Source organism: Aegilops tauschii, chromosome 5 (genome assembly GCF_002575655.3).
Source record: "Aegilops tauschii subsp. strangulata cultivar AL8/78 chromosome 5, Aet v6.0, whole genome shotgun sequence".
NCBI lineage: Eukaryota > Viridiplantae > Streptophyta > Magnoliopsida > Poales > Poaceae > Aegilops > Aegilops tauschii.
Genome location: NC_053039.3, coordinates 468,413,250 through 468,484,775, shown reverse-complemented (window position 1 = coordinate 468,484,775; position 71,526 = coordinate 468,413,250). Strand labels below are relative to the sequence as shown.

At 47.0% G+C, this 71,526-nt stretch overlaps 2 protein-coding genes and 6 non-coding genes across 9 annotated transcripts; 2 read left to right on the top strand and 6 right to left on the bottom strand.

The window, feature by feature from the left end:
* Positions 1-36,830: 36,830 nt before the first annotated feature.
* LOC120965632 (small nucleolar RNA Z105) lies at positions 36,831-36,897 on the bottom strand. The gene has a single exon (XR_005758676.1). It is a non-coding gene; the product is annotated as a small nucleolar RNA Z105 (small nucleolar RNA).
* A 57-nt stretch (positions 36,898-36,954) lies between these two features.
* LOC120965781 (small nucleolar RNA SNOR75) lies at positions 36,955-37,041 on the bottom strand. Its single transcript, XR_005758804.1, has one exon. It is a non-coding gene; the product is annotated as a small nucleolar RNA SNOR75 (small nucleolar RNA).
* An 81-nt stretch (positions 37,042-37,122) lies between these two features.
* Positions 37,123-37,209, bottom strand: LOC120965785 (small nucleolar RNA SNOR75). Its single transcript, XR_005758808.1, has one exon. It is a non-coding gene; the product is annotated as a small nucleolar RNA SNOR75 (small nucleolar RNA).
* A 30-nt stretch (positions 37,210-37,239) lies between these two features.
* Positions 37,240-37,385, bottom strand: LOC120965738 (small nucleolar RNA F1/F2/snoR5a). The gene has a single exon (XR_005758762.1). It is a non-coding gene; the product is annotated as a small nucleolar RNA F1/F2/snoR5a (small nucleolar RNA).
* A 92-nt stretch (positions 37,386-37,477) lies between these two features.
* LOC120965629 (small nucleolar RNA Z196/R39/R59 family) lies at positions 37,478-37,563 on the bottom strand. The gene has a single exon (XR_005758673.1). It is a non-coding gene; the product is annotated as a small nucleolar RNA Z196/R39/R59 family (small nucleolar RNA).
* Positions 37,564-37,791: 228 nt separating this feature from the next.
* LOC120965627 (small nucleolar RNA Z195/SNORD33/SNORD32 family) lies at positions 37,792-37,874 on the bottom strand. The gene has a single exon (XR_005758671.1). It is a non-coding gene; the product is annotated as a small nucleolar RNA Z195/SNORD33/SNORD32 family (small nucleolar RNA).
* Positions 37,875-41,220: 3,346 nt separating this feature from the next.
* Positions 41,221-46,585, top strand: LOC109738104 (uncharacterized). Of its 2 annotated transcripts, none has more exons than XM_020297198.3 (7): positions 41,221-41,462; positions 42,374-42,438; positions 43,445-43,734; positions 43,810-44,103; positions 44,191-44,245; positions 44,343-44,498; positions 46,140-46,585. In XM_020297198.3, exons 2-6 carry the CDS (start codon positions 42,393-42,395, stop codon positions 44,363-44,365), a joined length of 708 nt encoding a protein of 235 aa, XP_020152787.1. In that variant the 5' UTR covers positions 41,221-41,462; positions 42,374-42,392; the 3' UTR covers positions 44,366-44,498; positions 46,140-46,585. The 2 variants fall into 2 exon arrangements, with proteins under 2 accessions (XP_020152787.1, XP_020152788.1); XM_020297199.4 differs by having other exon boundaries at positions 46,135-46,585.
* Positions 46,586-54,721: 8,136 nt separating this feature from the next.
* On the top strand, positions 54,722-56,416 carry LOC109738103 (protein kinase PINOID). The gene has a single exon (XM_020297197.3). It carries the CDS (start codon positions 54,819-54,821, stop codon positions 56,193-56,195), a length of 1,377 nt encoding a protein of 458 aa, XP_020152786.1. The 5' UTR covers positions 54,722-54,818; the 3' UTR covers positions 56,196-56,416.
* Positions 56,417-71,526: the final 15,110 nt, after the last annotated feature.

Genomic DNA, 71,526 nt, shown 5'->3' with positions numbered 1-71,526 from the left:
CCCTAAAACAAGTTAGATGTCCTGCCAGTTGTTGCAAGTTTTACGTGGCTGCTACGGGCTTCTAGCAAGAACCGTTCTTACCTACGTATAAAAACCACAATGATTTTTCGTCAAGTGTGTTGTTTTAACCTTCAACAAGGATCGGCTGTAGTCAAACTCGATTCAACTAAAGTTGGAGAAACAGACACCCGCCAGCCACCTGTGTGCCAAGCACGTCGGTAGAACCAGTCTCATGAACGCGGTCATGTAATGTCGGTCCGGGCCACTTCATCCAATAATACCGCCAAATCAAAGTAAGACGTTGGTGGTAAGCAGTATGACTATTATCGCCCACTACTCTTTGTGTTCTACTCGTGCATATCATCTACGCATAGACCTGGCTCGGATGCCACTGTTGGGGAACGCAGTATTTCAAAAAAAATCCTACGATCATGCAAGATCTATCTAGGAGATGCATAGCAACGAGAGGGGAGAGTGTGTCCACGTACCTCGTCACTATTGACCCTCGTAGACTGAAAGCGGAAGCGTTTAGTAACGCGGTTGATGTAGTCGAACGTCTTCACGATCCAACCAATCCAAGCACCAAACATACGGCACCTCCGTGTTCAGCACACGATCAACATGATGACGTCCCTCGAGCTCTTGATCCAGTTGAGGACGAGGGAGAGTTCCGTCAGCACGACGGCGTGGCGACGGTGATGATGAAGTTACCAGCGCAGGGCTTCGCCTAAGCCCTACGACGATATGACCGAGGTGGTAAACTATGGAGGGGGGCACCACACACGGCTAAGAGATGTCTGTTGTGCCTTTGGGGTGCCCCCTGAGGGAGTCCTGGACTAAGGGGTCCCCGGGCGTCCGACCTGTTATCCATGGGCCGGACTGATGGGCTGGGAAGACATGAAGGCCGAAGACTGTACCCGTGTCCGGATTGGACTCTCCTTGGCGTGGAAGGCAAGCTTGGCGACCGATTATGAAGATTCCTTCTTATGTAACCGACTCTATGTAAACCCTAGATCCCCCCGGTGCCTATATAAACCGGAGGGGTAGTCCGGAAAGGATATATTCATTACCATAGTCATACAGGCTAGACTTCTAGGGTTTAGCCATTACGATCTCGTGGTAGATCAACTCTTGTAATACTCATATTCATCAAGATCAATCAAGCAGGAAGTAGGGTATTACCTCCATAGAGAGGGCCCGAACCTGGGTAAACATCGTGTCCCCCGTCTCCTGTTACCATCGATCCTAGACGCACAGTTTGGGACCCCCTACCCAAGATCCGCCGGTTTTGACACCGACACCCCCCGCCTCCGTATATAAAGGAGGGGGAGGAGGTGTCCGGCCTAGGGGGGCGCGCCACATAGGGGAGTCCTACTTGGACTCCTAGTCCAAGTAGGATTCGCCCCCCTCCTTCCTTCCACCGGAGAGGGAAAAGGGGAAGGGAGAGAGAGGGAGAAGGAAAGAGGGGGGCCGCCCCCTTCCCCTACTCCAATTCGGTTTGGGCAAGGGGGGCGCCCCTCTCATGTGGCCTCTCTCCTCTCCTCCAATAAGGCCCAATAGGCCCAATACTTCTCCCGGGGGTTCTGGTAACCCTCCGGTACTCCGGTAAAATATCTGAATCACTCAGAACCATTTCGATGTCCGAATATAACCTTCCAATATATGAATATTTACCACCATTTCGAGACTCCTTGTCATGTCCGTGATCTCATCGGGACTCCGAACAAACTTCGGTCATCAAATCACATAACTCATAATACAAATCATCATCGAACGTTAAGCGTGCGGACCCTACGGGTTCGAGAACTATGTTGACATGACCGAGACACATCTCCGATCAATAACCAATAGCGGAACCTGGATGCTCATATTGGCGCCTACATATTCTACGAAGATCTTTGTCGGTCAAACCACATAACAACATACGTCATTCCCTTTGTCATCGGTATGTTACTTGCCCGAGATTCGATCGTCGGTATCCTCATACCTAGTTTAATCATAGCAGAATTTTAAAATTTCCTACGCATCACCAAGATCCATCTATGGAGTATACTAGCAACGAGGGGAAGGGAGTGCATCTACATACCCTTGTAGATCGCGAGCGGAAGCGTTCCAATGAACGAGGTTGATGGAGTCGTACTCGCCGTGATCCAAATCACCGATGACCGAGTGCCGAACGGACGGCACCTCCGCGTTCAACACACGTACGGAGCAGCGATGTTCTCCTCCTTCTTGATCCAGCAAGGGGGAAGGAGAGGTTGATGGAGATCCAGCAGCACGACGACGTGGTGGTGGATGTAGCGGGATCTCGGCAGGGCTTCGCCAAGCTTCTGCGAGAGGGAGAGGTGTTGCAGGGGAGGAGGGAGGCGCCAAAGGCTGTGTTCTCGCTGCCCTCCCTCCCCCCCTTTATATAGGCCCCTTGGGAGGGGGGCGCCGGCCTGGAACCCATCTGTGGGGGGGCGGCGGCCAAGGGGGGAAACTTCCCCCCCAAGTCAAGTGGGGCGCCCCCCCCACCCTAGGGTTTCCAACCCTAGGCGCAGGGGGGAGGCCCATGGGGGGCGCCCCAGCCCACTAAGGGCTGGTTCCCTTCCCACTTCAGCCCATGGGGCCCTCCGGGATAGGTGGCCCCACCCGGTGGACCCCCGGGATCCTTCCGATGGTCCCGGTACAATACCGATAACCCCCGAAACTTTCCCGGTGGCCGAAACTGGACTTCCTATATATAATTCTTCACCTCCGGACCATTCCAGAACTCCTCGTGACGTCCGGGATCTCATCCGGGACTCCGAACAACTTTCGGGTTTCCGCATACTCATATCTCTACAACCCTAGCGTCACCGAACCTTAAGTGTGTAGACCCTACCGGTTCGGGAGACATGCAGACATGACCGAGACGCCTCTTCGGTCAATAACCAACAGCGGGATATGGATACCCATGTTGGCTCCCACATGTTCCACGATGATCTCATCATATGAACCACGATGTCGAGGATTCAATCAATCCCGTATACAATTCCCTTTGTCAATCGGTATGTTACTTGCCCGAGATTCGATCGTCGGTATCCCAATACCTTGTTCAATCTCGTTACCGGCAAGTCTCTTTACTCGTACCGCAATGCATGATCCCGTGACTAACTCCTTAGTCACATTGAGCTCATTATGATGATGCATTACCGAGTGGGCCCAGAGATACCTCTCCGTCATACGGAGTGACAAATCCCAGTCTCGATCCGTGCCAACCCAACAGACACTTTCGGAGATACCCGTAGTGTACCTTTATAGTCACCCAGTTACGTTGTGACGTTTGGCACACCCAAAGTACTCTTATGGTATCCGGGAGTTGCACGATCTCATGGTCTAAGGAGAAGATACTTGACATTGGAAAAGCTCTAGCAAACGAACTACACGATCTTTGAGCTATGCTTAGGATTGGGTCTTGTCCATCACATCATTCTCCTAATGATGTGATCTCGTTATCAATGACATCCAATGTTCATAGTCAGGAAACCATGACTATCTGTTGATCAATGAGCTAGTCAACTAGAGGCTTACTAGGGACACGTTGTAGTCTATGTATTCACACATGTATTACAATTTCCGGATAACACAATTATAGCATGAACAATAGACAATTATCATGAACAAAGAAATATAATAATAACCATTTATTATTGCCTCTAGGGCATATTTCCAACATAATCTCGTTACCGGCAAGTCTCGTTACTCGTTCTGTAATGCATCATCCCGTAACTAACTCATTAGTCACATTGCTTGCAAGGCTCATAGTGATGTGCATTACCGAGAGGGCCCAGAGATACCTCTCCGATACACGGAGTGACAAATCATAATCTTGATCTATGCCAACTCAACAAACACCATTGGAGACACCCGTAGAGCATCTTTATAATCACCCAGTCACGTTGTGACGTTTGATAGCACACAAAGTGTTCCTCCGGTATTCGGGAGTTGCATAATCTCATAGTCAGAGGAATATGTATAAGTCATGAAGGAAGCAATAGCAATAAAACTAAATGATCATTATGCTAAGCTAACGGATGGGTCTTGTCCATCACATCATTCTCCAATGATGTGATCCCGTTGACCAAATGACAACACATGTCTATGGTCAGGAAACTTAACCATCTTTGATTAACGAGCTAATCAAGTAGAGGCATACTAGGGACACTCTGTTTGTCTATGTATTCACGCATGTACTAAGTTTCCGGTTAATACAATTCTAGCATGAATAATAAACATTTATCATGATATAAGGAAATATAAATAACAACTTTATTATTGCCTCTAGGGCATATTTCCTTCACATCGCTGGGTAACAATTGTCATTAAGACATCATGATTGAGGGGTACCATAGGTAGCTGCCAACTGTAGGTCCAGCCGACTGCTCTCGTCATCTTCATGACCAACTGCTAGGTCTCGTCCATCAGGCGGCTCAGGATCTGACTGTCAGGGCTTAGCCTAGTATCAAGCCACCCTCCTATTATTTGATGGCCTGGCGGTGGTGACACTTGGCCCACAATTTTCTAGGCCATATCTTTGATAGGATATGGCCTTTGAGTGGGCCACTCGTATACTTGGGTCTACAACCGTATTTCTAACCCCGACATCAGGCAAAGCATGTGTGACTCATGAACAACTACAAAATGGTACAACTGATACAAAAAATATCGCAATTGTTCCTCTAAAATTAGGAAACTGTGGTTTATTGGCAACTACAAAAAATAAAATTGTATGTGCAGGATCGGAAGTAGGTCTAGAGGGGGCTGATTAGACTACTTGACAGAATAAAAATCTGAAATTTTCCCAAGTTTAGTTGTGGGCAGATTTTAGCAACTTAGCACAAGTCAAGCAATCAACCTACACATGCAATTCTAAGAGTGTAGCAACGAAAAGTAAAACATTGCATATGAAGGTAAAGGGAAGGGTTTGGAGAGTGCAAACGTAATGATGACATGAAGATTTTTGGCGTGGTCCGATAGGTGGTGCTATTGTACGTCCACGTTGATGGAGACTTCAACCCACGAAGGGTAACGATTGCGCAAGTCCACAGAGGGCTCCACCCACGAAGGGTCCACGAAGAAGCAACCTTGTCTATCCCACCATGGCCATCGCCCACGAAGGACTTGCCTCACTCGGGTAGATCTTCACGAAGTAGGCGATCTCCTTGCCCTTACAAACTTCTTGGTTCAACTCCACAATCTTGTTGGAGGCTCCCAAGCGACACCTACCCAATCTTGGAGACACCACTCTCCAAAAGGTAATAGATGTTGTGTTGATGATGAACTCCTTGCTCTTGTGCTTAAAATGATGGTCTCCCCAACACTCAACTCTCTCTCACAGATTTGGATATGGTGGAAAGATGATTTGAGTGGAAAGCAACTTGGAGAAGGCTAGAAATCAAGATTCTTGTGGTTGGAATGGAATATCTTGATATCAACACATGAGTAGGTGGTTCTCTCTCAAAAAATGTAGGTTGGAAGTGTAGGCACGTTCTGATGGCTCTCTCAGATATGGAGAAGGGGTGGAGGGGTATATATAGCCTCCAAAAAATATCCAACCATTACACACATTTGACCCAACTCGGTCAGACCAAATAGAAGAACTCGGTGAGACCGATTTAGTTTGAAATGTGAATGTTAGGATTCTTGTGGGACCGACTAGAACAATTCGGTGGGACCGATGTGCTAGGGTTAGGGCAAACATCAACTCGGTTAGACCGAATTGAAGCAATAAAGGCAATAGAGAGAATGTCAAGCAAACTCGGTGGGACCGATTGCACATTTCGGTGAGACCCGAAATAATACAACAAGCAATAGAGAGTTTGCAAGGTCATCTCGGTGAGACCGAGATCCGTATCGGAGTGACCAAAGTGTCTAGAGTTTCTGGCAGTGGTTATGTCAAATCAACTTGGTGGCACTGTGATGCGGAGCATCCCACGATCATCCCCATGGACGCGTCTACATCTCCCACGACACCACTTGGACCAATGACAAGAGCCCGAGCAAAGGCTATATATTGAAGATAAGGTGAACTCGCTCCTCTCCGAACTACCGCTCCCTACACATGAGACATGGCTACTACCTCAAACGGAAACACTATGTGTGATCAGGCACTTGGAGGAAGGCCAAGGAGCAGCTACATCCAACGGACAAGACGGCGAGGACACCAAGTACGAGGGACAAGAAGAAGAGTTGCCATCGAAGCTACAGCCACCGACGACCGGTCGGGACCGGACGTCCGTCACCTGAAGCCCAGCCTGCCTAAGTCCCAGCCAACGCAAGCTGCAGCGAGTAGACGTCCGGCCAGGACCGGATGGCCGGCCACACCTCCCAGCCAGCGGACGATTGGCCTCCACCGGACGACCGGCACCATCGCCACCGAGAGGAAATTAGCGGAAGTCCTAAGTGACCGGACGTCCGGTGCCACCTTCACAGAACGGAAATAGCGGAAGTCCGGCAACTACCGGACGTCCGGACGCCCACGAGCCACCGGACGACCGGTCCCAAGCGGACGTCTGGTACCTGCCTGCACACAGTCTCAGGCCCGAGGCCCATGTACCCCTTCACTTCGCCCCCATTTGCACTAAGACTATAAATAGACCTCCCCCTCCTGCTAGTTAGAGCAGCGTTGTGATAGCTCGTATGTGAGATAGAACCTCGCTCATCCATCCGGATCTACTCCACTGAGAGAGACCGTCACCTCTTCGGAGAAGATCCACTTGGATTCAAGACCCCTAACGGGAAGACCTCAAGACCTCCTCACGGAGAAGAACCGGTTACCCTATGTATCGTTGATACGTCTCCAACGTATCTATAATTTATGAAGTATCCATGCCATGTTTACTATTGTTTTATATGATCTTGGTATGATTTGATTAGAACTAACCCGGACTGACGCTGTTTTCAGCAAAACTACCGTGGTGTTGTTTTTGTGCAGAAATAAAAGTTCTCGGAATGCGCTGAAAATCAACGGAGAATTTTTCTGGAAAATATAAAAATACTGGAACAAAAATCTACCGGAGGGGAGTCCCAGGGGCCCCACGAGGGTGGGGGCGCGCCCACCCCCCTGGGCGCGCCCCTATGCCTCGTGGACTACCTATGGGGCCCCTGACTTGTTCTCGACGCCAACCTCTCCTATAAATACAGAAACCTCCAGAAATTAACCTAGATCGGAAGTTCCACCGCCGCAAGCCTCTATAGCCACGAGAAATCAATCTAGGCCCTATCTAGCACCCTGCCGGAGAGGGCCATCATCACCGGAGGCCATGGAGGAGGATCCTGGAGGGGCCATCATCGCCATGAAGGCCAAGGACCAGAGGGAGAACCTCTCCCCATCTAGGGGGGGCCATAGAGGAGGAAGCACAAGGGGGAGAACCTCTCCTCCTCTCTCTCGGTGGCGCCGGAGTGCCATCGGGAGGGGAATCATCGCCGCGGTGATCGTCTTCATCAACATCACCATCATCATCACCATCCTCATCTCTTTTATGTGGCCCACTCTCCCGCACCCCGCTGTAATCCCTACTTGAACATGGTGCTTTATGCCACATATTATGATCCAATGATGTGTTGCCATCCTATGATGTTTTGAGTAGATATCCTTTGTCTTTGGGTTGATTGATGATCTAGATTGGTATGAGTTGTATGTTTTATTTTGGTGCTGTCCTATGGTGCCTCCATGTCGCGCAAGCGTAAGGGATTCCCGCTGTAGGGTGTTGCAATATGTCCATGGTTTGCTTATTGTCTGTGTTGCGTGAGTGACTGAAACACAAACACGGGTAAGCGGGACATGGTGTATGGGAATAAAGAGGACTTGATACTTTAATGCTATGGTTGGGTTTACCTTAATGATCTTTAGTAGTTGCGGATGCTTGCTAGAGTTCCAATCATAAGTGCATATGATCCAAGAAAAGAAAGTATGTTAGCTTATGCCTCTCCCTCATATGAAATTGCAATAGTGATTACCGGTCTTGTTAACAATTGCCTAGGACAATTCCGCACACCGACCCATCATTATTCCACACTCGCTATTTATAATATTTAGTAATATATTCTAACTTTATGATAACAGCATCTACTTTTATATTTTAGCTCTCCGATATCATGCAAAGTTATCCTCTTCATACCCACAACGTAGTTTTATTTCTCGTCTCTATTTGGAAGCAAACGTTCGGTGTACATAGAGTCGTATCAGTGGAAGATAGGGCTTGAGAGAATATTGATCTTACCTTTAGCTCCTTGTGGGTTCGACACTCCATACTTATCACTTCCACCTTTGGAAATTGCTACGATGATTCCCTGCACTTGGGGATCATCAAGCTCTTTTCTGGCGCCGTTGCCGGGGAGCAATAGCGTGGGGTTGATATTCTCGTGTGTGCTTGTTTTCTTTCTTCACTAAGTAGATTTTGTTTTTTCTTTTTGTTTATGTTTAGTTGTGGGTGAAACATACAAAAAATATAAAAGAATGAAAATACAAAAAAATTTACTTGCCTCTCATGCCTAAAAAGTTTTTCAATAAGAGAAGTGATTGGAAGATTATGCTTTGAAGAAGTGGGGGTCGACCTTGAGCACTTGTGTTCATGCTCATGGAAACAATGTAAAAAAATTCATGGAAGCTTCTCTGAAAATAATTATCCCCTTGTATATATCCATTGTATTATAAAAATAATGTGCCAAGCTTTGGTTTTAGGATGATTAGATTGCTTGTTTACTATGTGCAGTACAAAAACAGAAACTTTGGCTGTAGTGCATGAATTTACATTTTTTTACTGGAAAGTAAAATGGGTGTGAAACTTTTTTCAAATTACCTCTGTAATTTTTTTTTAAATTGTCATATTTTTTCTAGAATTTTTGGAGTTACATAAGTTTACTAAACTTCCAGATTACTACAGACTGTCCTGTTTTTGACAGATTCTGTTTTTCGTGTGTTGTTTGCTTATTTTGATGAATCTATGGGTAGTATCGGGGGGTATGAACCATGGTGAAGTTGGAATACAGTAGATATAGTTCTAATATGAATTTTTAATAAGTTTGAAACAGTACCTAAAGGTAGTGATTTGCTTTATTATACTAACGGATCTCACAAAGTTTTTGTTAAAGTTTTGTGTGGATGAAGTGTTCGAAGATCGAGGAGCTATCAATATGAGAAGAATAAAGAGAGGCAAGAGTTCAAGCTTGGGGATGCCCAAGGCACCCCAAGTAAATATTCCAAGGATACTCAAGCATCTAAGCTTGGGGATGCCCCGGTTGGCATCCAATCTTTCTTCTTCAACAATTATCGGTATACCTCAGTTTTTGTTTTGTTCACATGATTTGTGTCCTTTGTGTTTTTCTTTTTCTTTAAGAACCATGCTATTATGAGATGTCCTTTCATCAATTTATAGAATGTTTCATGTGCTTCACTTATATATTTTGAGTATGACCTTATAGAATGCTCTTTGTGCTTCACTTAAATCTTTTGAGTATGGTTTTATAGAATGCTCCGTGTGCTTCACTTATATATTTTGAGCTTGGATATTGGTTAGTCAATATTAATTGTAGAATGCTCCATGAACTTCACTTATATCTTTTGGAGTATGAATAATACTATCATCTAAAGCGGGTTTGGAAGAGTGTCAACATTAGGAATTAGTGATCCCACTATTCCGAATGAGAAGAATTTTGCTTATGTGGAGAGTAGAAAAATGTCTATGCTTGTAGATCATGAAAAGAATGCTTTATGTGATGGTTATATTGTTGAATTAATTCATGATGCTACTGAAAGTTATTATGAGGGAGGAATATATGCTTGTAGGAGTTGCAATAATATCAAGTTTCCTCTCTATGTGCTTAAAGTTTTGAAGTTATACTTGTTTTGCCTTCCTATGCTAGTTGATTCTTGTTCCTTTAAATTATGTGTTCACAAAATCCCTAGGCATAGGAAGTGGGCTAGATTCAAATGTGCTAGTCATATTCTTCATGATGCTCTCCTTATGTTTCAATTCTTATCTTTTATGTGAGCATCATTGAAATCATCATGCCTAGCTAAAAGGCATTAAAGAAAAGCGCTTGTTGGGAGACAACCCAATATTTACCCTTACTGTTTTTGTGTGTTTACATGATTAAGCTACTGTAGTAATCATGTTTTATAGCTTTTGTTTCAATAAAGTGCCAAGTAAGACCTTTGGGAAGACTTGGGTGAAAGTTAATGTGATCTTGCTGTAAAAAAACAGAAACTTTGCGCTCACGAGATTAGCTGTCATTTTTTTACAGAAGAGTGCTTTTGAGTTGATTCTTATTGCAGAAGATTAATAGACAAATGCCTCACGTACAACAATTTATTTCATAATTTTTGGAGTAGCAGAAGTATGGTTGCTGTTCAGATCATTACAGACTGTTCTGTTTCTGACAGATTCTGTTTTCATTGCATAGTTTGCTTGTTTCCTATTTTCTATGGCTTATATTTCTCAATATAAATTGTAGAAATGATATGGTACAGTAGGCATTGTGTGAGAACAATTATGAACCTTGTCTTTGACAGTACCAAAGTGAATGGTTTACTCTTTATCATACTAACCTATCTCACGAAGTGCCGTTAAGTTTTGTGTGATTGAAGTTTTCAAGCTTTGGGTGAGATATCGATATGAGGAGAATAAGGAGCAGAAAGACCCTAAGATTGGGGATGCCCAAGGCACCCCAAGGTAATATTCAAGGAAGACTCAAGCGCCTAAGCTTGGGGATGCCCCGGAAGGCATCCCCTCTTTCGTCTTCAAAACTATCGGTATACCTTACTCGGAGCTATATTTTTATTCGTCACATGATATGTGTTTTGCTTGGAGCGTATTTTCAATTTTACTTGCTGTTTGAATAAAATCATTGGATCTGAAATCTCGAATGAAAAATAATCCTCCCATGGCTAGTTAATTATTTGACTACTCAGTGTTCTTCACTTATACTCCTATATCTTTTTGGAGTAGTTTGTCATTTACTCACGTGCTTCACATATATCCTATGAGTAAATGGTTATATGAATTGAATATAATAAATCTGAATTTATATACGTTCCATATGCTTATAACATGGGGAGTAATGACTTCACACATAATGAGTATAGGTAGTAAACTTATTGAAAGTTAGCAAACGCAGAATTGGTCACTTGAACAATTCATGAAAGAATATTGAAGGAAGAGAGATTTCACATATAAATATACTATCTTGGACATCTTTTGTAATTGTGAGCACTCATTAAAATATGATATGCTAAAAGTTTGATGTTGGACAAGGAAGACAACGTAATGGGTTATGTTTTCTTATATCCGAAATAAAGTATATTGTCATGGATCATCCAACATGCTGAGCTTGCCTTTCCCCCTCATGCTAGCCAAATTCTTTGCACCAAGTAGAGATACTACTTGTGCTTCCGAATATCCCTTAAACTAGTTTTGCCATGAGAGTCCACCATACCTACCTATGGATTGAGTAAGATCCTTCAAGTAAGTTGTCATCGGTGCATGCAATAAAAATTGCTCTCTAAATATGTAAGATCTATTAGTGCGAAGAAAATAAGCTTTATACAAACTTGTGATAGGGAAGAAATAAAAGCGACGGACTGCATAATAAAGGTCTCTATCACAAGAGGCAATATAAAGTGACGTTCTTTTGCATTAAGATTTTGTGCATCCAACCTTAAAAGCGCATGACAACCTCTGCTTCCCTCTGCGAAGGGCCTATCTTTTATTCTTGCCTTATACCTATACAAGAGTCATGGTGATCTTCACCTTTCCCTTTTTTTTACACTTTTTCCTTTGGCAAGCACTTTGTGTTGGAGCGATCCGGATATATATATATCCACTTGGATGTAGGTTTTCATGAGTTATTATTGTTGACATTACCCTTGAGGTAAAAGGTTGGGAGGCGAAACTATAAGCCCCTATCTTTCTCTGTGTCCGATTAAAACTTTGAACCCATAAAATCACATGAGTATTAGCAATTGTGAAAGATTAAATGATAGTTGAGTATGTGGAGTTTGCTGAATCAAAGCTCTTACATAGACCCTTCCCAAAAATAAGATGAATTGCAATTGTTTGATGACTAAGAGCACGGTTTGTTAGTTTTCAAGAAAGTTTATGATCTATAGTTTAACATGTGAATAGCTTGTTACTTGATCATGAGAAGTTTTATGAGTTGAGCTACTGTTATGATATATAATCATGCTAGAAAAAGTGATTGGAATTATCATTGATCAAACTTATGCACTTGCTAGCATTCACACTTCATAAATTATTTCTTTTATCATTTACCTACTCGAGAATGAGTAGGAATTAAGCTTGGGGATGTTGATACGTCTCCAACGTATCTATAATTTATGAAGTATTCATGCCATGTTTACTATTGTTTTATATAATCTTGGTATGATTTGATTAGAACTAACCCGGACTGACGCTGTTTTCAGCAGAACTACCGTGGTGCTGTTTTTGTGCAGAAATAAAAGTTCTCGGAATGTGCTGAAAATCAACGGAGAATTTTTCTGGAAAATATAAAAATACTGGAACAAAAATCTACGGGAGGGAGTCCCGGGGGCCCCACGAGGGTGGGGAAGCGCCCACCCCCCATGGGCGCGCCCCTGTGCCTCGTGGACTACCTGTGGGGCCCCCCTGACTTGTTCTTGATGCCAACCTCTCCTATAAATACAGAAACCTCCAGAAATTAACCTAGATCGGAAGTTCCGCTGCCGCAAGCCTCTATAGCCACGAGAAATCAATCTAGGCCCTCTCTGGCACCCTGCCGGAGAGGGCCATCATCACCGGAGGCCATGGAGGAGGATCCCGAAGGGGCCATCATCGCCATGAAGGCCAAGGACCAGAGGGAAAACCTCTCCCCATCTAGGGGGGAGGCCATGGAGGAGGAAGCACAAGGGGGAGAACCTCTCCTCCTCTCTCTCGGTGGCGCCGGAGTGCCATCGGGAGGGGAATCATCGCCGCGGTGATCGTCTTCATCAACATCACCATCCTCATCTGTTTTACGCGGCCCACTCTCCCGCACCCCGCTGTAATCCCTACTTGAACATGGTGCTTTATGCCACATATTATGATCCAATGATGTGTTGCCATCCTATGATGTTTTGAGTAGATATCCTTTGTCTTTGGGTTGATTGATGATCTAGATTGGTATGAGTTGTATGTTTTATTTCAGTGCTGTCCTATGGTGTCCTCCGTGTCGCGCAAGCGTGAGGGATTCCCGTTGTACGGTGTTGCAATATGTCCATGGTTTGCTTATTGCCTATGTTGCGTGAGTGGCTGAAACACAAACACAGGTAAGCGGGACATGGCGTATGGGAATAAAGAGGACTTGATACTTTAATGCTATGGTTGGGTCTTACCTTAATGATCTTTATTAGTTGCGGATGCTTGCTAGAGTTCCAATCATAAGTGCATATGATCCAAGAAGAGAAAGTATGTTAGCTTATGCCTCTCCCTCATATGAAATTGCAATAGTGATTACCGGTCTTGTTAACAATTGCCTAGGACAATTCCGCACACCGACCCATCATTATTCCACACTCGCTATTTATAATATTTAGTAATATATTCTAACTTTATGATAACAGCATCTACTTTTATATTTTAGCTCTCTGATATCATGCAAAGTTATCCTCTTCATACCCACAACATAGTTTTATTTCTCGTCTGTAGTTGGAAGCAAACGTTCGGTGTACGTAGAGTCGTATCAGTGGCAGATAGGGCTTGAGAGAATATTGATCTTACCTTTAGCTCCTTGTGGGTTCGACACTCCATACTTATCACTTCCACCTTTGGAAATTGCTATGATGATTCCCTGCACTTGAGTATTATCAATCGTCCTTTGTTGGATTCGGATCATGTATCTCTTTGTGTTTCGAGGATCTAGCACATGTGTAATCGAATATTGTTGGTTTGAGTGATTCTCACGTGTTCCCCCCCCCCCCCCCCCCCGTGCTTCCCCCTCGTGTTCTTCGTGTTCTTCATAGGATCCCCTCCAATCGTGAAAGATCGGGACAATAGGGTTCTACCCTACATCACGTTGAGTAGAAGATTTCGGTGGGGCCAAGTTTGACTTTGGGTTTTGGACATATTTGGAAACGAGAAAGTGGTTGAGGGCTTTGGAGCAATATCACTAAGCATTTTGAGCAAGTAGACCATTAAGCAACACCTCATCCCCTTTTAATAGTATTGGCTTTCCTATGGACTCAATGTGATCTTGGATCACTAAAATATAAATAAGGAGTCTTGAGCTTTGGCCAACATGTGTCCTTAGCATTTTGAGGGGTCCACATTTCTAGTCCATGCCATGTCATTCATTGAACTTTCCGAAATATTAAACTTGAATGGATATTAGTTCAATGAGTTATATATTGTTATGAATTACCAAAACCACCCGGGGATTAGTTGAACTTTCAGTCTCCCCTTTTTGGTAATTGATGGCAACATATAGATCAAAGCTTCACAAATGATAATATGAATGTAATACATTGTCGCATTGAGAAGTATGTGATAAGCAAGAGCTCCCCCTAAATTTGTGCATTATTTGAAATTTTCTTTTGAATGCAAATGCACAATCGATTAGGATCATGGGTCACTCTTCCATGTCACATACATCTTGGTGGAGCGCTCAAAATGATAAGAATTACATAACATGCACTCGCCACCAAGGATACAAGTGATTGATCATACACAAACATTCATGGATATAATCATGCAAGCACACATTAAGCATAATATGATCAAACACATGATCACATAAGTATCACGAGCATAACTCAAATTGTAGCATAGGAATCAAACAACCAAACGACCAAAGTGATAAGAGTAACAAGGCAATGAAACCAACAAAAAGCAAGAGGCTCTCTCTCTCTCTCTCTCAGCCTATGATCTCACTTTCTCCCCTTTTGGCCACAAGTTACCAAAAAGTTCAAAAATGTATAGTGCTATACAACACTCTAAGCAAGATCTCCGGGAGCTCCTCAAGGGGTCTTCTGGCTTGTTGCTCCGGTGTGCGTAGACGACGTGGAGAGAAGGGCATCTGCAAATGCCTCGGCACAAGTCTGTGGAGCTGGAGGAGTTGACACTGGAGGTACAACTATGGCAGTGGGTGCAAGTGCTGAAGTGGTCGTCCTGGAGTCTCTGGCAACTGGCATAACTGATGATCTTTGTGCCCTTGGCACTCTCTAGAATGTGTCTGTTGTGGGTCTATCATCCCTTTTCTCAGCATCCTCTTGAAGCTTCTCCACAGTTGTCTGTGTCTCAGTGACCTTCACATCTAGGACATGGAATTTTGTCTCAATAATCCTCTTGAGACTTTCCTGATTTTGAGACAAGGTGGCCAAGCTCTTCTCAATTCTCACGGTACGCAGATAACTGAGTTGATCTTGCTTGGTCTCGAGTAGCACTATGGAAGCATCTGGAGCACTTGTTGCATTTGCTGCTTTGGCAGCCTTTGCTCTCTCTATCTTCTCCTGGGCTTCAGCACAAGTAGGATGTGAAGCATCCATGACAACCTCATTGTCCTTGAAGTCTGGCCTCGGGAGAAGATGCTCACTATCTAGTAGATATGTCCCAGTTTCCACCTTGGAATTGATCAGTGTCTGAATGTGTGGGGCATATCCACAAGACCTCTTCTGGTCTGCTGCTGTCCTCTTAATTGTTTCAATAATCAAGCTCATGACCTTGAATTTCGTTGGGACATCAAACATATGGAGCAAATTGATGGAATGACCACGTATCATCATGTGATCTCCATACTTGGGCAACAGAGTGTGCCTCATGATTGTGTTCATGGTGGTCAAGCCAACAAGCAGATAGTAAATAGAACCAAGCTTGTGTGTCTCCAATGCTTTGTGAGGGATTGGCTTGTACATATTTTCCATGGAGTTGTGATCCTTCCTAGTCTTAGCATCATATTAATAGCATTCTCTTCTTCCTTGGGGCATTGATCAACTTGCCCCATTCTGAGATTGTTGACTGATATCTGGTTCCTTCTGTCATCCACACTATCTTACCATCAGGGTAGAAGTGGGCAGTGAAGTAGAATTGCATTATCATTTCATCTTTCCATTTTGTCAGCTTCTGACCAACAAACTTGTCAACACCATTCATTCTAAAGCTCTCATGCACATGAGGAAAGTAATCTTCATTGGAGTCAATGTATTTCCAGTCTACCCATTTCATGTCAGAAAGAGTGGGTTTCTTGTCCAATAGGACAGTCTCATAGAAATCCTATTGTTCTTTGGTGTGAAAGTGATAGTCCACAACAGTCATCCTCCTTGTGGCAAAAGGATCGGTCTTCCTCCATAGTCTCAGATCTGCATCCTTCCTCAACTTCATGTTTCTGCCACAGGATGATCATCATTGTGATCTGGGATCTTGGGCTTGAGTTTTCTGCGCACTAGTGGCTCTTCCTCTTCTTGAACGTCTGGCACAGGGCCTTGTTCTTCTATGCAGCTGATATGTTTCTTGTAGATCTCTTGGGAGCTGTTGTCTTGGGGGCTTGAGCTGGAGCTGGGGCTTGGGTGCAGCAGGTTTGGGAGCAGACTTGGGCTTAGAAGGAGTAGCCCCAGTCCTTATGGCATCCCCCATTAGCTTCTGAGTCTTGGCAGGAGGTGCAGCAGGCTCTTCCTCATCATCATCATCATCATCTTCCAACATGGAAGGTCTTCCAAGCACCTTAGCAGTAGTAGTTCTGGCCCTCTTCTTCTTACCATCTTCTGCAGCCTCATCATTAGATTGTTCCAAGGTGAACTTCATAGTTTCCTGGGTTGAGGCTGTGACTTTTAACATTGGAGCTCTCTTTGCAGGAGCCTTCTTGGGAAGGCCTGGCTGATTAGACTACTGTATGTGTAGGATCGAAAGTAGGTCTAGAGGGGGTGATTAGACTACTTGACCAAATAAAAATCTAACCTTCTCCCAAGTTTAGTTGTGGGCAGATTTTAGCAACTTAGCACCAGTCAAGCAATCAACCTACACATGCAATTCTAAGAGTGTAGCAACGGAAAGTAAAACATTGCATATGATGGTAAAGGGAAGGGTTTGGAGAGTGCAAACACAATGATGACACGAAGATTTTTGGCATGGTTCTGATAGGTGGTGGTATCGTACGTCCACGTTGATGGAGACTTGAAAGTGCAACTAATCCCCGGGTGGTTTTGGTAATTCATAACAACATATAGCTCATTGAACTAATATCCATTCAAGTTAACTATTTCATAAAGTTCAATGATTGAAATGGCATGGACTAGAGATGTGGACCCCTCAAAATGCTAAGGACAAAGATTGGCAAAAGCTCAAGACTCTTCATTTTTTATTTTAGTGATCCAAGATCACATTGATTCCATAGGAAAGCCAATACTATTAAAAGTGGGTGAGGTGTTGCTTAATGGTCTACTTGCTCAAAGTGCTTAGTGATATTGCTCCAAAACTCTCAACCACTTTCTCATTTCCACATTTGTCCAAAACTCAAAGTCAAACCCGGGCCCACCGATTTGATCTATCCGGCGCCATCGAGTTCACTTGACCTAGCCACTGCCAGAAACCCTAGACAATTCGGTCTCACCGATACGGATCCCGGTCTCACCGAGATGGCCTTGCAAACTCTCTGTTGCCCGTTGTAATTATTTTGCTCTCACCGAAATCTGTAATCTGTCCCACCGAGTTTCCTAACCAACTCTCTGTTTGCTCATTGCAGAAATCGGTCTCACCAAGTTCATGCAATCAGTCTCACCAAGATAAGGTTTTTCCCTAGCCCTAGCACATCGGTCCCACCGAGTTGATCATGCCGGCCCCACCGAGATTCCTAACGTTCACATTTTGAACTAAATCGGTCTCACCGAGTTCTTCTATTCGTTCTGACCGAGTTGGGTCAAATGTGGGTAACGATTGGATTTTGTGTGGAGGCTATATATACCCCCTCCATCCCCATCTCCATTAATGGGAGAGCCATCAGAACGTGCCTACACTTCCACTACTCATTTTCTGAGAGAGAGAACCACCTACTCATGTGTTGAGACCAAGACATTCCAATCCAACCACAAGAATCGTGATCTCTAGCCTTCCCCAAGTTACTTTCCACTCAAATCATCTTTCCACCATAGCCAAATCTGTGAGAGAGAGTTGAGTGTTGGGGAGACTATCATTTGAAGCACAAGAGCAAGAAGTTCATCATCAACACATCATCTATTACCTTTTGGAGAGTTGTGTCTCCTAGATTGGTTATGTGTCACTTGGGAGCCTCCGACAAGATTGTGGAGTTGAACTAAGGAGTTTGTAAGGGCAAGGAGATCGCCTACTTCATGAAGATCTACCCGAGTGAGGCAAGTCCTTTGTGGGCGATGGCCATGGTGGGTGTCGGCGTTCTGGGAACGGGGGTCCCCAGACTTGCCTGCCTGCGGCCCACGGCGTGGCTGTGCTGCAGGCCTGTACGGCCCATCTTCATCGACGAGACAGTCAAGACCCTCGCGAGGGGCCAAGCCTCGCGAGGCGGACGACACAAGACCTCCTCAGGAGCGGCCTCACCAAGCTACCTCGCGAGGAGCGGAGAAATCAAGGCAGGGCGAACCTCGCGAGGCTCTCGTGACGTGAGCCATGACGATCAAGATCAGGCGGGCGCCAGGCGGGCGCCAGCACGCGCAGCGTCCTTGTTTCTTCTTTGGTGCTAAGGAGGCAAGCGCAGGCGCAGAGTACCGAGGCATCAGGCAAAGGTTTCCATATCAGTGCAACGAGACCAAGACCAGCCGGACGGTAGGACGAAGGTCACCATGGAGCCCAAGACGGCGTCATCACTAGAGCCTTTTGCAGGCGAAGACCGCTTTTGTCAGGATAAGTTGTACTAGTTGTCCCCTTTCAAATTGGCCGTTGTTGGCTCCCTTCCCGCTCAATATTTGGGGAGAGGACCAGGGCCTATATAAGTAGAACTAGCCACCACAATAGGGGCATCTGATCGAGAGCCAATACTTAGCCACACACCGAACACAAGAACACCCCAACCTCAGGAGGCTGTTCTTCCCCTTGTACTGTTCATCATTAGCCCAAGAGGAAATCCTCCACCACCACACTGGAGTAGGGTATTACACCACAACGGTGGCCCGAACCAGTATAAATCTTGTGTCTTTGTGTTGCGAGTTCGTCGAGTTCGTCCATGAGATCTTAGCGAGCTAGGGCGTAGATCGGTAGGGAGGAAATCTCCGCGTGCACCCCAGTGTTTGAACCTTGAGGGTTTTGCCGGAACCCAAGATCCGACATTTGGCGCGCCAGGTAGGGGTGCGCCGGAACTTCCCTTCCGCCGTTCGCATCCAGTCGCTCCGTCGTCTCCATGGCGGACGCTCGCCGTGCTCGTGCTGAGCGCCGGGCTGCCCTAGCCACCCGCGTCGCTCGAACGGCTCCCGTCGGTGGGCCACCTCGTCGTTCTTCGTCTCCCGCCGCCAACACCGCCACCGGCCCGGCGGGGAACGAGCAGCAGGCGTCCTCGTTGCACCCCTTGGTGCGGCAGGACGGCCGCACCGCCACACCATCGCCGACCCCGGCCGGTTCCTCATCCCACGCTCGTCGCGCCCCCATGGACGCACGGGCCGTACTCCTCATGGCGCATGAACTCCTGCGCTACCGCCCGGTCGACGACCTCTAAGAGGACTGGCTCGACCGCATCGCCGAGCTTGTCTGCGCCGCAGGGGGCTCCCCTGCACCGTCCCTCTCTCCGCCTGGCCCTCCGCCTGCTTCGGGCGACACAGCTCATCGAGCGCCTCCACCGCCTCTGCCCCAAGATGGCGTCTTGGCACCAAGGCGTGTGCCACCGCGACGCGATCCACCGCGTCTAGCACCCGCGCGTGAAGAAGGAAGCTGCCAAGAAGTTCCTCGACCGCAAGAGAACGCTCCGCCACTCCTCGCACCACCGCGCCAGGATCGTCTGCCGTGGCAGGCTCCAGCGCCGCTTGCCGTAGCGGCGCGTGGGCGTCAAGACCAGGCTCCACCTCCAAGACGGGCCCCGACGACCACGGCCGGTTGCCGCGCCTTCACCCCCGAGCTGCGTAGTGTCGCCTGGCCGGGCAAGTTCAAGCCAGATCTGCCTCCTCGCTATGACGGCACCCTCGACCCCGCGCAGTTCTTGCAGCTCTACGAGCTGAGCATCGAGGCGGCCAACGGCGACGAGAAAGTCATGGCGAACTGGTTCCCTATGGCACTCAAAGACGGCGCCCGTTCGTAGCTCCTGAACCTGCCCCAGGGCTCGATCTCCTCCTGGGACGAGATGCGCGAGCGCTTCGTCACCAACTTCCAGGGCACTCGCGACCGCCCGCCGGCTGCGGGTGACCTGCGCCGCATCAAGCAACAACCAGGAGAGACCCTCCAGAAGTACATCCAGCGCTTCAACAACACTCACCTCAAGATCCCCAAGGTCATGGACGAGGCCATCATCTCCGTGCTCTCTGACGGCGTCCGCGACATCAAGATGAAGGAAGAGCTAGCTATCCACGAGGAGTTGTGCACATCTCAGGAGCTGCTCAATCTGGCGACCAAGTGCGCAAGAGCTGAGGAAGGGCGCCTTTCCCTCCTCGAGCTGCCAGCTGCAGACCCGGAGGAGAAGAAAGCCAAGGCCAAGGACGTGAAGCGCAAGGAAGCAGCCGTGCTCGCGGCGGAGCCGGACACCAAGCGGGGCAGAGATCAGCCAGAGTCGTCCAAGAGCAGTCGCCCGTTCTGCGCCTTCCAAAACCTGAACACCCACAACACCAGCGACTGTCAAGAGCTCAGAGCCATTCACGAAGGACGCGTCGGTCGACGCCCTGAGCGCAGCAACCGGGGCTACGGCCGAGGAGGAGGACGTGGAGGCGGGCGCTGGGACGACCGTGGCCCGCGCCAGGTGTGGCGCGACAGGCCTCGTGAGGACCGCTGGCAGGATCATCCTCGCGAGGGCGCCTGGAGGGACCAGCCTCGTGAGGATCGTCCTCAGGGCAACGCCGGTCTTCCCCCGCTGCCGCCACCACCAAGAAGGAATGACGACCATCATCAAGACGAGGGGGCTGGGGGCTTCCAGGAGCCGCGCGCTATCGCCTGCATTTTGGGCGGAGCCCAGGCCCCAGCCTCGCAGCGTATCTTCAAACAGTTTGCTCGTGAAGTGAATGCAGTCCTCCCCAAGCTTGAGGCCACACGCCCGCTCAGGTGGTCCCAGTGTGCCATCACCTTCAACTCGGCAGATAAGCTCAAGTGCGCAGCCACCGCAGGCGCTCTCCCAATGCTTTGTTCACCAGTCATCAGCAACGTGCAAGTTACCAAGACCCTCATCGACGGCGGTGCAGGGCTCAACGTCCTGTCCGTCGACACGTTCGACAACCTCCAAGTACCATATGACCAGCTTCAGCCTACCAAGCCCTTCTCAAGAGTGATCGACGGCTCCACCACACCAATAGGGCAGGTCCGCCTCCCTGTCACCTTCGGAGAACGCAAGAACTACCGCACCGAGCTCATCGACTTCGACGTCGCGGACATCTGTCTGCCCTACAACACCACCCTAGGGTAACCAGCCCTAGCCAAGTTCATGGCAGTGACCCACCACGGCTACAACGTCCTCAAGATGCCGGGAAGCGGCGGAATCATCACAGTCCCATGCGAAGAAAGAGATGCGGTGTGCTCCCTCGAGCGCGCCTTTCAAGCTGCAGCAATCGATGACCCCAACAGCAAAGGCGAGGGCCCTCCAGAGGCCATCCCCAAGAAGAAGAAGCAGTTGCGCCGTGCCGGGCCTCAGGAGGGTGGCCACGCAGCTGGAGCCTCGTCAAGATCAGCGCCCGCTCCAGGGGCGCCTCCCTCCATCGCATAGGAAGGCGCGCCCGGCGCCCTCCTCGGGCATGGCTCGGGGGCTCTCTCCTTGAGGGCCTCAGACCTTGCCCACATCACAAGGGAGGCGCTCGGGCACCACTTGGAGGCGTGCTTCAAGGCACGTTTCCCTCAGGAGGACACAGGACAAGGAGCACCCACCGCTCAGGAGTTCATCACCAAGACCACTCAGGAACTGCAAGACACAAGGGCCATGCGCGGCGACCGCCACTCGTGAGGCGCAGCTCCCCATCCAGGCGAGGATGCCGGGTTGCGCGTTTGCATCGATGTCCCAGGGCTCAACAGGGCCGCTTCTCAGGAGCTTTTCTGGCCTTCGCGCGTGGGCTGGTGTGAGGGTCCGCCGCACAGCTACGTTCGCATGCCATTTGGCTTGCCGAGCGTGTCGTTCGTCCATCAGCGCAACCTGCAGCACGTACTGGCGGCTCAGGAGGCCAGGCGCCACGCCGTCCTGGCAGAGATGGAGATGCTCCTCAGGGAACCGCCTGGGCCCCCAGAGCCTCCCGAGGCTCAGGACCCTGGTGGCTCGTGAGAGGCAACCCCGTCCCCGCGTACCTTCAGCTGCTCCGACATCTCTTCATCAACAAAACTAGGTGACATTTTCCAAGTTCATTCAGCTGGGAGCGCCCCTCGGGCTGCATCATTCCCAGGCCGCGTGGGTCCGTCCCTGTGGCATGTATCCCTTTTGCTTATGTCTTTAGCTTACCTTGCTGGGGGCGCCCCTCGGGCTGCATCATCCCCAAGCCGCTCGGGCCTGACCCAAGTGGCATGTGTCTTTCTGCATTTACCCAAGCTGATCTGCCTTTCATGCTTAACCTATCCATGACTGTCACCTGCTCGACTATCACCTCCCCCAGGGGATACTCACACGGGCACGGCGCTGGTGCATGGATCCGTCCCTGCCGCGTCGACAAACCTGACTGGTCGAGCTCTGGCTCGCGGCACGCTCCGCGCACGTCACCTCACCAGGCCCTCAGTGCCTCCATTTCTTCACGGAGCAGCCGGTGGCAGGCCGGCAACCATAACAGCAAACCGTGTTTCTCCTTATACTGGTTCGCAGGGATCTCGTGAGGAGGATAGCAGGCGGCACCGCGAGCTTCCTCTTCTCCCGTGCAATTCTCTTGCGCGTTAAAAGGGGGGCTCCTGAGCATCGCGACTCAGGAGCTCTTACTGGCTCTCCAGCCCTCACCCCCTGGCCTTGACCACGGCATCGCGACCTGGCATACCAGCGGCGGCTGAGCTCGCTCGAGGGCCGGGACCTGAGGACGTAAAGCACTAAGGAGAGCACGGGAGGAGGGAGACTCGTATGGGCCGGACCTAGCTATGCTGCGGAAGCTTGCGTGCCAGCCTGGCGCATCGCAAGGAATCGACCCCAAACCGCCAAGATAAGTCTCGCGCTCAGATCGACTGATTGATGAAGCCTAAGGGTCACGCACGCCGCAGCCCCATTGCGGCCACGTCGCCTCCCTTTCTTGCCTTACCATGGCTACTTGAGCGCTAAAGGGGACCTCCTGAGCATCGCGCCTCAGGGGCTCTTACTGGACCTCGGGCCGCACACCTCCTGGCCTTGACCACGGCACGCGACCTGGCATACCAGCGACGGCTGTAGCCTGCCTGGGGATCGGGACCTGTCAGCGTAGAGCAACAAGCTATCGCGAGGATGGAAAGGGGAGACCGAGCCTTAACGGGACATGCGTTCGCAAATTTTCATAACAAGTAAGACGTACACAAAAGACATTACAGACCCTTTACACGCCCCCACGGGGTACTCCGTGATTCTTCGCAGGGAACAAAAGACTAAAACTTAGAGGAATCCTATCTACACCCTCCCGTGGTGGACGCCATTATCAACAGTGGGCCACGGGAGGCCGGCGCCAACCCCATCCAGATCAGCGGTGGCAGCGGCTGGACGCCGCGGCCCGGCTCCGGGCGCGACGAGAGCTCGGGGGGACGTAGCTGTCGTCGCTCGTCTCCGGAGTCTCGTAGAGCTCGGGAGAACTGCTGGACTCCCAGGGGCTGCTGCTGGAGTAGCCACGAGCGGAGCGTGCGTCATCCCGGCGCTCCCCTCCAGGGCAACACTCCAGGCGGCGGCCCTCTGCGTCGAAGACCTTGAAGAAAATCGTGGAGGCGTCGTCGTACTCGAAGTAGATCGCGAGGGCGCCTCTCGCATGGCAAACCCACGCGATCTCACCCCAGCCGCGGGTCATAAAATCTTGCCGGTGGGGACCGTTTCAATCTCTGCTCTGGTCGCCGGAGCGTTGCAGTCAGCATGCTGCAGCCAGAGCTCGGGGGGCCCCCTCGGCGGCATCACGTCGGAGAAGAACCGTGGGAAGTGGATCCAAGAGCTTGGGGGCATCGGCGCCCATAGCACAAGCTCGCACGAAGAATTCGCGGCGTGGACTCCGGGAGCAACAGCGCGTGCCGCCATCGCACGGCGACCGCGGACACGGCGCGGGTAGCGGCGCTCCTTCCTCCTGAGCCCTCGGCTCGGGCGTACAAGGGTAGCGGATACCCAGGAGGAGGCCGCTCGCACCAGGGCCTCGTCACCACCTGCATCGCCGCTTCGTCACGACGGTGAACCGGCCTCTTCTTCGGCGGAAGCGGCCCTGGATCATCGCGGGAAGCTTTTCCTTTCTCTTCAGCGGAAAACCTTCGGATGGGCGACATTGTTGCTAGCAGAGGAGCAAGGAGGGAGAAGCAAGCGAACCGTGAAGAGATGGGCGAAGGGGGCTCTGCCCCCTCCCCATTTATAGCAGGGGAAGGCCAACCAGCGCCACCCACGATCACAGGTAATGATGATTTTCCTTGCATGTCGCAGGGACTTGTCAAGTTGAGCAGTTGCCGAGGCAGCATGGGGAAGCGGAGAAGCCCACGTCCAATCAACCGCCACGCGTCGACCAAGGCCGCAGGCTTTTGGGGTCCGCGACGCTCCGCGCTTGACCTTTGGCTTCGCTGCGAAGCCAAGCCCGAGTGCACCTTGGGCCCGGGGGCTACTATCGGTGTTCTGGGAACGGGGGTCCCCAGACTTGCCTGCCTGCGGCCCACGGCGTGGCTGTGCTGCAGGCCTGTACGGCCCATCTTCATCGACGAGACAGTCAAGACCCTCGTGAGGGGCCAAGCCTCGCAAGGCGGATGACACAAGACCTCCTCAGGAGCGGCCTCACCAAGCTGCCTCGCGAGGAGTGGAGAAATCAAGGCAGAGCAAACCTCGCGAGGCTCTCATGACGTGAGCCATGACGATCAAGACCAGGCGGGCGCCAGCACGCGCAGCGTCCTTGTTTCTTCTTTGGTGCTAAGGAGGCAAGCGCAGGCGCAGAGTACCGAGGCATCACGCAAAGGTTTCCATATCAGTGCAACGAGACCAAGACCAGCCGGACGGCAGGACGGAGGTCACCATGGAGCCCAAGACGGCGTCATCACCAGAGCCTTTTGCACGCGAAGACCGCTTTTGTCAGGATAAGCTGTACTAGCTGTCCCCTTTCAAATTGGCCGTTGTTGGCTCCCTTCTCGTTCAATATTTGGGGAGAGGACCAGGGCCTATATAAGTAGAACTAGCCACCACAATAGGGGCATCTGATCGAGAGCCAATCCTTAGCCACACACCGAACACAAGAACACCCCAACCTCAGGAGGTTGTTCTTCCCCTTGTACTGTTCATCATCAGCCCAAGAGGCAATCCACCACCACCACACTGGAGTAGGGTATTACACCACAACGGTGGCCTGAACCAGTATAAATCTTGTGTCTTTGTGTTGCGAGTTCGTCGAGTTCGTCCACGAGATCTTAGCGAGCTAGGGCGTAGATCGGTAGGGAGGAAATCTTCGCACGCACCCAGTGTTCGAACCTTGAGGGTTTTGCCGGAACCCGAGATCCGACAGTGGGATAGACAAGGTTGCTTCTTCGTGCACCCTTCGTGGGTGGAGTCCTCCATGGACTTGCACAACCGTTACCCTTCGTGGGTTGAAGTCTCCATCAACGTGAACCATGCCAAAAATCTCCGTGTCTACATTGCGTTTGCCTTCTCCAAACCCTTCCCTTTACCTTCATATGCAATGTTTTACTTTCCGCTACCACACTCTTAGGATTGCATGTGTAGGTTGATTGCTTGACTTGTGCTAAGTTGCTAAAATCTGTCAATACTTAAAATTGGGAAAAGGCTAGATTTTTATTTGGTCAAGTAGTCTAATCACCCCCCTCTAGACCTAATTTCCATCCTACAAGACTTCAACCCACAAAGTGTCCACGAAGGGCTCCACCCACGATGTGTCCACGAAGAAGCAGCCTTGTCTATCCCACCATGTCCATCGCCCACGAAGGACTTGCCTCACTCGGGTAGATCTTCACGAAGTAGGCGATCCCCTTGCCCTTACAAACTTCTTGGTTCAACTCCACAATCTTTTTGGAGGCTCCCAAGCGAAACCTACCCAATCTAGGAGACACCACTCTCCAAAAGGTAATAGATGTTGTGTTGATGATGAACTCCTTACTCTTGTGCTTCGAATGATAGTCTCCCCAACACTCAACTCTCTCTCATAGATTTGGATATGGTGGAAAGATGATTTGAGTGGAAAGCAACTTGGAGAAGGCTAGAAATCAAGATTCTTGTGGTTAGAATGGAATATCTTGATCTCAACACATGAGTAGGTGGTTCTCTCTCAGAAAGGGTAGGCTGGAAGTGTAGGCACGTTCTGATGGCTCTCTCACACATGGAGAAGGGGGTGGAGGGGTATATATAGCCTCCACACAAAATCCAACCGTTACACACATTTGACCCAACTCGATTAGACCGAATAGAAGAACTCGGTGAGACCGATTTAGTTCAAAATGTGAACGTTAGGAATCTCGTGGGACCGACTGGAACAACTCGATGGGATCGATGTGCTAGGGACACTAGGGTTCTACCCTACATCACGCCGAGTAGAAGATTTCGGTGGGGCCGAGTTTGACTTTGGGTTTTGGACATATTTGGAAACGAGAAAGTGGTTGAGGGCTTTGGAGCAATATCACTAAGCATTTTGAGCAAGTAGACCATTAAGCAACACCTCATCTCCTTTTAATAGTATTGGCTTTCGTATGGACTCAATGTGATCTTGGATCACTAAAATATAAATAAGGAGTCTTGAGCTTTTGCCAACATGTGTCCTTAGCATTTTGAGGGGTCCACATTTCTAGTCCATGCCATGTCATTCATTGAATTTTTTGAAATATTAAACTTGAATGGATATTAGTTCAATGAGTTATATGTTGTTATGAATTACAAAAACCACCTGGGGATTAGTTGCACTTTCAGTCTCCCCTTTTTGGTAATTGATGACAACATATAGATCAAAGCTTCGACAAATGATAATATGAATGAAATACATTGTCGCTTTGAGAAGTATGTGATAAGCAAGAGCTCCCCCTAAATTTGTGCATTGTTTGAAATTTTCTTTTGAATGCAAACGCACAATCGATTAGGATCATGGGTCACTCTTCCATGTCACATACATCTTGGTGGAGCACTCAAAATGATAAGAATTACATAACATGCACTCGTCACCATGGATACAAGTGATTGTTAATACACAAACATCCTGGATATAATCACGCAAGCACACATTAAGCATAATATGAACAAACACATGATCACATAAGTATCTCACGAGCATAACTCAAATTGTAGCATAGGAATCAAACAACCAAACGACCAAAGTGATAAGAGTAACGAGGCAATTAAACCAACAAAAAGCAAGAGGCTCTCTCTCTCTCTCTCTCTCTGAGCCTATGATCTCACTTTCTCCCCCTTTGGCCACAAGTTACCAAAAAGTTCAAAAATGTATAGTGCTATACAACACTCTAAGCAAGATCTCCGGGAGCTCCTCAAGGGGTCTTCTGGCTTGTTGCTCCGATGTGCGTAGACGACGTGGAGAGAAGGGCATCTGCAAATGCCTCGGCACAAGTCTGTGGAGCTGGAGGAGTTGACACTGGAGGTACAACTATGGCAGTGGGTGCAAGTGCTGAAGTGGTCGTCCTGGAGTCTCTGGCAACTGGCACAACTGATGATCTTTGTGCCCTTGGCACTCTGTGGAATGTGTCTGTTGTGGGTCTATCATCCCTTTTCCCAGCATCCTCTTGAAGCTTCTCCACAGTTGTCTGTGTCTCAGTGACCTTCACATCTAGGCCATGGAATTTTGTCTCAATAATCCTCTTGAGACTTTCCTGATTTTGAGACAAGGTGGCCAAGCTCTTCTCAATTCTCACGGTACGCAGATAACTGAGTTGATCTTGCTTGGTCTTGAGTAGCACTGTGGAAGCATCTGGGGCACTTATTGCATTTGCTGCTTTGGCAGCCTTTGCTCTCTCTATCTTCTCCTGGGCTTCAGCACAATTAGGATGTGAAGCATCCATGACAACCTCTTTGTCCTTGAAGTCTGGCCTCAGGGGTAGATGCTCACTACCTAGTAGATATGTCCCAGTCCCCACCATGGAATTGATCAATGTCTGAATGTGTGGGGCATATCCACAAGACCTCTTCTGGTCTGCTTCTGTCCTCTTAATTGTTTCAATAATCAAGCTCATGACCTTGAATTTCTGTGGGACATCAAACATATGGAGAAAATTGATGGAATGACTATGTATCATCCTGTGACCTCCAGACTTGGGCAACAGAGTGTGCCTCAAGATGGTGTTCATGGTGGTCAAGCCAGCAAGCAGATAGTAAATAGAACCAAGCTTGTGTGTCTCCAATGCTTTGTCAGGGATTGGCTTGTACATATTTGACATGGAGTTGTGATCCTTCCTAGGCTTAGCATCATATTAATAGCATTCTCTTCTTCTTTGGGGGCATTGATCAACTTGGCCCATTCTGAGATTGTTGACTGATATCTGGTTCCTTCTGTCATCCACACTATCTTACCATCAGGGTAAAGTGGGCAGTGGAGTAGAATTGCATTATCATTTCATCTTTCCATTTTGTTAGCTTCTCACCAACAAACTTGTCAACACCATTCATTTCGAAGCTCTCATGCACATGAGGAAAGTAATCTTCATTGGAGTCAATGTATTTCCAATCTACCCATTTCATGTCACAAACAATGGGTTTCTTGTCCAATAGGACAGTCTCATAGAAATCATGTTGTTCTTTGGTGTGAAAGCGATGGTCCACAGCAGTCCTCCTCCTTGTGGTGTAAGGATCATTCTTCCTCCATAGTCTCAGACTTGCATCCTTCCTCAACTTCATGTTTTCTGCAACAAGATGATCATCATTGTGATCTGGGATCTTGGGCTTGAGTTTTCTGAGCACTAGTGGCTCTTCCTCTTCTTGAACTTCAGGTACGGGGCCTTGTTCTTCTCTGCAGCTGATATGTTTCTTGTAGATCTCTTGGGAGCTGTTGTCTTGGGGGCTTGAGCTGGAGCTGTGGGCTTGGGTGTAGCAGGTTTGGGAGCGGACTTGGGCTTAGAAGGAGCAGCCACAGTCCTTATGGCATCCGCCATTAGCTTTTGAGTCTTGGCAGGAGGTGCAGCAGGCTCTTCCTCCTCATCGTCATCATCTTCCAACATGGAAGGTCTTCAAAGCACCTTAGCAGTAGTAGTTCTGGCCCTCTTCTTCTTCTTACCATCTTCTGCAGCCTCATCATCAGATTGTTCCAAGGTGAACTTCATAGTTTCCTGGGTTGAGGCTCTGACTTTTGACATTTGAGCTCTCTTTGCAGGAGCCTTCTTGGGAAGGCCTGGCTGATTAGACTACTATATGTGTAGGATCGAAAGTAGGTCTAGAGGCGGTGATTAGACTACTTGACCAAATAAATATATAACCTTCTCCCAAGTTTAGTTGTGGGCAGATTTTAGCAACTTAGCACAAGTCAAGCAATCAACCTACACATGCAATTCTAAGAGTGTAGCAACTGAAAGTAAAACACTGCATATGAAGGTAAAGAGAATGGATTGGAGAGTGCAAATGCAATGATGACACGAAGATTTTTGGTGTGGTTCATATAGGAGGTGCTATCGTACGTCCAGGTTGATGGAGACTTGAAAGTGTAACTAATCCCCGAGTGGTTTTGGTAATTCATAACAACATATAGCTCATTGAACTAATATCTATTCAAGTTAAATATTTCAGAAATTTCAATGATTGAAATGGCATGGACTAGAGATGTGGACCCCTCAAAATGCTAAGGACAAAGATTAGCAAAAGCTCAAGACTCTTCATTTTTTATTTTAGTGATCCAAGATCACATTGAGTCCATATGAAAGCCAATACTATGAAAAGGCGATGAGGTGTTGCTTAATGGTCTACTTGCTCAAAGTGCTTAGTGATATTGCTCCAAAACCCTCAACCACTTTCTCATTTCCACATTTTTCCAATACTCAAAGTCAAACTCGGCCCCACCGATTTGATCTATCCAGCGCCACCAAGTTCACTTGACCTAGCCACTGCCAGAAACCCTAGACAATTCGGTCTCACCAATACGGATCTCGGTCTCACCGAGATGACCTTGCAAACTCTCTGTTGCCTGTTGTAATTATTTCGGTCTCAACGAAATGTGCAATCGGTCCCACCGAGTTTCCTGACCAACTCTCTGTTTGCTCATTGCTAAAATCGGTCTCACCGAGTTCATGCAATTGGTCTCACCGAGATAAGGTTTTTCCCGAGCCCTAGCACATCGGTCCCACCAAGTTGATCATGTCGTCCCCAGCGAGATTCCTAATGTTCACATTTTGAACTGAATCGGTCTGACCGAGTTGGGTCAAATGTGTGTGACGGTTGGATTTTGTGTGGAGGCTATATATACCCCTCCACCCCCATCTCCATTAGTGAGAGAGCCATCACAACGTGCCTACACTTCCACTACTCATTTTCTGAGAGAGAACCACCTACTCATGTGTTGAGACCAAGACATTTCAATCCAACCACAAGAATCTTGATCTCTAGCCTTCCCCAAGTTGCTTTCCACTCAAATCATCTTTCTACCATAGCCAAATCTGTGAGAGAGAGTTGAGTGTTGGGGTGACTATCATTTGAAGCACAAGAGCAAGGAATTCATCATCAACACACCATCTATTACCTTTTGGACAGTGGTGTCTCCTAGATTGGTTAGGTGTCACTTGGGAGCCTCCGACAAGATTGTGGAGTTGAACCAAGGAGTTTGTTAGGGCAAGGAGATCGCCTACTTCGTAAAGATCTGCCCGAGTGAGGCAAGTCCTTCGTGGGCGATGGCCATGGTGGGATAGACAAGGTTGTTTCTTCGTGGACCCTTTGTGGGTGGAGCCCTCCGTGGACTCACGCAATCGTTACTCTTCGTGGGTTGAAGTCTCCATCAACGTGGACGTACGATAGCACCGCCTATCGGAACCACGCCAAAAATCTTCGTGTCTACATTGCGTTTGCCTTCTCCAAACCCTTCCCTTTACCTTCATATGCAACGCTTTACTTTCCGTTGCTATACTCTTAAAATTGCATCTGTAGGTTGATTGCTTGACTTGTGCTAAGTTGTAAAATCTTCCAAGACTTAAAACTGGGAAAAGGGTAGATTTTTATTTGGTCAAGTAGTCTAATCACCCCCCCTCTAGACCTACTTTCGATCCTACAAGAGATTTTGACCCACGAAGGGTAACAGTTGTGTGAGTCCACGGAGGGTTCCACCCATGAAGGGTCCACGAAGAAGCAACCTTGTCTATCCCACCATGGCCATCGTCCACGAAGGACTTACCTCACTCGGGTAGATCTTCACAAAGTAGGTGATCTCCTTGCCCTTACAAACTTCTTGGTTCAACTCCACAGTCTTGTCAAAGGCTCCCAAGCGACACCTACCAAATCTAGGAGACACCTTTCTCCAAAAGGTAATAGATGTTGTGTTAATGATGAACTCCTTGCTCTTGTGCTTCAAATGATAGTCTCCCCAACACTTAACTCTCTCACACAGATATGGATATGGTGGAAAGATGATTTGAGTGGAAAGCAACTTGGAGAAGGCTAGAAATCAAGATTCGTGTGGTTGGAATGGAATATCTTGATCTCAACACATGAGTAGGTGGTTCTCTCTCAGAAAATGTAGGCTGAAAGTGTAGGCATGTCCTGATGGCTGTCTCACATATGGAGAAGTGGGTGGAGGGGGTATACATAGCCTCCACACAAAATCCAACCGTTACACACATTTGACCCAACTCGGTCAGACCGAATAGAAGAACTCGGTGAGACCGATTTAGTTCAAATTGTGAATGTTAGGAATCTCGTGAGACCGACTGGAACAACTCGGTGGGACCAATGTGCTAGGGTTAGGGCAAACATCAACTCGCTGGCACCGATTGCATCAACTCGGTTAGACCGAAGTGAAGCAATAAGGCAACAAAGAGAATGTCAAGCAAACTCGGTGGGACCGATTGCACATTTTGGTGAGATCGAAATAATACAACAAGCAATAGAGAGTTTGCAAGACCATCTCGGTGAGACCGAGATCCGCATCAGAGTGACCGAAGTGTCTAGGGTTTCTGGCAATGGCTATGTCAAATGAACTCGGTGGCGCCGGATAGAAGATTTTGGTGGGGCCGAGTTTGACTTTAGGTTTTGGACATATTTGGAAATGAGAAAGTGGTTGAGGGCTTTGGAGCAATATCACTAATCATTTTGAGCAAGTAGACCATTAAGCAACACCTCATCCCCTTTTAATAGTATTGTCTTTCATATGGACTCAATGTGATCTTGGATCACTAGAATATAAATGAGGAGTCTTGAGCTTTTGCCAACATGTGTCCTTAGCATTTTGAGGGGTCAACATTTTTAGTCCATGTCATGTCATTTCTTTGAACTTTCTGAAATATTAAACTTGAATGGATATTAGTTCAATGAGCCATATGTTGTTATGAATTACTAAAACCACCCGGGGATGAGTTGCACTTTCAGTATGTTATGTTTCCTCTCTGAAAAAAACTTGCACATAATTTTCCATAGACCCGTTTTCGATCATATCCTTGATAACTGCTTTGATAAGTATGTTATTCCATGCTTTAACCCTTCAAAAAACATATGGTGTGCCCTCGTTCATGAAGTCCTTAATGACCGAGTCAAAGTCCAAGTCAAGCGAGTCTAAGCAAAGTTGTTTCACACGCAAAAGAGGATGTGAGTTAGCAAAAACAAGATAAAGGCATATGGAAAAAGAAAAAATGGGTCAAAGGTATTTTATCACTAATAAGTGAAAAAGGCACCAATATATTGTATTCTTATTTCCCAACCCCACAAAAGATATCAGTTGATCGACGATGAACTAGCGATCTATGGATATCTCGTAGGTTCAACACGGTTGGGTAGGCGCGCGATGACACCCTAAGTCGTTGGCACGAGAAAAATATCGGAATACAACGACAAGCCATGCACTTAAGAACTACTCATCGATAACAGTTTCCAGTCGCTACCATCTCACACCAATGAGTTATTGTCGACACGGGTCGTGTGAGGGTCTTGTACATATCATGCACTCACCTAATTGTGTTTGGCTGCATATCGAAGACAACCTTCCTGCCTCCCTTTGGCAAGCCCATATCTTGTGAACGATTGTTGCATCAACCAGAATCTTCCCCCCTCTCTGGAATATCATCTCACACCAATCAGTTCGTGTTGGCGCAAGCCATGTGGGGGTCTCATGCATATCATGCACTCACCTAATTGTGTTTGGCTGCATATAGAAGACAACCTTCCTGCCTCCCTTTGGCAAGCCCTAGATCCTATGAACGCTTGCTGCATCAACTAGAATCTTCCCTCCTCTCTAAAATAACAAAGTGTGACAACTCCAAGTCGTAGCACTTCGTGGCAAACTTGACAAGGTCGCCTTTTAGGGTGCTTGTGTCAATGTCCACCCTAGACACATCCTCACACCCCCAAATCAAGTCGCTAGTCCAGACGAACCTAATGCACTAACAAGGGTCTTTCCATCGCCATTGAGAGCACCACCCTTCGCTTCCAACACATGACACGACCAACGACGACGAATGCCATCAAACCCAACCCAAAACATAAGAGAGAGGAGAGCGGAGGCGTAGAGAGGACACAGTGATGCGCAGAGAAATTCACTCAAATGTGTAGGGAGCACACGCGACTCCAATATTCAAACTAGGCAAACCACGATCATGGGCAATTTTCCTTCGAATTACTATTCATGGGCCCACCACTGTGCGCAGCGTCAACCATCTCATGTCGTCACCACATGTGTTAGAGCACACAGCCATTGCCCCCAGACGCTAAACCTTCCATCAAAATCGGACGGCTCGTGCTCGGTGACACCAACGCAACTGCGCTTATGTCATGAGCTATGGTGATAACACCTTGGTACTACCTCGGTCCAACCAGATCAGCACATGAAACATCATTGATTTAAGATTTACTCAACGCACTAGTAGCCTCATGGGACCCACCAACCAACTTACTCCATCTGTCCTTGAAAGAGTATACTTTCAACTTTGTTGGGAGGTCAAATTTTTTTATGTTTAACCATATTTATACAACAATACGCCAACATTTATGCTATCAAATTAGTAGCATTAGATTCATAATAAAATATATTTTCATCATATATCTATTTGTATTCACAAACATTGATATATTTTTGCACAAACTCGGTCAAACTTTGAAATAGCTTGACCCTCCAACAAAGTTGAAAGTACATTTTTTAAAGGACAGAAGGAGTAGTTAGTTTTTCTTCACAAACTTTCCCCATCAAATCCTCTCTCCTAAAGGCTTCCTTCTCAAATACCTCCCCAATGTCATGATGGCATCAGTAGGTGCGCCCTACCTCCCACATCCATCCAGACGGCGTTGTTCCCCAGCCTACTCAACCCAGTCTCATTCTCTTTCACACCGCCCCTTCTCCATACCCTCCTCATCAGACGCCACAATTGTACCTCTTCGACCGTCGACCAAGCAATATAGGACATCGCAACTCCCAAAAACACTTCCTTGTCCTTCCACTACTATACCGTCCACCAAGGATCCCTCCGCAACCAAGTACCCTCCGACACACTACCACGTTCTGTGACAAACACCACACCCGACAAGTGTTCAATCAAATACCATTGAAATTATTTCTAACTGAAGGCCTCAAAAAGTTTGAGGCCTCAAGAAGGCATCATGTTTGATGAAAATTTTCTAGTTTGAAATCCAATTTGGAATTTGCACGGTCAAGGTTAAAGGTCCATCTCCAGCATCAATGTGCATACACGGGTCCTCAGATTGATTCACTGTTGCTGCCTGTGGATATATAATTGAATTGCAAAAGGGCAATGATCTGCGCCGGCGCGCCGACCCAACTTTGGGCCGATCGGCCCGCAGTCACACGATTAGATCGCTAGGAACCGTTCGATACGTCGTTGTCTTTGTCAAAGCACTGGTACGAAGGATCTTTTTTGCATCTCATCGCTCCTTTCCATCTCACCGCCGCACATGTCCTCCCGTCGCTGCTCTCGCCGGCCGTCCTTGCCGCTGGTCGCCGTCCTCGCCGGCTATCCTAGTCGCCGGTCACAGCCCTTGCCGACCGTCCTCGTCGCTGGCTTCACCCATGCAACAGATGCATCCTACGGATTGGCTCCTATGGCGACGAGTTGCAGCACCGCTATGCGACGGCCGCAGCTCGCCGGCATGCTTGCCACCACTCATGGCCGATACCCTCCCCCGACATAGCTCGCCATCCCCCGTCGCCCATCATAGCAAAAAGCCCTCACTAGTTAGTATCTTTTGAGGTTGCTGGTTGAAGCAAAAATGCAACGCCGCAGTATCTAAACGAGGCATCGTCGCCGTAGTATGGTCACAAAAAATGACGACGATTGCAGCAAAAATGTCATCTCCGACGTCATGGGCTGCGATGCATGTAGCAAATTGCCGTCGCCGTGGTAGCAAAACGTCAACACGGTTGCAACCAAAAAACATCGTCGCCTTGGGCTGTAGCTCGCCGTTCATGTCGTTTCTCCAGATTGAAGCTTTTCAAAAAAAAAACATTGCAGCTATCTTGCAGCCGGTTGCAGCTTTTTTGGTTTGCGCGGTGACATCTTCCCTGTCTTTGTCTGAAACTTTTGAAGAAGCCAATGGTAGCTTCTCTGGACACCAGTTGTAGCATTTTTAGGTGTTGTTTGCAGCTCCTCCACACCATTTGCAGCCTCAGCTCTCTTTCTAGTTCCAGCAAAAAATAGCCCCGGTCATAGCATTTTGTATCACTGGTTGCAGTTCTATCAATTGCCAGTCGCAGCTCATTGGTTCCAGCAAAGAATAATAAGGCGGTTGTAGCATTTGTAGAACCTGGTTGCAGCTCTGACGACTGCCGGTCGCAGCTCTTGTTTGGGAAAGGTGAGGAGGCGTAGATGGAGAAAGGGAGCGGTCGTGAGGGAGAAGAAAGAGACAGATGGGAAAAACGGTTCGCATGAGGAGTGGATAAGGCTTGAGTAGGAAGGGCTCGTGGCCCTGGGCAACGCACGATCGATATCGATCGCAAGACCCGCGTGCGGCCGGCGGAACGTTTCGGCCGGTGCCCCGGACACAAACGTTTCCCATTGCAAAAACGTTTAAACAGATGTTCGGGACCGGAATTGCCTTGCCCCGGCCACAGACGTTTCCCATTGCAAAATCGTTTAAACAGATGTTCGGGACTACTGGGCAAAACCACTTACTTAACCCCTTGGGGCAAAGCTGTCTTAATTCATGGGATTGATGCTGAGGAAATCTGGCTACTGATGTTTTTTACAATCTGGCTGTTGATCAAATTGCTCCATTGCCCCTTAAGGGCGAAAGGTACTCATTGGTTTCATTTCCCTTCTATTTATGTCGTTCTCCGTTCTGCTGGATGAGTAACTGCAAATTTTACTTCACATTTTATTTCATTATTAAATATAGGTTTTTGGCATGAAACAGATATTGCTTAGTCCAGATCTCACACAAAACATTGTCAGCAGAAAATCTTCAGCACCAGTGACACAAAAGAGAACCATTAAAATGAGTTTCTTCAGAAAACCATAATTGCTGCAACTTGACATTCAGAATGAGTAGGAGGATTTTATCATCAAATAGATCGGACAACAATTGTATTCCTCATCATGCCAGCAACACAATCCTACCAAAATAATTTAAACGCAAGCAAAGAATTTGACTAAGCAAATGTTCCCTCAGACAAATGCCTCGATTGTCCACACGGTTTAATAGAATGGATTACATCAGACTCGTCATCTGTTTTCATCATCACAGAGAACCAAGAGCTACGAAAAACAGGGGAGGGGAAGATGCAAAAACACAGCAGTATGACAGAGAAAAAGCGACGAACAAGCGATGTTCTCTCAGACAAATGCCTCGTATTGTCCCCATGGTTTAAGGAATGGATTGTATCGGACATCTAATCAGTGTTGATCATCACCGAGAACGAAGCACAAACAATTTACAAAAACGAGTGAATGTAAACGGGGGTATAGTAACAGAAAGCTCCTGGTATGGGAGCAGCCAGTGTCGCAAAAACCCGTTTCCTTCTCGCTCTCTGCCAATCTAACGAGAAACAAGGCCATTGAAAGAGACCAAGCATCAGATACCTCATGGCATTCGTCCCACCGTACAAATCAAATCACAGATCCTATGACGCAATCAACGATAGACAGGGATTTTCCAAAACTAGATCAGACGAGAAGATAATGGATGCAATCTCAGTCGAAAGATGGTGATTGTTGTTGAGATAATCACAGAGGAACTCAGCATGAATAAACGATTACATCACCGATTGCAACCAATCGAAAAACATGAGAAAAGAAAGAAAAGGAAATCAAGAAAACAGAGAAGGAGGCGGAGGGGGTGAGATCAGATGGTAGTGCATGTTGTTTCTCATCATCTGAAGATGCAGAGATTTGGTTATGGATTGGTTTATCCTCATTTCAGTCCCCCGGAGAACTGCCCCGAAACAGAAAGACAAAGAAACAAAAAAAGCGAAGGAAAAAAGGGGAGAAGAATCCCAGGGTGAGATCAGATGGTAGTGCATGTTGTTTCTCATCATCTGTAGATGCAGAAATTTGGTTATGGATAGATGTTCCTCATTTCAACCCCAGGAGAAATGAATCGAAGAGAAAGAAAAAAGCAACAAAGAGACGGAAGGAAAATGGGGAGAAGAATCCAAGTTCTACTGCCCCAGGAGAGAGGCGGCTTGGCTCGGGTGTCAATCGCAGGCGCAGGAGGATTCCTTTTATAGGAGGCGGCGGCTAGGGTTTGCTCGGTTTGCACGGAGGACTCGCCGAACAGGTACAATACTGGGCCGGGCTAAGATGCCGTGCTATGGGCCGAAGTGCGCCGTTCGTTGCAAAATTACAGATCTACTGGTGCCCTGTTTCTTCTCAAAAAAAAAAAAATTACTGGTGCCCTGTTTGTTCCTCAAAAACAAAAAATACTGGTGCCCTGTTTCAACAAAAAAAAACCTACTGGTGCCCTACCCCTAAAAAAATTCTACTGGTGCCCTAAAAAAATTTCTACTGATGCATTTTGCAAAAATTATAAAAAAAATACTATGAACATTTGTTCTTCAACAAGAGAATCTACTAGTTCATTTCCCCAGCTGCTGCAAGGAGTTCTTGAATTCGTACATGATCAAGTGACCAACATTCTTTTTGTCTTCCGAAGTCTATTACTCCCTCCGTTCACTTTTGTAAGACGTTTTAGGCATTTAAGACAGCACCTAAAATAGCTCAATTTCAGTTGTCTTAAATGACTTACAAAAGTGAACCGAGGGAGTATTAAAGTGCTAAGCCTCGGACATAATCCAACTTAGATCGAGGTCCCTCGAATAACCAACGAAGACCACTGCCGCTACCAGAACGAATCATCGGGTGTCGTTGTCATCGCTCCCCTACCGAAGGCGGCCTAACCTTGTCGATGACCTTCGAAAGTCTCGTGTGCGTGCCCTTAAGGACCGATGCCTTGGAGCCCAAGTCGTCGTTGTTGAACCCTTGAATCGATATGAAGTGTCGTGCGCGCGCGATAAGAAACCCTAACCTCACGCCTCAAGAAGATTGCAGGAATCTACAACGAGTCTTCGTCAACTCCATCCAGATGAACAAACTCGTAGTAATACCAAGATGTCACAAGCTACCCCTGCATGATTGTGTTTGTCAATATGTAATCCATGAGGTGAATATTTTCCCATGTGACGAATGATTATTGTGTGTCCATATTATCACAGGTGAATTGATATTGATAGGTGTATATTGCTCATGTTTCATTAATCTAATTATTGATATGTCCACGTTGAAGAATAACAGTGAAAGTGGTGGCCATCGCAAAAAAAAAGTGGAAGTGGTGTGTATCACATGGGGTAGTTCCTTAATTTTTAAGTTTTTCCCGGCGACAGTAAGAAAAGAAAAAATTCATCAAGTTTGCCTCGCAAATATAAAAAAAAATCGATTGACCTTTTATCATTTATATCGCGGGTCATGGGAGTAATATGTTTTTTTTTGTGGGTAGAGTAATATGGCTTTCAATTTATATGTCGTCATGTTCAAATGCAATATCATGATTTTAAATATTGCTTATGGTGCTTACGAGTGATTTATCACCTTGTGTGGAGTATGAGCCATTAGGTTTGCCTTGTGACAATCTAATGGATTTATCCATGCACTGCATATAACATGACCCTATCCTATTTATATATTTGTGTCATGATTGTTTGATTGATCAACTACACAAGCTTATTTTTATATATTTGTGTGGCATCGCTTTCGTGATAGATTAGAGATGTTATTATCAAACATATAAACTCTGATCCAATTCCCTCCACAATTAACTCTCCAAAACACTCACATGTACACTTTGATGATTTGTTATTGCTTATTCAAATAACACGGGAAAATAAACTTCACCACATTATCTAAAAAACTATTGCAACTGCCAAAGCGAGTGAGATTGACAACTATTGCAGCTGCCAAAGCGAGTGAGATTTGGTGCATTTGTTTCTCAAACAAAGGGGAAAGTTACCGCTTGTTCCTAACCCCTGCGCTTGGGTGTCCAACTTTTGTTGGCAATCTAGGTTATTTTCATAGATACCACCCCATGCCTCTTGAGAGCGACTATGAGAGTGTTCTTCGTAGCACAAAGTTGTGAGTTTGGAGGCCAAGCTCCTCCGTTAATTGAACCCCTTTTGTCGTGCTTCGTTTCTATTTGCTTCTATCCTTTTTCTTTTGTGCGTGATAGAGAGAGACTATATGTGTTACTCTCTTGGAGTGCGTGTGTCTCTTAGGCGGCCATGAGTCATCAATGAGCATTCAAGCTGTGAAGAATCAAGGGTTGTAGAAGGTCCGGTGACCGTCTTCCTCGTGGAGATTAACCCTAAGTGATTCCTTGTCCTATGTATCAATCCATGACGCAATCAGTGACTTCATGAACTCTTGTGGATGGCCTTATCGAGGCCTTGGGACTTTTGTCTCTAAACCTTCATTAACTGTGAGCCCTATGACACCGCTAAGGGACACACAACTTGTAGAGCGCCGCGGAGAACAAAAGAGAAACACCCTTGCCATTGTTGTCTTCGGCCACGCCTGCAACACTTTTGACGCTCGGGGGTGACCATCATTTTTTCTACCCACGCACCACAAACAACAACAAGCCAATTTAATATACAATGACGTGAAACTAATAATATACGTTGTCCAGGCAGTGTGCATCTATGTTGCGGCGAGCGACGAAAAAACGCGTCAAAATTTAAGTGCATTCCATATGCCCATTTAATACTCACCACATCTATATCGGCAAAAATAAGAGATCAATTTGTAGTTTATACAAAGAAAGACAAAATCGTGTGATTTGAGAGCCGGTGGGTCCGACTAAACTGCTACATCGTGCCAAGTTTTTGCATCGTGGTTGTCATTTTCACTTAAATAAAGTTATCTATTTTTAGCAAGAGCATAATTTCCACTATCATATAAACTAGAGTTGGTGGCGGGATGTGTTCACTCTCCTGTCACTCCACCCCAATCTCCCTCATCCATCTAGAACTCATAAGACCCCTCCAATTTTAGAAAAAAAAATCACATCTTGCAAAAGTGCTTTCATCACTTTTCTCAAAAAAGAAAATCTTTCATCACTATTTCAGTTACGCAATTGTACTGTTTGCTTGCTTGATTGGGTTTCTTCCATGTAGTGTTACATGCGCATTGGCTGTTGTATATTTATTGCTAACGCAATATAGTTGAATTACTTTTGTGTTTCCGCGGCAATACACATGTGTTACGCTAGTACTCACTTCGTTCCAAACCAAATGTCGCTGATTTAGTACAAAATCAGTAGAAATATGATTTTTAAACTTTTGAGGCCATGTGTAAACCTTTTCGAAAGAAGTTGCGCACCAGCCAGAATTTAATACTTGTAGGTGGATTATTACGTCAAAAAAGAAAGAGAGTACTCCTACTAGAATTTTCCCATCAGTCCTCTCCTCATAGTTTTTCCTTCCTCTTCTGACTTATCTCACATGCTCTGACCTCAGCTCCAATCTGAGACCCTAGTCCCTCGAGCCGTCGCCGTGCCGTAGCTGATAGCATCACCGGCCGACGCCCCCCACCCGCTCCCAACCCTCCCGCCTCTCACGCGCGCCGCCCCCATCGCCGTCCCCGCCGTATCCACTCCGTCTGCAGTCGACGGGTTTTGAGGTACGAGCTTCTAGCCATCCGGTGGTTGCTTAGAGCCAAGCTAATCACAAATCTTGGGAGCGGCGGCGCGCACCCGGCGCACCATCTAGATCCGCCCATGGCGACCTAGACCACACAAGTTTCCTGCCCTCTAGCTTGAAGATGCTCTGTCTACTTCCGTGTCTGCCTGCCAAAGCCCATTTGATAATTAACTGTGGCGTCGCTCCACAATCGTTCGAGGAAGAAATTGTTGGTGCTAACAAAATCCATTTTTCTGCCCATATGCCTGGATTAGCAACCAATCGGCCCTTGCTGGTAGCTAGCGGTATAGATGGTGTTCTATTACGCCTTTGTACTAGTGTATGCAGGATCCAAATCTTGTTTATGAATATATAACCGGTCTTGGCATTTAACACATCAGTGGGTGAATTATCTAGCGACTTCGCAGTTGGTGAATTATATAAGTAACACATCAGTGGGTGAATTATCTAGCGAATTTGCAGTGCAGGATGAAGCATTTGGTTTAACAGATTTTGGCACCATGAATATTCACCTATCGTTTTCTCGAATATTCACCTCTACAGCATCTAAATGTTACCAACTTACCATACACAGAAGTGGAAAATATTCTAACACTAGCAGATGCAGTTTCTATTTTTAGTGTTGCCGTTAGTTAAGTCTATCTAGTATGCTATGTAGAACATAGTTAAAAAAATGTGCTAGGCGTTAATTTTGCATTTTGCCACCGCCTTGCGCTTTTCTGACCAAGGCACACATTTATGCGCAGATTAAGCGCAATTAAGTGCTAGGCGTTTTGTTATCGCCTAGAGCCTAACGCACCTTCTTTAGCTATGATTTGGAATGTATCCAATTAACTTTGCTTATTTTGCTTGATTGCTTACATGTAATTGTTTTCTTAAATCGATTCTTAGGTGGACATGCATTTTGCAAATGTCAGGCTCTAATCAGATGGCTTCAGATGGTAAATTTGGAAAAGGTAATGTCCTTTTGGGTACTATTTTAATTCTTCTTCATTGCTTACGAAAATGGGTAACACCATATACCAATCTTATGGTATAGCACGCTGTATAGTTTAAAAAACCAAGGAGTGTTTATAGAAATTGAGCGATACATATTTAAGAATAACAGAAGCAGATTGTCCTATTCTGCTTTTGAGTTGTTAGTAAGGCATGAAGCTTGTTCGCTTTTCATACATGACCATGAGTTTACTTACTTGCGTCATATATCTGTACATCTCTTCTGCAAATGTGGTAGTGATGGCACTCTTGATAAATGCAAAGGCGAAGTCATGTTATGTTGCTTTAGCTTTGGTCTGCTGTAACTCTCAGGGCCTTTGTCTAGTATATATATTGCATTTTATTTTATCTGAGTATGCTAATCCTAGGAAAATTAATCTAGGTGAGCTCATGTGAAATTTGATAACCTTTTCAAGCATGATCATGTTTTTTAGCTTTGCTTGATGCCCTGGTAGTACTAGACTAGTAGTTAAGTTTATCTAAAAGACGATGCCAATCATGTACCCCTGTAACTCAGTTAAAGCCGCTTCGTCATCTGACATATATCTTGATCTGTGTAGTATGAAGGTCGGCATTTTAGTATGTGTAGTATATTTTGTTTTGATTAGATAAGTTCATGAGTGCCATATGCTTATAAGTTATAACAGTATCAACGATGATGACGTACTATTCCCCGCTTTTTGAATTCTTATGCAAGTTGGTGTTATCTATGCGAAATATTCATCATTATAACAGGGTCAAATATTCATCATTAACTAAGCAAGTTGGTGTTATCTGCGAAATATTGAATTTAGACCAACGTTATGACTTGTACAACAAAGCATGCCCACCTTTGCGCTCAACTGGTTGTGTTCAGAGGCTTCCATCCTTTACCAATTTTGGCCCTGAAGGACCAAAACTTCGTTTTTGGTTGCAAATAAAAGAAGTCTTGACTCTTGACACACCATGAGTTTCGGTGTATTTCAGGTCCTCGGGAGCTCACTGGGGCTGTTGATTTAATTAGCCGCTACAGGCTGCTGAACCATCACAGTTTCTTTTGTAAGAAACCATTGCCACTGGCTATCTCAGATACACATTATCTTCAGAATGTTGTGGGTGACACTGAAATCCGTAAAGGAGAAGGGATGGAGATAGATCAACTCATTCAGAATCCAGACCCGAGGGAGAAGAAGACTGCTTATATTAAACCCTTTGACATGGAAACACTAGGGCACGCATTTCAGTTGCGAGAAACAGCGCCAGTAGATCTGCCTTCGGTAGGATATCCCCGTTAGAACATTTTCTTCTTTTGCTACATCCACTCCTTGTTTCAACTCTCTTGCATTCACCAGGCTGAAAAAGGTACTCCGACTATATCGGGGAATTCAAAGGTTAAGTCCAGGGACAAAGTCAAGAAGCATAAAAAGCACAAGGCGAAAGACAAGGACAAGGAACAGAAGAAGCACAAACATCGCCATAAGGATCGGAGTAAAGACAAAGACAAAGACAAAGAGAAAGAGAAAGAGAAAGAAAAAGAGAAAGAAAAAGAGAAGGAGAAAGACAAAGACAAAGACAAAGAAAAGAAAAAAGAGAAGAGTGTGCATCATGATTTGGGAGGTGATAATTCCAAAAAACATCATGAGAAGGTAGTCCCATTTATTCAATGTGTTTTAAATAGCATGATTGACTCATATTTTGGCTATGCTCTAAATTTTAATGATTTTGTTGTATAGAAGAGGAAACATGAAGGAATGGAAAATTTGGGGGCTGGACGTAACCACAAAAAAAGTAAGGAAGCATTTACTCAGTATTTTATTATTGCCATGGCATGTTTCCTTCAATAATGCTTTTGTCCTTGTTACCATTCCTTGTTGATATATGACAGCACAAAAGCGCAAAATTCAATGAAATGGGCAATGGACTTTGTTTGGCGTAAGATGTGACATTCGTTTCCGTGTTAGTTCTCGTAATACGACTCCATGTTTTATGCTGTTAATGGGCGGCTCTGAAGGTTTTCTTGTCAATACCACTTCCGATGGAGGTATGTGTTCCTTGAACTTTTATCATCTGTTGTTGTTTGATTTCAGTTTGTGTCCTGGACCACTTGATATGCATAATGATGGATGCATGACTTGAGTATCTTGGCTTGCATTAAGATTCTATTTTTTCGTGTACATGTCTTTTGCTAGTGCAGAATGCCTTTTATATGGTTCCTTTTGCATTGTGTCTCGCGGCTTTGGAACCAAGGCCACATTTTCTCCGTCTCCTTTCAATATTTATATTCCCTGATTTGAGTTTGGTTTAATATGATTCTGCGTTGTTCTGAATCTAAAGTGGTATAGTTCTCATTACTGGAAATAGGAAGTTCTGTTAGAACTTCGGCCAATTTATTGTACTTGCTGTCAGCGCATAGTCGAGTTATTACATGTGCCAATTTATTGTAATTGTAGTGGTGATGATTACTCCCTCCGTTCCTAAATATAAGTATTTTTAGAGATTCCAATAAGGGACTGAGTGAATCTATACTCTAAAATATGTCTATATACATCCGTATGTAGTCCATAGTGGAATCTCTAAAGAGACTTATATTTAGGAACGGAGGGAGTACAACCTTGAGTTGGGTCAATATGCCGTACGCTATGCTGGGTGCTGGGAGGGATAGGTTGGTAATCTCTCATCAGTTGTAGATGACTGATTCAATATCTCAATGCTTAATTAAGCATCTACCAGTTCTAGTTTATGGCCAGTTTCCGCCTTCCAGTGAAACTCGGGGACAGCTTTAAGGGGTTCTGTTGTGCATGTCAGCATCTGGTATAATAATTCATATGTTATCAGTTATCACAAAAGGTGTAAAAACTGATCACAATTTGGATATGTGTACTATTGATTCTCATTATGACTGCATGCATGCAAGTATTAAACAGGTTGCTAGTATGAGAAAATATCATTAATTTTGCCTCGATTATTGTTGGTGGCCTTGTATAGATGCAAAATGTATATTCCATAGTGGCCTTGTATAAGTAAATGGAGGGAGTAGATGTTTTCTGAAGTCACCCAGCCTTTGTTTATTCCCCTTGGGGCAAAACTAGGGATTTTAGTGCTTAGATGACTTCATATATCTCACTAATTTGTACTGCAGCACATGGTGAGTATAGTGCAGTGCATGATGTATTCGGAAACAGAGATGATGACTTGTTTTGTGATTTTCAGTAGGCTAAAAATAATATCACATAACGTAGTTAGATTCCGCGTGTTGAATTGGAAATAAAACAATGGTGTTTACAAACTCTCAAACATTACGAAGTGGGTGACTCTAGGGTACTCTGACCCTTTCTTTATGCTTTCCAGTTTTTTTTCTGTAATATATACTCCCTCTGTCCCACAATATAAGACGTTTTTGCAGGCTGTCTTATATTGTGGGATGGAGGGAGCAAGTTCTAATGGCCATCTTTCAGCCTCTTCAAAAATTTATAGTACTGTGCCATTTTCGCCTTTCAAGCTTTGAAAAGAGAGTTTCAAACCCCATCACTATTCAAGATGCCGCGCAACAAATTTACTCATAAACACCGCTAATTTTCTTATACAGATTGCTCATTTACCGAGCAGGATCATGAGCTACTGTTAGCATGTACCATCTTCATAATAATAATCTAATGCATACTGTTTTCTTGGCACAGTGCAGTTACCACAGATGGAATATCCTTTTATCAAGATGCCCCGGTTACAAGGGACGTGGCTAATCAAATCACGATACGCCGTAAATCAATTCTGGGGGAACTTGAACTTGTCATGTGGAATTATTTGAATTTTTGTGTTAGTTTTGCGCCCATTAGCAATTCTTTAGTGTTGCCCTCCTATATGCCCTGTCCTGTAATCCAGACAGAAGAGAAGGGCTTACCGTCAAGCCGCATGATGATGTGACCGTGTACAACAGGAGACGTCACGTGTAGAAGAGAAAAATTAGCCGTACACATTCCATGATCCAGCAAATTCAATGGTGGTGATGAACCTTAAGAAGCCCGAGTAGTATGTTGTGTGTACCAATCATGTTTTTCTAATCAAACAATCCCGCTTTATTGCTCAGTTAAACAAGGTATGTCAGATTATAAAATTGAGTTGTTGCATTTATTTTTTGGTGGCCCAGTTATCATTGGTTGAAGTATACAAGTTGAACAAGACTTTATTTTGAGAAGGGTGAATGGGTAATTTACTACTCCCTCCGTCCCATGATATAAGATTGTTTTTAGATTGAAAAACGATCTTGGGACGGAGGGAGAAGAGATTAGAAAACGAACTTAAGGGTTTTCTTTCTAAAATGCAAGAATAGAGTGGCCGCATGCAGAGGCCGGGGGTCTACCTCCTTTCCAAAATAAAAAAAATGCAAGAATAGAGCGGTCATAACATACTGAATACTACCAGATTGCATGGTCGTTTGATTGTCCATGCACGGGCGGGCTTATCTGTTGTTGCAAATCCAAAATCCAAAATGTTGGTCACACGGGCGGGCTTCCGTGGGTGGAATTCTTGTACGGCAAATATTTTCATTCAGCGCTCAGCTGCCCCCTTCTTCAAAGCTAGCTCTACATGCACAAAAGCCTTGGCACTTGGCAACCTGCATCTGCATATACGTATCCCAACCAACCAGATGTGCACAAGTGGCTGGCTGAGCAAGCAATGCTCCAAGTCCCCAACGTATGAAGAAAAGAAATATATATGCTGATGACGCCCAGTGTTCTGAGCGGCAGTTTGCTGTCTGTCTCGGCGATTGGGCGTCCTCCGCTTGCAACCATACGTACGTACGTACATTCAGGTGTCGGCCGCGCCGTGCAACCATCTTCTCTGAAGGTATCCTTGTGAGTTCTGGCTCTGGGCTATACCAGGTTCTAGAGCGAGCGAGTGGATCGAATTGCATATGGCCAAGTTCATTCCATGTCTCGCAGCTGGGCTGAAGAAAGCACTTTGGACATTTGAATCAAGCAAGCTAAAGAAGTGGGTTAAAGGTTGTGTGGAAGAATTTGCCCGGATCACAAGTGCTCTTTTCTAATTCAACACGCGGATTGTAGAAGAGTGAAGAAGAGAAGCAGAAGAAGAGAAAGGTTTTATTTTTTCAGTCTGAAGAACGGAGAAGCTAAGCGGGCCAATAAGACCGTAAAGAAGCCCAAGCCCACTAAGAGTGTCGCCTCCTTCTGGCATGAGGCGTGAGCGTGACGTCTCCAGTCGTCGGCCCTGTGTCGATGGAACCTGTGCTGTGAATTTGTCTCCAAAATAAAATAAAAAACCTGAGCTGTGAATTCTAAACAGCTTACTGCTAGTATTCCTCCTCGAGACTGGATCTTAGGAACTCACTCGCCCTTGGGCCTTGGCCCGAAGGTAGAATGAGACGTCGATGATGACGCATGCAGGATCCTCCATTCCATGTGTCAACTTGTTTAGATGGAAGCTCTTACGAGGCATGCATGTACGTACACTAGTTGTTAAGTAGCAGAAAGAAACAGCTAGCTGTGTATACACCATCAACGCACTCGCAAGTCGCAAGTCAACTTGCACACACCGATCGAGCAGCCGCAGTTACGCAGAACGCACGCTCCTCACGTCGCCCGCCACATACGAACGAACGAAGGAGCCACGCACGACATGCATCTTCCTCTTCCTCCTCGGGGTCAGCCGGCCATGTGCCCATGCCATGCCATCAGCTGGCCACTCACCTCTCCTCTCCTCTCCTCTCCTCTCAACGCCCCAACCAATTAAAAAGAGCACGCTAGCTAAGCTAATCTAGCTACCACCCTAATGATAATTATAGCGGGGACAATCTGGCTTTAAGATTCACAAGATTCCTCTTTAAATTAGATAATATAATCTGTGCATCATGCATTGCATGGACACGGCAGCGCATCGGCACCCCTGCACGGCTTGTCGCCCTACCAAGGCAAGGCAGCGCGAATATTGGCGGCCCTGTCCCTCCCCTCCCCTCCGCCCATGCCATGCACGATCCATCCCAGCTTTGCTTGTCTTTGCGGAGATCCCTCCACGAAGCCACCGTTGATTAATCATCCGTTTTACGGACCGACGGATTAGTTTAACGCTGCCAGCATCGCCCAGCGCGTAGATGGCAGCCAGCCAAGACCGACCGATCGCATGTGATCTACTCCGTAGTATCCACCTGCAGCTAGCTAGCTGCCTAAACCCCTGCGGATCTTGTTATTATCTTAGCGTTTCGAAGTTACTGCGTGATGCGCGCCGTTTCTTTTACGGAGCCAAGCCTGTCGATCGGCATCTTCCACGAGATTTCAGCACCAAAGTCAATCGTCTGCGGAGATCGATCCACCGGAGAGGCAGGCAGACAGGACAGCGATGCACTGCACCGCTGCATGCAGCTCCAGGCATCAGGCTGCTGCTAGTTTACCTGTGCAAGCCAGGCATCATTGGACCCTTGTTCAGAAATCAAGGGGCTGGCTGGCGTCCTTTGATTTTCTCGCCTCACTACCTGTGCATTCAGATCATCAGCCTCAGAGTTTGGGTGAAATGGCGACAACCCTATGATCACCTCCATATGCCTCTTTCTCTGAAAGTTTTTTTAACAGATTGTCTCGGCAGGCATGTATAGCCAGTATTATAGGGTGCCTTTTTAAGTGAAAGTTTTTTTTAAAGTTATTTTTAACTGCTTGTCTGGGCATATAGGGTGTCTGAACAGCCGAGTCCCAAATTCGGGAACAGGACAGACAGCTACCTCCCGGTGTTGTATATATGAAAGTGAGTGAGTATACAATTCTTTGGGTAAACAACCTAGAACAGGAAGCTACCACACATGTGGTCCAATAAGGCTTGCTCCAAAAAAAGCAAAGAATTTTAAGGTTATTCATATGCATCCATGGCACTTCACTCCTTATATTTGTATTCAGAAACCGAGCCGCTGCTGCTGGTTCAATGGATCCATAACAGGAACAGAATGCAGGAGGGGACAGGCAGGGGTCCATTAGGAACATGGCAGTTAATTTGCGTAATCCTCCTGCCTCTTGAACCACTGGACCATGGGGCCCCATGCCGTGCGCCCACGAATAATCCTGTCATATTCCCTCACTAATCGGGTGTGCAGTGTGGCTACATGTCTGTGCTTTGGAGTGTGGATCATGCATGTGGACTTTCCCCTTTTCCAGCCCCCACACGTATTAACAAAATGCTAAACTTGTTTCCTTTCTACTAGGAAAAGCGGTCAAAAAAAGAAGTGGGAGATCCAAAGTTCAATATGCGCCACGAAATTGGATGACACCTACTAGTAGTAGTAGAACTGATTAACGACTTTGCAAAAGGGAGAAAGGGGTCGATAGTAGTGCTCTAAAAGAGAGATGTCTCCGGTGTTCATGCGTGTCGCGCCACCTATAGCTGCCAGTTCAGTACTACGTACTACTCTACTTAGGAGTAGTAGCTAGATCATATGAATCTCTCGTGTCTTTGGCATGAAGCAACTTCGTTTTGGGGAGAAAAGTGGAGTATGTATATCGTCTTGGGTCGTTGGCGTTGCTTTGGTTGGTGTGGCTGCGGTTGGCGTTTGGGCAGACAAACTGCAGTCATGGAGTGTACTGATGCTGTTTTAAAACGGTGCAGCCCTAAATGCTGTAGGGCTTTGGCTGTAGGGTAGGGCGTCGAGCTGGACTGCCTCTGCAGAGGTTGGCGGACTGATCACTGATCACATGATGATAAAATATCATCACTGCAGTACGTAGCCCCCTCGGGCTAAATACTCGTAGCTCTTATCCCTTCACCTCACTCATATTTTGTTTTCTTGAGTGGAGAACAGACAAGAGTTGTCAGCTCTGCCCGTATCTTGTTTCCACACTTCTAATTAGCGGTGCAAAGTTAGCCACCTTTGGGGATTCATGCACGCAAGTTGGCGCGCAGCAGATCTCGCAACTTGACGGGTGCAGTATATGAGATAGATGTGGTCAGTCACTCACGAGACAAGACTCACTGGGCACGGAATATGACTCGGTCGGTCAGCAGAACAAAACGGTGAGCTCAACGCGACGGCGACGGCACGGGCCGGGGGCCGCGCACTTGAGACGGGCGGGCGCATCCCTTTCGCGAGGAGCGCGAGATGCGTCCTGTCCCCGGCGCCGGCCGCGCGCGGCCAGCCATCGCGCTCGCCATCGGCGCACAGTCCGTGCGCGCGCGCGCATACGACGCCATGGAAGCGCACAGGCCACGGAGAGACACGGACATGTATTCATTCGTGCGCGCGCGTCGCCATGGACGCACAGAGACGAGAGGTGGACATATACGCTCATGCGTGCGCGCTTGCGCATCGCCACTCGCGTGCCGGGCTGGGCGGTCGACAGGCGGAACCGATGCCCTGTCCCGCTGCCGCGGCCTGCCCCGGCAGGCAGCGGTGGCCGCTGCGCGGCGCACAGCGCAGATCCTTTTATTCCCCCGCGCCCGCCCGCTCTCGATCGAGAAGAGAACCGGGCGGCAATGTTGCGGGATTCCTTCCGGCGGTGCGTGGGCGTCAAACTGTACGTATGGTCACTACGTTGGCCCGTTGCATGCATGGATGGGACGGACTAGGTGCCCCGACAGACAGCCCGCCCTGTTGATCGATCGATTCACTGATGTGATCTGTTTGGCCAGGAGCCGGGGCGGGGATACGATGCCTGCTGGATGGGCATATATCTCCTCGTCGATCGCGTGGCTGGTGCTGCGCCTTGCGTTATCTTGTTTGTAGCGTGCGTGTGTGTATGATCGCCTTTCGTTCAGAGTTGGCCTTGTTTGGATCCAATGTCTCTCTCTACTGTAGCACTGTTGAACTTCATGGATGCGTGGCCTGCCGTGCCGACAATTAGACGGTGAAGAAGGCGATGAGGGAGAGAGAAAGTTAATTACGGCATATTGCCTTGTCTCGAATTACGACTTTGTGCCCCTGAGAAAAGGGGAATTATTGCGACTAATGTGTGCCTCCAAAAAGAGGGAATTACGACTACTTTCTGTTCAACGCCCGGCTGCCCGGCTCAAGCATCCCTTTTTCTTCCGGTGGATTGAACAGGCCCCCTTTCAACGATGAATTCAGCCGTCAAATTGACCAACATGGAAGAACCAGTGCCGTTTTGTAAGATTTTTTTGACTTTTCTACTCTCTCCGCCCCATAATATAAGAGCGTTGTTTACACTAGTGTAGTGTCAAAAACGCTCTTATATTATGGAACGAAGGGAGTACTTTTTAGCTTGATTTTCTACTTACTATTACATCTAAACTAATATGAAGAGACATTTTAGATCATTAAAGAAGTAGTGATCTAAAACGTCTTATATTACTTTACAGAGGGAGTAGTACTTAACATCAACTTTGATTGGAGGAGTGCTAACATCTCTCTTTATGGTGCTTATGGAAAAATTCTTCACATTTGTTGGACAGAAATTTCAAACAAAATTTGTATTTTTTTGGTTGTTCAATTGGTAGTACTGTGTAAACTTTGACCCCCACCCCCTTGTGGGAACATTGGATTTTGTTGTTGTTGTTGTTGTTGCATGAAGAACATAATTTTGGTTTTAATTGTGAACTCTTTAAAATAAAATTATCGAAACTAAGTTGTACTCCATCCAAGTTTATAAGACCTTACTACTAATCAACTTGTTTTCAACCTTTCTTTTCACTATCATGTTTACAATAAAATATCAACATCTACACTGCAAAATCAATATGACTACATCTATCATGATTCATGAACCATGTTTTTATAATGTATTCTACTATGTATTGTATGTATTGATTTTTTAATAATTTGGGCCAAACTTAAACAAGTTTGACTAAAGATAGGATTAATATGCCTTATGAATCCAGATCGAGGGTGCAAACATGTGACAACCAATTGCAGCAACCCAACTACTCTATCACCCCAACAAATATGTATTTTGTGAAGTAACCAAAATGCACAATATGTATCATAATTCAATGGCTAAAATTTCAATTAGTGCAGTTTTTTTTTTGCAATATTCCCCTCACATCCCACCCCAGTGATTTTGTTGTCTATTGTAAGCACCCGCTAGCATGTATGCTCGGTTGCCCTCTATCACTAACTGCCGGAGTGATTTTTGGTAGATCCACGGATAGGGTGTATTGGCTAGACGAGTAGATCGAAGGGGAAACATGAGACGGTTTACCCAGGTTCAGCCCCTCGGGATCGAGGTAAGACCCTACTTTCTGGTCTGTTATAGTGATTGATGTATAGGGGGTGTATAATGATGATTGAGGGATTGAGAGTAATCTCTAGGTTCTCCTCTCTATCGACTAGCCAGACCCAACTTATATGGGATACCGGGGTTTAGGTTTTACAGGATCCTAGCCGGTTAGGGTTGCGGAGGAGTCCTCCTGGACGTCGGCTTCCTTGTCGTGTACTCCAAGTCCATCGGGTCCTTCTCTGTATTGGGCCCACATGCCGGGACATGACCCAGGGCATAAGCTGGCCTAGGGGGCATGGGCCGTCCTACTCAAGCCGGCTTCCGGTATGACGAGGCCATTTTCGTGGTTATATTACATGTTCTATTTTCTTTGTGTTCCAAAATAGTTTTATAGTAAAAATACAAACATCTACAACACCAAATTATTGTCATTAGATTTGTTATAAATTATAGTTTTGTACTATATGTATTTGATATTGTAGATCATAACAGATTTTTTTATAGGCACAGTCAGATTTAAAAACTTCAACCTAAGATAATTTTAGAACTCGAGTAACTTATAACAGATCGCGCACGTCCAACTACCTCTTTCCCTAACCCTAGCCCCCACCAAGTCTCTTCCACGCAGTTGTCTCGGCCCCCTCCTCTCTCCCATCCGCGGTTCGTCGGCAGCGAATCGATGTATTTTTTTACTGGTCATTTTATGTTTTGTTGTTTTTCCATTGTACCGTCTATTGTTTTTTTATACTATTGAGTTCTAGGATGCCCTTTGAGTGTCTTTCGTTTTTTAAAAGAAATTAGAAGTTACTCTCTCTGTTTGTGTGTAAGGCTGTTGCTTAGACTAATGACCTCGAGAGGGACATGCAGTGCAAAGTGTGTTCCGCGTCTCTCTGAGAGTCGATCCAACATTGGCCTCGGCGAATAGCGAGGCTTGCACCGGAAAAAGCCGTCGCTTTCTCGCCGGACGGCTTTGATTGCATTGCCATCCGCGGCAACCCACAGCAGTGAGAGGCGGTTGCCGCTTGGTGAGGGTTCGTTAGTGTGGCCATACGTACATATATACTTTCGCTTTAAGTAAAGAGCAAGGAGAAGGACCATTGCCTCGAACCAAGCCGTTTTGATCCCCCCCTGCAGCAAAAAAGATGAAAGCGCTAGCTGATGTATTCAGTCTGAAGCCAAGATGGCTAATCACTTTGATTTGACTACGCAAGTCGTTCCGTTTTAGTTGCGACAGTTGTGGAGTAAAAGGGACTCCTGTGAGAACTTTGTCGTGAACAGTGACTTTGTACACCATGTCTCAGCCGAGTGATATAACATGTTAGAAAGAAAAAAGACAAATTGAAAAGAAATTTTTGCACAGATCTTAATGTAAGATTTGAGGAGTATAACGTTGACTGAGAACCAAGCCTTAGTCGACTCAGACTTAGCAAGCCTGTTTCAAGATAAGATGGAAATAAATCTCAAGCTAGGCACTTGCTCCCTCCGTAAACAAACAGGCACAGTAACTAAACGTAAGTCGCCTAGAAATAGAATTTGGGTTAGTCGATTTTCATAGGAAGGAGGCAGCCTCGACTCGCCGAAGAAGCTACCCCATGATCTATCTTATGTGTGTTGGGGGGTGGGGGTGCAGTTCGCTGAAAAATGGACTATGCCTGGAGTAAGAGGGACGGCGGCGGGGGCACGACGATGGGCAACGGTTGAGGGGAGGGCGAGGCAGGGATGGTAACGCCGCCAACCGCGGGCGGAGGCAGCAGGCGATTAGGCTGGCACTAGATCAGGCAGTTCGAGGTTTGAAGAAGATGAACAATAACTATTTTGCGACCCAAATTTGATTTTCAGGCGACTATTTAGAGTACTGTATACTACAATATATGTTGGAGTGAAAATTGGGTGAATTTCAAGCAAAAATATGACCAGGCAGGCAGTAATTAAAACTAGTGAGCACGACGAACCTTCGGTGTTTAGGATACCAAGCGTGAGTGTGTCATGCAACGTGGCAAGGCCACGTGGCCAACCATCGTAAACCTGGCCTCTCCATGCTGCTCAGCTAGGGCTCACTCTCGTTCGCCTATAAAACCACCTGCAACCACCTTCTCCGAACGCGCAAACCTCCATTAGAAAAACCAAAACCTCAGAGATCTCATCCATCCAGCCAGCCAGCCAGCCAGCGCGAGCAGCCGCGCGCGCGCTATATAATGGCTGCTCCCACCGCAGCGTCTTCGTCGACACCACCCAAACCTCCCAACGCCGCCATGCTGCAGCCCGAGTCGCACCTCCCCGACATGGCCGACGCCGCGCCGGCGCCCAACTCCAGCTCCAGCGTCAGCTCCGCGAGCAGCAGCAGCACGGCTGGCCGCTCGTCCGCCTTCTCCGTCGACTCGGCCGCCGCCACGCCCACCTCGTCCCCGCCGCGCCCTCACCGCGCGGGCGACGTCGCGTGGGCGCCCATCCGTGCCGCCCTGGCGCCGGTCGGCCCGCGGGACTTCACCCTCGTCCGCCGCGTCGGCGCGGGCGACATCGGCACCGTCTACCTCTGCCGCCTCGAGGCCGAGGGCGACCAGTCCTGCGCCTACGCCATGAAGGTGGTGGACCGCCGCGCGCTCGCCAAGAAGGGCAAGCTCGGCCGCGCTGCCGCCGAGAAGCGGGTCCTGCGCCGGCTCGACCACCCGTTCCTGCCCACCATGTTCGCCGACTTCGACGCCGGGACGGACTACTCCTGCATCGTCATGGAGTTCTGCCCCGGCGGGGACCTCCACTCCCTCCGCCACCGCATGCCCGGCCGCCGCTTCCCGCTCGCCTCCGCCCGGTTCTACGCCGCCGAGGTGCTCCTCGCGCTGGAGTACCTGCACATGATGGGCATCGTGTACCGGGACCTCAAGCCGGAGAACGTGCTCATCCGCGGCGACGGCCACATCATGCTCACCGACTTCGACCTGTCGCTCGAGTCCACGGCGTCGCCGGCGCTCGAGGAGGCATGCAACTTGACAGGCGAGGACGACGACGGCGCGAGGCCGATCCCGGCCTGCTTCCCCGAGGTGCACCTCCTCCGGCTGATGAAGTGGAGGCGGCGCGCGGCGCCGCGGCCGTGGCCGCGGTTCGTGGCGGAGCCGGTGGACGCGCGGTCGAGCTCGTTCGTGGGGACGCACGAGTACGTGGCGCCGGAGGTGGCGAGCGGCGGCGGGCACGGCGCGTCGGTGGACTGGTGGGCGTACGGCGTGTTCCTGTACGAGCTGCTGTACGGGCGGACCCCGTTCGTGGGCGCCACCAACGAGGCCACGCTCCGCAACATCGTGCGCGCCCCGCTGGAGTGCCCGCCGCTCGGCGCCGGGACGCCGCACGCGGAGGCGGCCGCGGCGCGGGACCTGATCGCGCGGCTCCTGGACAAGGACCCGCGGGCGCGGCTGGGGTCGCGGCGCGGCGCCGCGGACGTGAAGGCGCACCCGTTCTTCAAGGGCCTCAACTTCGCGCTGCTTCGGTCGTCGTCCCCGCCCGTCGTGCCGCCGCCGGCCGCGCTGCACCAGCAGCGCGGCAAGGCGTCGCCGGACGTGCACCAGCTGTTCGAGCAGTTCTGAGTCGTCGCTCGCCGGAGCAGTAATTAATCCTTGGGCCGGCGCTCAAGCATCATTTTTCTGTTGCGCGCGCGTCATCGAGGCGCGAATTAACCAGCTAGCCAGCTAGTAGAATCCTGTTGACTAATTACCCCACCGCTGTACAAGTACACGTAGTACTACTCCTGTTAATCAGTAGCAATACTGTATTGATTAATTTAATTACGTATCCAGCTCTTAACTGATTAGCTTTGCTTAAGTATATATACATGTCGGCATGGCCGGTCGATCAAACCACCTGATGACTGATCTGATCCAGCTCTTAACTTGCTTAGCTAGCACACGATGTATGAAATTGCATCGAGGGTCGCGTCATTAGCTGGTGCTGAACGCGTCTCATCGATCGGCCGGTAAACAAGTGGGGCTTCTGAGGAGTTGTAAATTTAAAATGAAATTTGAATTAGTACGTATTTCTTAAGGGTCCAGAGGTACTGCGTGCGTGTTGGTACACACTGGCACTGATGATGGCTAACGTACGATCTCAGTTGAGCTGTCACTAGGATGGAGGCGGCGGCCTGTCTTCGGGTTGCCCATGGCCATCATCTCAGGACGTTTTGTATAGTTGCATCCGTTGGTAAGTTGCAAACGTAGCCAGGTGGGAAGACACCCAACCACCCAACACAAGCTCACCCACAACTAGAGGTGGACAAAAGGCTGGTATAGGGTTACACGTTAGTCCATTGAAAAAAAAAATAGGTTTGTTTTTTTTTTTTTTTTTTTTGCACTTTCGGGACTACAAGGAATGGTCAGATGGTCTTCTTCTGTCTTCCGCCTAACACTGTTCATGATCTTCCTCAAACCGCCCACGGCCGTCGGCCGAACCGTTTGCTTCCGTTGCCCGCGGACGGTGGCGCTCCCGCGACTGCCTCGCTGCCCTGCCCTCCCCTGAACCCCCCACCCATCGTCGGGCTTGCCCCCCCCCCCCCCCCCCCCCAGCATCGCTCTATACTGGCGAACTGTTCAAATTCCCCGGCGAACCTGCACACCCCCAAACCGAACTGTCAACCTTTGGACTCGCCTTGTCGGTTGTCGCCCGTTGCGGCCCGTTCCTGGCCGAGACCTTGTCGGCGTCCTTGGGCCTCGTTTCACTCGCCTCGGCACCGTTGTCGGCGGCTTCGGTGCTTCGGGCGGCTGCTGCTTCCCCCCCAAACTAATTGACTAACCCAAATGGCCAAATATCAAATTCAGGTGACTGACATCCAGCTAAACTATTTTTGGTTAGACACTTTTGGATGAACCGGTGATCGATGAATTTACCGCATGACCCTACTAGCACAATTTAACTTGAAAGAAGTTAGTACTAAGTTGTTGCAATGCCCGACTTAGTTCACCGCTTCAAAATTGGGGTGGAATATATTTCTTCTTTGAGAAAATACAAACCATTATTAGTTTGAAATAACAGTTACATCGTCTATAAGGAGAGGTACAATTTGCTCAAAGGCTCCTCAAACAATTCATTTATCAAAGAAATTCAGCCAATCTAGCAAGCTCCTGAGCAACCTTATTGGCTTACAATGCTTAAAACTAGCGAGAGAAAAACCACAACAATATAATAAAAATCATCAACAACAATCGCCGCCACTCGCTGGCGATCGAGCATATATGATGACTCTGCTTGAGTTGTTCTTATGATTTTGTTGTGCAATTTTTTTGTCTATCACGTAAAAAGATCAAACTAAATTTGACTTACACGAAAAAAATGAAAAGGAGAAATTCTGTTGTGAATAATAGCATCACTAGTGAACATTTCTTTGGCTACAATTTCTAACCAAATTCATCCTTTCCATTTGCCCAACATGTCTAGAACATGCGAAGTGAGCCCAACTCAGATGGTTAGGTTCTTTGTGGTTGAACTAGCCCATAAAGGTTTAAGTCCTAGTATTGGCATTGATGCTCGTATTTTTTTGAATTTATTTTAGTTTTCTTATAGAGAGGAGGCGTTCTCGTCGACTAGTTGTCTGTGATGACTTCGTTAGTCTTAAAATGATGTGCCGGCAAAAAACATGTACAGAGCATGCATGTGTCCATTTTTATTCTCTTTTCAGGGAAATAAATAAAAAGAAGAGACAATTCTATTCACTCGGAAAGGGACATGCGGTGTGTGGTATCTTTCCATGTCCAGAACATCCATCCCTCTACGCACATGGCACTCCATAGATCTTTCCTCGCTGTAACGTGTGGGCATTGGGACTTGTATATACGTACATAGCTAGCACCACTCATGTTAGCTGTATTGTAGTACGACATGCGACTACACATGTTACACCGTACCGATCATGCGTGGTCGACGGACGGACGGACGCCCTGTAGATCTATCATCATCGATCCGACGACGTTGACGCGATCGCCATGCAAAAGGCCATCAACGCCGGGAGCCCCACGGGCACGGGGAATAACATGGGGGATGGCCCACGTGCTTGGCGCCAGCGCCGGTAGAGACGAGCGGAGATGAGTGGCCGGCCGGAGAAGAGGACCGGCGCGCGGTCGACAGGAAAGGTCGTGTGTCGTCTCGTCCCGGCCCATGCACGCACGCAGATGCCGCCGATGCATGGCCCTGTGGCCTGCATCCGCGTCGTGCACATGTATATGTAGTGGTCACCCCTCCCCTATGGCTATGGCTCGCAGGTGACAGCCAGCTGAGCTTTTGTACGTACGCGCGCGGGAGGAGCAGCCGGCCACGGCCACTCATGGCGCGCGCGGCGCACCGGCCGGCAGCTTTTCGCCGCTGGTGGTCGCGGCCACGTTGCCGTGCCCCCTCCCCGGCTTGCCGGGAGGTGAGACACCGCCATCTCCCCCACCCCGCTTGCATGCGCCGTGTCCGGCCCTGCCTCTGCCGCTCCCGTCTTATCGGCCCGACGTACGGCCGCTTCTTCGATATGCTCCGTGTCGTGCCGTGACAGACGTGCGTGCGCTGTGGCGCCGCGCCGCCTGGTCCTCCCCGCGCGCTCACGGGGTGTGTGGGTGGGCCTGTACATATACCATCTGTCATGTTGCCATGTTGGTGTGCAGCTTAATTAACCATCAATGTCTGTAAAATCGACCAGACTACGTAGCAGTTTGAAATTTTGAAAGCACGTACATATTTCATGGAACACTGTTACTAGTAGTAACAAAAAGATCGGGAGAGGATAAAAAGCGAAAAGCGTCAGTGCAAGCATGGAGTTCGGTCTGACGGCGGATGGAGCTTCAGCCTTATCCACTAACGTAAATGATGGCGAACAACAGTAACAATCGTGCATCCATCAGCGCTGGTTCGTTCGTTCGCCAATTCATGGTTAAATTATGCTACACTAGCGGATCAGCATTCAAGATCTCGATGATTAGCACAGGCTCGCATGCAGCTTTACCCCACGGACACACACAACAAAAAAAGCTGCAGAGTTCATCATTAGCCGGCGTGGCCGCTGGCTGAATTCGCCGAACCCGAGGACCGATCTGATCTACATCTAACCGTTCCCTCTCATCATCTCCTGCCTTTACAGGCAATAGATTGCGATGTTACGCGAAACATTGTTAGTTTGTTCGCCATGGCAGCTTGGTAGGCACACGCACCATGAATGTCTCGCTGCTCAACGGTTCTGTGTAGGATAGCGGAAGAGGAGAGAAAGCTGGGCAATTCTGTTGATTCTGGTCGCTAGCTTAGCTTGCTGCTAGTAGTGGGTGGCTGCCATGGAGGTTGGCATGCGGGCTGGGGTAGCTGGAGCTACATACAACGGCGTGTATACGCTGCAGAAGCTATACGGGTTTGATTGATAGTAGTACTAGCTTGTGCCCTTCCCAAAGTGTTTTCGATTTTCTAGCCGTGAGGATTGATGAACGTTCTAGAATCGTCTCCAGCGTTTTGCACTCTCCTTGGCTCAATGGCTCATGCCCTATTCTTTTCCACCGTTGTTTTCGGTCCAGTGGATTTTGTGTGTAGAAGATGCCTACAAAAACGCCTTATATTTTGAGACGGAGGTAGTATGAGGGTATGACAGGGACGGTTCTAAATGTAAATTCTTTCTCCCTTCAGATTTGTAAGGCTCACGAGTATATAGTCATTTCACATGAGCCCCGGATGAGATCGAGAAGCAGTGTACGTACATGATAGTATGTATGCGTTTCATGCAAGAAGTTCGTCGCTAGAATGTGTTTTCTTCGTGCCCTTTATTTGGAATCTGATAAGTACCCAACGTTCGGTACGAGGACATGGCAATTTCGAACGTTTTCGACGGCAAGTTTAGTGACGTGAGAGGATAGCAACTTTCGTGCTTCAGTTCATTTTTTGGCGAAAAATTACCGTGCTTGCCCCTAACTTGTCATCCTCCCATCAACTAAAATTGCCATGAAAAACGTTCAGATTGCTATGCCTAAAATCCGAACCTTCGGTACTTATCATTTTCGTTTTATTTTGGAAATAGTCTGCATATGGTTTCGCTGTTACATGTACACTATAACCATTGAGTTTGTAGTGCCAAATGGAGGCACATCCCGAGCACGAGGAGACTCGTGTGCTGGTGGTCCCGTGCACTTAGCAGACCATTGGGTTTGTAGATCGAGTTTTGAGCTGATTCTTTTTGGAGTTGTAGATATACATCGTAGGTATGCAATCAAATAATTTCAGAATTTTCCGCATTGTCTAAATATGGTTTTTTGGATTGATCCAACGATTTCACCAACAAGTAATACTCCCTCCATTTTATAATGTAGTGTATATAGATTTTTTGAAAAGTCAAACCTCACAAATTTTGACCAAGCTTATGGAGAAAAATAATAATAAAGTAGAGTATATACTACCACATGATAGTACATGAGAAATGGGTGTAACTACACCCGGTAGTAGGATGCATTTTCCCGTATTGTAAATATACATAGTTTTATCTGTAAGTCTAGTCAATATTTGCAAAGCTTGACTTATCAAAAAATCTATAAGCACTACATTATGGAATGGAGGGAGTAATGATCAATTCATGTGGGTTCTCCGGGTTGAACTCCCCTCTACGTTTCTTATTTGTAGCACGTTGTGACAAGTTGTTGATAAAATGGACAAGGAGCCAGTGAAGAAACGTGGGCTGGGCCGGCCCATTTACCTCATTTAGTTATCAATCCGGTTTTGGGAATCTTCTGAGAGGTTCTGGTCAGTTTTTCTGGTTTTCTTTTTTTTTACAGTTTTTATTTTTTATTTTAAAAATTCAAGAAAGTCTAAATGTTTGGAAATTTTGGAAAAACGTCTGTGTTTCTAGAAGGAAATTTTATTTTTTCTTAAATAAATATGAAATTTAAAAAATGTTCAAATTTTCAAAATAAACAAACTTTGTTTTTTAGAAAATCAACATAAAAAGTAAAAAAACCTAGAGGAAAATAGAAAAAGAACTACGCGGGGCAGCCCAACTAAGCGCACACCTGCGCAATTGGTCGCCAGTTTGACATAATAAGCGTCACACAGGGGCTCCCCTTCCCTCCCAGGCCATTGACAGAGTAGTCTGCTTGTGATATCTGTGTACATGCATCAATAGAAAGACTGGGAATCTTCAACCCCAGGCCGAGTTCATTTTTTAACGAGTCTACAGTTCGGCAGTCCAGCACGACCCAATCTAACGTCTGGGAAGTATCACGAATCCGTCGTCCTCGAATCCAAAACTTTAGTTCTAGACTAGCGGCTCTCATCATCTCGTTTTCTCTCTCGCCATGGCTCCTTCTTGGCCAATAGCCATGCATCAATTGCACATTCAAACTATTTACTGCCAGCATTACCTCGGCTTTGAGGACCATGTTCTTCCTTCCTTTGTGTGTCTACTACATAAACCACTCTATGGTTTGAAACAGGGCCCTCACACGTGGTTTTAGTGCTTTCACACTTTCATCACAACCATTGGCTTTGTTCCATCATGTTGTAACACTTCTTTGTTTATCTAAAAATCCTCAAGTCACACCGCGTACCTTCTCCTATGCGCATTTGATATAATTCTCATCACCCAGTCCTCATCCTTCCCCCAATTTGTCACCTCCACTGTTGGTCAGGAGTTCTCCATGATGGATCTAGGCAATGTCTTGAACTTTCTCAGTATTGCCATCACCTGGAGCACTTCAAGCATGGTCCTCTCTCAGTGTCAATACACCCTCAAGCTTCTTCGGCGTGTCGGCATGAGCGACTACTATCTAGTCCATATGCCCATCAACTCTGGCTCAACTTTCTTCCACGGACTTGATGAGGAAGAGGTTACCAACAACGGGCTTGGTGTGGCTGGTTGGCTCGATTTTCATATCAGCGTGCAGTTGGCAAGCAATGCTAGGGAGAAGGCTCCTGGAGGTTGCCCGAGCAGAGGCGGGGTGAGGAGATGGTGAGGGAGGGATAGATCTGGGACGGATCTGGCCGCGGGGCTCGGCTAGTGGGTTTGCGGATGCGTGGTGTGTGTGTGGCTTGGGAGGTTGATCCATGCGGAGGTGTTGTCTTCGGTCATGACCAGAGCAAGCAATAACAACACATTCTAGCAATGTTTCCTTCTTGTTGGCATCATGAAGGTGGTACTCAAAACCCTAGATCCGTGTGATTGGATGATGGCGGCGCTAATGGCATTGTTTCCCCCCTTGAGGGCATCGTCTTTGGAGTTGGGCATTCGCAAGCGGGACCGGTGAAAGATGGTGGTGTTGGCGTCGGGGCTTATGTGGCAAGGACGACAATGAGTGACGTCGGGGTTGCGACAATGGTTATGGTAGTAGGTTCTTCTTCGACATGTCCATGAGATTTCCTTAGATTGTTTGTTTTCACGAAGTCTGAGCTCTGGCGGCGGGGTCCTGATGCGACGATGACGGATAACAGGTTGTCTATTCGATAATCTTTGGTGGCACTAGCCTTTCATAGTTCTTGTTCTTAGCCCTCCATGGGAATTGGAGTTGCGATGTCCTCATCGCAGGTGGCTGAGTGCTGGACATGAATCTTCAGGTGACTTCGCATGCCTCTCTTGAAGGAAATATGCCGTAGAGGCAATAATAAAGTTATTATTTTATATTTCCTTATATCATGATAAATGTTTATTATTCATGCTAGAATTGTATTAACCGGAAACTTGATACATGTGTGGATACATAGACAAAACACACAGTCCCTAGCAAGCCTCTACTAGACTAGCTCGTTAATCAAAGATGGTTAAGTTTCCTAACCATAGGCATGTGTTGTCATTTGATGAACGGGATCACATCATTAGGAGAATGATGTGATGGACAAGACCCATCCGTTAGCTTAGCATATTGATCGCTTAGTTTTATTGCTATTGCTTTCTTCATGTCATATACATATTCCTTTGACAATGAGATTATGAAACTCCCGGATACCGGAGGAATACCTTGTGTGCTATCAAACGTCACAATGTAACTGGGTGATTATAAAGATGCTCTACAGGTATTTCCGAAGGTGTTTGTTGGGTTGGCATAGATCGAGATTAGGATTTGTCACTCTAGTATCGAAGAGGTATCTCTGGGCCCTCTCGGTAATGCACATCATAATAAGCCTTGCAAGCAATGTGACTAATGAGTTAGTTGCGGGATGATGTATTACGAAACGAGTAAAGAGACTTGCCGGTAACGAGATTGAACTAGGTATGAAGATACTGACTATCGAATCTCGGGCAAGTAACATACCGATGGCAAAGGGAATAACGTATGTTGTCATTACGGTACGACTGATAAAGATCTTCGTAGAATATGTGGGAACCAATATGAGCATCCAGGTTCCGCTGTTGGTTATTGACTGGAGAGGTGTCTCAGTCATGTCTACATAGTTCTCGAACCCGTAGGGTCCGCACGCTTAACGTTCGATGACGATTTTGTATATGAGTTATGTGATTTGTTGACCGAATGTTGTTCAGAGTCTCGGATGAGATCACGGACATGACGAGGAGTCTCAAAATGGTCGAGAGGTAAAGATTCATATATAGGATGATAGTATTCGGACACCGGAAGTGTTCCGGGGGTACCGTGTACGTATCGGGTCACCGGAAGGGGTTCCGGGCACCCCCGGGCAAAGATATGGGCCTTATTGGGCCAAGGGCGGGACAGACCAGCCCCTAGTGGGCTGGTGCGCCCCATATAGGCCGAATAGGAGGAGAAGGAAGGAGGGGAAGGGAGAAAGGAAAGGGGAGGATTCGGCCTCTCCCTTCCCTTCTCTCCCCCCTCTCTTTGTTGGGGAACGTAGTAATTTCAAAAAATTTCCTACGCACACGCAAGATCATGGTGATGCATAGCAACGAGAGGGGAGAGTGTTGTCCATGTACCCTCGTAGACCGACAGCGGAAGCGTTATCACAACGCGGTTGATGTAGTCGTACGTCTTCACGATCCGACCGATCAAGTACCGAACGCACGGCACCTCCGAGTTCAGCACACGTTCAGCTCGATGACGTCCCTCGAACTCCGATCCAGCCGAGTGTTGAGGGAGAGTTTCGTCAGCACGACGGCGTGGTGACGATGATGATGTTCCACCGACGCAGGGCTTCGCCTAAGCTCCGCAACGGTATTATCGAGGTGTAATATGGTGGAGGGGGGCACCACACACGGCTAAAATATCGTATATCAAGTGTCTAGAGGTGCCCCCTGCCCCCGTATATAAAGGAGCAAGGGGGAGGCCGGCTGCCTTTGGGCACGCCAAGGAGAGGGGGGGAGTCCTCCTCCTAGTAGGAGTAGGACTCCCCTTTCCTAGTCCAACTAGGAAGAGAAGGGGGGAAGGAAAGAGAGGGAGAGGGAGAGGGAAAGAGGGGCTGCGCCCCCTCCCCTAGTCCAATTCGGACTCCTCATGGGAGGGGGCGCGCCACCTCCTGGCTGCTGCCCTCTCTCTCCCCTCAAGGCCCACTAAGGCCCAATACTTCCCCGGGGGGTTCCGGTAACCCCTCCGGCACTCCGGTTTTATCCGAAACTTCTCCGGAACACTTCCGGTGTCCGAATATAGTCGTCCAATATATAAATCTTTATGTCTTGACCATTTCGAGACTCCTCGTCATGTCCGTGATCACATCCGGGACTCCGAACAACCTTCGGTACATCAAAACATATAAACTCATAATATAACTGTCATCGTAACTTTAAGCGTGCGGACCCTACGGGTTCGAGAACTATGTAGACATGACCGAGACACCTCTCCGGTAATAACCAATAGCGGAACCTGGATGCTCATATTGGTTCCCACATATTCTACGAAGATCTTTATCGGTCAGACCGCATAACAACATACGTTGTTCCCTTTGTCATTGGTATGTTACTTGCCCGAGATTCGATCGTCGGTATACATGATAGAGCCTATGGCTGAAGCATAGGGAACATCTTTCATCTTCTCTCTATCTTCTGCAGTGGTCGGGCATTGAGTCTTACTCAACTTCACACCTTGTAACACATGCAAGAAACCTTTCTTTGCTTGATCCATTTTGAACTTCTTCAAAACTTTGTCAAGGTATGTGCTTTGTGAAAGTCCAATTAAGCGTTTTGATCTATCTCTATAGATCTTGATGCCCAATATATATGCAGCTTCACCGAGGTCTTTCATTGAAAAACTCTTATTCAAGTATCCCTTTATGCTATCCAGAAATTCTATATCATTTCCAATCAGCAATATGTCATCCACATATAATATCAGAAATGCTACAGAGATCCCACTCACTTTCTTGTAAATACAGGCTTCTCCAAAAGTCTGTACAAAACCAAATGCTTTGATCACACTATCAAAGCGTTTATTCCAACTCCGAGAGGCTTGCACCAGTCCATAAATGGATCGCTGGAGCTTGCACACTTTGTTAGCTCCCTTTGGATCGACAAAACCTTCCGGTTGCATCATATACAACTCTTCTTCCAGAAATCCATTCAGGAATGCAGTTTTGACATCCATTTGCCAAATTTCATAATCATAAAATGCGGCAATTGCTAACATGATTCGGACAGACTTAAGCATCGCTACGAGTGAGAAGGTCTAATCGTAGTCAATCCCTTGAACTTGTCGAAAACCTTTCGCAACAAGTCGAGCTTTATAGACAGTAAGATTACCGTCAGCGTCAGTCTTTTTCTTGAAGATCCATTTATTTTCAATGGCTTGCCGACCATCGGGCAAGTCAACCAAAGTCCATACTTTGTTCTCATACATGGATCCCATCTCGGATTTCATGGCTTCAAGCCATTTTGCGGAATCTGGGCTCACCATCGCTTCTTCATAGTTCGTAGGTTCATCATGGTCTAGTAACATAACCTCCAGAACTGGATTACCGTACCACTCTGGTGCGGATCTTGATCTAGTTGACCTACGAGGTTCAGTAATAACTTGATCTGAAGTTTCATGATCATTATCATTAACTTCCTCACTAATTGGTGTAGGTGTCGCAGAAACTGATTTCTGTGATGATCTACTTTCCAATAAGGGAGCAGGTACAATTACCTCATCAAGTTCTACTTTCCTCCCACTCACTTCTTTCGAGAGAAACTCCTTCTCTAGAAAGGATCCATTCTTAGCAACGAATATCTTGCCTTCGGATCTGTGATAGAAGGTGTACCCAACAGTCTCCTTTGGGTATCCTATGAAGACACATTTATCCGATTTAGGTTCGAGCTTATCAGGTTGAAGTTTCTTCACATAATCATCGCAACCCCAAACTTTAAGATACGACAACTTTGGTTTCTTGCCAAACCATAGTTCATAAGGCGTCGTCTCAACGGATTTCGATGGTGTCCTATTTAGAGTGAATGCAGCCGTCTCTAAAGCATAACCCCAAAACGATAGCGGTAAATCAGTAAGAGACATCATAGATCGCACCATATCTAATAAAGTACGATTACGACGTTCGGACACACCATTACGCTGTGGTGTTCCGGGTGGCGTGAGTTGCGAAACTATTCCGCATTGTTTCAAATGTAGGCCAAACTCGTAACTCAAATATTCTCCCCCACGATCTGATCGTAGAAACTTTATTTTCTTGTTACGATGATTTTCAACTTCACTCTGAAATTCTTTGAACTTTTCAAATGTTTCAGACTTATGTTTCATTAAGTAGATATACCCATATCTGCTCAAATCATCTGTGAAGGTGAGAAAATAACGATATCCGCTACGAGCCTCAATATTCATCGGACCACATACATCTGTATGTATGATTTCCAATAAATCTGTTGCTCTCTCCATAGTTCCGGAGAACGGTGTTTTAGTCATCTTGCCCATGAGGCACGGTTCGCAAGTACCAAGTGATTCATAATCAAGTGATTCCAAAAGTCCATCAGTATGGAGTTTCTTCATGCGCTTTACACCGATATGACCTAAACGACAGTGCCACAAATAAGTTGCACTGTCATTATCAACTCTGCATCTTTTGGCTTCAACATTATGAATATGTGTGTCACTACTATTGAGATTCATTAAAAATAGACCACTCTTCAAGGGTGCATGACCATAAAAGATATTATTCATATAAATAGAACAACCATTATTCTCTGATTTAAATGAATAACCGTCTCGCATCAAACAAGATCCAGATATAATGTTCATGCTCAACGCTGTCACCTAATAACAATTATTTAGGTCTAATACTAATCCCGAAGGTAGATGTAGAGGTAGCGTGCCGACGGCGATCACATCGACTTTGGAACCATTTCCCACGCGCATCGTCACCTCGTCCTTAGCCAATCTTCGCTCAATCCGTAGCCCCTGTTTCGAGTTGCAAATATTAGCAACAGAACCAATATCAAAAACTCAGGTGCTACTGCGAGCATTAGTAAGGTACACATCAATAACATGTATATCACATATACCTTTGTTAACCTTGCTATCCTTCTTATCCGCCAAATACTTGGGGCAGTTCCACTTCCAGTGACCAGTCTGCTTGCAGTAGAAGCACTCAGTTTCAGGCTTAGGTCCAGACTTGGGTTTCTTCTCCTGAACAGCAACTTGCTTGGTGTTCTTCTTGAAGTTTCCCTTCTTCTTCCCTTTGCCCTTTTTCTTGAAACTAGTGGTTTTACTGACCATCAACACTTGATGCTCCTTTTTGATTTCTACCTCCGCTGCCTTTAGCATTGCGAAGAGCTCGGGAATTGTCTTATTCATCCCTTGCATGTTATAGTTCATCACGAAGCTCTTGTAGCTTGGTGGCAGTGATTGAAGAATTCTGTCAATGACGCTATCATCTGGAAGACTAACTCCCAGTTGAATCAAGTGATTATTATACCCAGACATTTTGAGTATATGCTCACTGACAGAACTATTCTCTTCCATCTTGCAGCTATAGAACTTATTGGAGACTTCATATCTCTCAATCCGGGCATTTGCTTGAAATATTAACTTCAACTCCTGGAACATCTCATATGCTCCATGACGTTCAAAACGTCGTTGAAGACCCGGTTCTAAGCCGTAAAGCATGGCACACTGAACTATTGAGTAGTCATCAGCTTTGCTCTGCCAGACGTTCATAACTTCCGGTGTTGCTCTTGCAGGAGGCCTGGCACCTAGCGGTGCTTCCAGGACGTAATTCTTCTGTGCAGCAATGAGGATAATCCTCAAGTTACGGACCCAGTCCGTGTAATTGCTACCATCATCTTTCAACTTTGCTTTCTCAAGGAACGCATTAAAATTCAATGGAACAACAGCACGGGCCATTTATCTACAATTAACATAGACAAGCAAGATACTACCAGGTACTAAGTTCATGATAAATTCAAGTTCAATTAATCATATTACTTAAGAACTCCCACTTAGATAGACATCCCTCTCATCATCTAAGTGATTACGTGATCCAAATCAACTAAACCATGTCCGATCATCACGTGAGATGGAGTAGTTTCAATGGTGAACATCACTATGTTGATCATATCTACTATATGATTCACGCTCGACCTTTCGGTCTCCGTGTCCCGAGGCCATATCTGCATATGCTAGGCTCGTCAAGTTTAACCTGAGTATTCCGCGTGTGCAACTGTTTTGCACCCGTTGTATTTGAACGTAGAGCCTATCACACCCGATCATCACGTGGTGTCTCAGCACGAAGAACTTTTGCAACGGTGCATACTCAGGGAGAACACTTTTATCTTGAAATTTTAGCGAGAGATCATCTTATAATGCTACCGTCAATCAAAGCAAGATAAGATGCATAAAGGATTAACATCACATGCAATCAATATAAGTGATATGATATGGCCATCATCATCTTGTGCTTGTGATCTCCATCTCCGAAGCACCGTCATGATCACCATCGTCACCGGCGCGACACCTTGATCTCCATCGTAGTATCGTTGTCGTCTCGCCAACTTATTGCTTTTACGACTACCGCTACCGCTTAGTGATAAAGTAAAACAATTACATGGCGATTGCATTGCATACAATAAAGCGACAACCATATGGCTCCTGCCAGTTGCCGATAACTCCGTTACAAAACATGATCATCTTATACAATAAAATTTAACATCATGCCTTGACCATATCACATCACAACATGCCCTGCAAAAACAAGTTAGACGTCCTCTACTTTGTTGTTGCAAGTTTTACGTGGCTGCTACGGGCTGAGCAAGAACCGTTCTTACCTACGCATGAAAACCACAACGATTTTTCGTCAAGTATGTGTTGTTTTAACCTTCAAAAAGGACCGGGCATAGCCATACTCGATTCAACTAAAGTTAGAGAAACTGACACCCGCCAGCCACCTGTGTGCGAAGCACGTCGGTAGAACCATTCTCGCGTAAGCGTACGCATAATATCGGTCCGGGCCGCTTCATCCAACAATACCGCCGAATCAAAGTATGACATGCTGGTAAGCAGTATGACTATTATAGCCCACAACTCACTTGTGTTCTACTCGTGCATATAACATCTACGCATAAACCTGGCTCTGATGCCACTAATGGGGAACGTAGTAATTTAAAAAAAAATTCCTATGCACACGCAAGATCACGGTGATGCATAGCAACGAGAGAGGAGAGTGTTGTCCACGTACCCTCATAGATCGTAAGCGGAAGCGTTATGACAACGTGGTTGATGTAGTCGTACGTCTTCACGATCGACCGATCCTAGTACCGAAAGTACGACACCTCCGCAATCTGCACACGTTCGGCTCGGTGACGTCCCACGAACTCACGATCCAGTAGAGTGTCGAGGGAGAGCTTCGTCAGCACGACGGCGTGATGACGGTGATGATGAAGCTACCGGCGCAGAGCTTTGCCTAAGCACTGCAACGATATGACCGAGGTGGATTATGGTGGAGGGGGGCACCGCACACGGCTAAGAGATCAATGATCAACTTGTGTCTATGGGGTGCCCCCGTCCCCCGTATATAAAGGAGTGGAGGAGGGGGAGGGCCGGCCCTCCTATGGCACGCCCCACATCGGGAGTAGGATTCCCCCTTCCCTAGTTGGACTAGGAGTGGAAGGAAGGGGGAGAGAGGGGGAAGGAAAGGGGAGCCACCCCCACCCAATTCGGATTGGGCTTGGGGGGGGGGGCGCCCCCTCCTAGGCCTCCCTCTCTTCTCCCCCACTATGTCCCAATAAGGCCCATATACCTCCCGGGGGGTTCTGGTAACCTCCCGGTGCTCCGGTATACGCGCGAACTCACCCGGAACCATTCCGACGTCCAAACATAGTCATCCAATATATCGATATTTATGTCTCGAACATTTCGAGACTCCTCGTCATGTCCGTGATCATATCCGGGACTCCGAATTACCTTCGGTACATCAAAACACATAAACTCATAATACAGATCGTCACCGAACGTTAAGCGTGCGGACCCTACGGGTTCGAGAACTATGTAGACATGACCGAGACTCATCTCCGGTCAATAACCAATAGCGGAACCTGGATGCTCATATTGGTTCCTACATATTCTACGAAGATCTTTATCGGTCAAACCACATAACAACATATGTTGTTCCCTTTGTCATCGGTATGTTACTTGCCCGAGATTCGATCGTCGATATCCCAATACCTAGTTCAATCTCGTTACCAGTAAGTCTCTTTACTCGTTTCGTAATGCATCATCCCGCAACTAACTCATTAGTCACATTGCTTGAAAGGCTTATAGTGATGTGCATTACCGAGAGGGCCCAGAGATACCTCTCCAACAATCAGAGTGACAAATCCTAATCTCGATCTATGCCAACTCAACAAGTACCATCGGAGACACCTACAGAGCACCTTTATAATCACCCAGTTACGTTGTGACGTTTGGTAGCACACAAAGTGTTCCTCCGGTTTTCGGGATTTGCATAATCTCATAGTCATAGGAACATGTATAAGTCATGAAGAAAGCAATAGCAACATACTAAACGATCATGCTAAGCTAACGGAATGGGTCAAGTCAATCACATCAT

Bases quoted from the DNA above. Each gene is read 5' to 3' on its own strand.
- LOC109738104 (XM_020297198.3), top strand. From the start codon at position 42,393: ATGTCAGGCTCTAATCAGATGGCTTCAGATGGTAAATTTGGAAAAG. The intron at 43,735-43,809 runs GTAGGATATCCC...TGCATTCACCAG, and splicing joins CGCCAGTAGATCTGCCTTCG to GCTGAAAAAGGTACTCCGAC. The intron at 44,246-44,342 runs GTAAGGAAGCAT...GATATATGACAG, and splicing joins TGGACGTAACCACAAAAAAA to CACAAAAGCGCAAAATTCAA.
- LOC109738103 (XM_020297197.3), top strand. From the start codon at position 54,819: ATGGCTGCTCCCACCGCAGCGTCTTCGTCGACACCACCCAAACCTCCC.